General features: G+C 34.8%; 1 long non-coding RNA gene across 3 annotated transcripts; it reads right to left on the bottom strand.

Annotated features, from left to right (window-relative positions):
• Positions 1-24,054: 24,054 nt before the first annotated feature.
• Positions 24,055-47,652, bottom strand: LOC139668312 (uncharacterized). Of its 3 annotated transcripts, none has more exons than XR_011697026.1 (4): positions 47,476-47,613; positions 43,192-43,323; positions 27,273-27,389; positions 24,055-24,095 (listed from the first exon to the last, which is right to left on the bottom strand). It is a non-coding gene; the product is annotated as an uncharacterized lncRNA (long non-coding RNA). The 3 variants fall into 3 exon arrangements; XR_011697025.1 differs by lacking the exon at positions 24,055-24,095 and adding an exon at positions 26,313-26,795 and having other exon boundaries at positions 47,568-47,652; XR_011697024.1 differs by lacking the exon at positions 24,055-24,095 and adding an exon at positions 26,313-26,795.
• Positions 47,653-72,089: the final 24,437 nt, after the last annotated feature.

Here is a 72,089-nt window from a genome sequence, read left to right as displayed (position 1 = left end):
TAACTCTTTGGGCTGGAGTAAACTGCAGTGCTGACTGGATGTAAAATGAATATTTTATATTTTATATTTTATATATATTTTTATATATATATATATATATATATATATATATATATATATATATATATTTATATAAAAATATATAAAAGATAGCAAAAACCCCCAAATAATTAAATCTAGATACAAAAACTGTGCATGGTACTTATTTTCAAGATCAGTGTCACCTTCCCTGGTTTTTATTTAGAGATAATTTAAAGATTCCAAAAAAACCCAACCCAAACCAAACCAAAACAAAACAAAAAAAAAAACAAAACAGAAGGAAGAAAATGGTAGGTATTTTAATTTTTTCTTGACATGTTTCCAAATTCTCCTAGAGTCTTTCAGACTCTAGGGCAAGCACGCTGAGTGTGGTGTTTTTCTCTTCTCCTGTATCTAATAGCTGCCTGGAGAAATGACAAAGACACCTTAGAAAGCCACTTTACAAAGCCGCTAGAAGCCAAACCCTGCTGTAGATGAGTAAAGGGTTAGGCAAAAGGAGTGTTTCCTACTGGGATGATGGGGTGGACTGTGTCTCCACTAGATGGCACCGATGAAATGGGTGAAGTTACACAATTTGGTAGTTTCGGTATTCAGTTTTATTTTAATTTCTTTTTTGAGAATTCTTTAAAGAGAAAACATTATTTTTTCCCTGCCTGAAAAAAATACAAAACAAAACAAAACAAAACTCACCTTTGTTTTCAAGAACAAGAGTCTGTTTGTTTAAGATGTCACAGATGAAATGATATACACATCTATGCAGAGGTTACTTTTAAATGTGCATTCACGTAAAATAAAATATATTCTAAAGAAGAAAAAATAATGAGACATCTGATAAATTCTAAATTTGAGGTTTGTTTGTCACATCCTTTAAAATAAATATTTATTTAAGGCTACTTGAGCTACGCTTGAAAACACAAATCAGTCTTCCAGTTACTGCACTGAGTAAATCCTGTCTTTAAAAGTTTTCTTAAGTGAGCTTGCAACCTCAGTGGGCAGAGGTGGACAGAACTATGGGCTGAAATGGTGGAATTCCTTGTGTTGTAGATGAGAAACTGAAGGAAGATATATATACCTATATGTGCTTCCACCAGCGAATCCAGGTATTCTGAGTCCTGCTCTACTGACAAATCTCAATTGCTGTCTCCATTATATCACTGTGGACTTTTATTCACTATAATCAATCAATGAAACATTAGTGATCTGCTCAGCTCTCTGGATGAAAAATACGTGGTGGCAACAGAAAAATCTCACTATGTTTTTGGTTTAGAGATGATTTACTTTGCTTTATTAAAGCAGGAGCAAGTTGTTGTGTATCACAGCACTATGCTTCAGTATATGAGTGATGTACTGAGCATCAGTACTCCATATTATGGTGTTGCTCAGAAAAACTTTATTTCTGGGTATTACTGATCAAAACTGATGCAATACCGATTAAGATGACAAGAATAGACATTCAATGTAGCACAAACTGAGAAATAAATTTTCACTTTTTCTTTTCAGTGAAAAGAATTTTTGTGCTTTTGAATACTGATCACTTGCTAGACCTGCACTAATATGTGTATCTGAGTAGTATTTAATCACTTATTTAAAAAAAAGTTCAGAAAAGTTGTTGTGGTTTCATTGGAGATATCCTACACATTGCTGGAGTCTCCAGGGTTTGCAACCATCCCTTACTCTTTGTGAATGAGGACTCTTTTTTTATTTTTCCTTCATTTGTTTAGCTCTTTACCTAATTGATTTTCTGTGCTACTACACTAAAGGTCTGAAGAAGGCAGAGCCTCAGGTGTGACAGATGAAATAAGGTGCTTTTAGTCCTTGCTTTTATCTTCCATGTCTAATGTGTTGGTTACATCTGTGCAGTTTAACAGTAAAATCAATACATCATTTGCTGCTAGCATCTGAAAGAATTTGGAAGTCTGTTGGTACTTTAACTATTAGGTTTCCCTTAAAGATCTTCCTTACTCTGTCCTCCCCCACCTTGTTCCTCCTGAAGTCAAATGTTGTAGGAAAACAGTATCTCTTTCTGTCTCCTGGTGTTTGTGTATGCATTTAAATTTATTAAGCATCCACCCTACTGCCAGTTACCTAAACTACCTTCTTGGCAATTGCAACTAAAAGTTGATATATTAGCTATGCATTTACCTCTAATACAAATGCTCTTCAGGACATATTTACTGCTATTTTTTGAGACTATAGTTCCTGAACATGAGAAATGTTAAGAACAAGTAGAGAAATCATTTGCATGACAATGAGTAAATAAAACTCCTGATCCTGTGTGCAGTCCTGGTTGGTTGATGTAGCCACAGAGGTAGTGCTATTTGCCCCATTATTTGAGTAAGCACATTTTGACCTCCAAAAATTACAGAAAATGCCAAGAAAACGGGACTTTCACAAAGAAAAGGCAAAAAGGTGTTTTAAAAAAAAATCTGTAGTCAGAAATCATTTCAATTCCTTTTCATGTGCTTTCAGTTGCAATATTTTCTCATGTCCTGATTGGGCTTTAATTTGGGTGAACTTAGTCCTTGCCACAACAGTGAAGTGTCATTTCTCTGACTGTCATTATTGTTTCTGTTATCTTTCACACTGTGACACTTACTGCCATTTGCTAAGGAAACCCTCAAACACAAAAATTGCCCTCTAAATAACATGATTACCTTATTATTGATTTAAATGTTTGCAGTGTTATGCTCTGGGAGATCTGTGACAAGCAAATAACAGTTTTCTGCCTGGAAAGGGTGTGCAGAACTGCAGTCTTGCAAGGAGCTTAGTAATTCCTGAGAAATACTGTGCACCTTTACCTGATCTGAATTTTGGTCCTGCCTGCTTTGGTTACATCCTCCACCCTGACTGGTCCCACTATGATGAACTAGTTCTGTGACTAATTTGAAAAATTTATAAGAACTTACCTGAATAAAATGATCATCTGAGAAGAACTCAACAATTCAATATTAAAGATAATAAACTGCTATTATGATTATAACTGGAATTATTGTGAACAAATTATTATGCATAACAAAAGCAGCAGCCTGAATTTTCAACTCAGTAATAAAGCAGATGAAACAAGTTTCAGATTCATGATAATGTGAATTTCCTCTGCTTTTTTTCTACATTTTAGAGATGCTTTAAATAGGCATAATCAAGTATTAAAAGTACCAGTTTGAATGGTACATCCAGCATATCTGAATCCAACAAAACTATATTATTCCTTTTGTTCAGATATCATCAACAATATCCTCACCAATCTCCAACTGCACATGAAGATAACATGCTAGTATTGAAGAGATATTTTCAGACACAGCAGAATTATTTCAAGAGACTTTTATTACTGGCATATGATCAGTTTAGAAGACTGAAGTTTCACAGTAAATGAAATTATTATGAATTTGTTAGTGCTAAACTATTACTTGAACAAGACCACCACTTACCCTTCCCCCACATTTCTGACTGCTACTTATAATTTCTGACTTTTACTAAATGCAAGTGATAGTTACATCAATTTTCACCAAAGCAAGTATTTAACTTCAATGTTGCTGAGAGATTTCCTGATAGATTTCTAAGGCCAAAATATATGGTCGTGCTCAGGTTGACTGTCCATACAACACAATCCATGTAATTTTACGAACTGGTTTCGGAACCAAGTTCCTGACTTCTTGCTGTCCTAGCACATTGGACAGTCAGTAATTCAGAAATTCAGAAATTGTGCCAACTCTAAATTACTCTCAGAATTTAGAATGTGAATGTGGATGATTTTGGATCCCAGTCTTTAGTGCTTTTTATAACTTTGTTTGCTTTTTTAAATAGCACCTTATCTAATTTCTATGCCTCCTGGAAGTGCTCATGGATATTGATGAATTCTTTTTCTCATTTGGCTAAAAAATTTACTCCAGGCTACAGAATATTTTTGTACAGTTTTAGAATTTTTTCAGCCTATTGACCTGCTTTACAATCTGTGGGCTACAGATCTAGGTGTGGTGTCCAATTAAGAGTCTCACCAGTTGGTAATCTCATTAAAACTGAAAATATCTCCTTTCCTTTTGATTTGCCTTACTTCTTTATTTACTATACCACTGTGGGAAATCGTATGCATTTTGATGTTCACCATTACACCCAAGCTCTTTCCAAAACCACTGTTTTCAGAAATAATCCATAAAAAATTCTATGAAAGTATCTGTAAGTCTGAGGGTTTGATTTTTGTTCGGTGATCTTGGGACTGTCTGTGTTAAGTTCAACAGTGAGAACTTCAGTGTTAGACCATCTTACATAGGTATTTTTTAAACACACTACCTTTCTATGATTCAGAGGTTTTATTTTTTGTTTTGGTTTTTTTTTTTCTTTTCTTTTGTTTTGAATCTGCAATGAAACTTCTTGAATCTAAGATGCCTCAAGGAAGACCTATCCTTTTCTATTGGCTGGCAGAAAAATGGAGATCCAAATTCATTATAGTCCATCATAAAGTCAGGGCATCTTATGACACATTATTGATGCTATCCTGTTGTAGCATTATGTCCTATTTTTCAGGCTTTTCTGCCCAGCTGAAGACCCCTGCAATATGGATGTTTTGGATACTTTTGCACCAAGATAAGTCTTTCCCTCTCAGAGTACATTATTCCACTGTTAATGTTCCTTTATTTCCTGAGAGGAGGAAAGTTGCTGACAAAGATGTAGAGAGCATGTGTTTGGTACCTTGCAGGCACATACAAAAGAAAAAAACAATCTTTCACTTCAGAGAGTAGTTTTAGATTGCACAAGTATTAACCTTAGTGCATGGGGATACACAGTAAATACGATGCACCTTTTGAGATTACTATACTATAATGTAATACATTCATGTAATTCCTCAGAAAATGGAAGCTTGTTATTCACAGATATAGAAGGCTGTAGTACAAAGTTAAGCCTCAGGTACTTACGTTGCAATTGCCTTTTGATCTGATACATACCAAAATAATACCTTTTAAGTGTTGGGATGAAGAACTCTCTAGCATATTTATATCAGTATAACATCCCTGTTCAGTTGGCCACTCTCAGGGCAGAAAAGGGGCCATTGTCTCCTGTGGGCCCACCGGCCACAGCCCACCCCACTTCCCCAGCCAGTACTGGGTGTTTCCTGTGAATCACAGCATCTGCCCTACAAGCAGAATTTCTGTGGTATGAAATATTGCATTCTAGCTTTGCTATGTCCCAAATACAGATGAAAAGATGGGAAGAGAGAGAGGCAATGGCTTAGTCCCTACTGTGCTTCCTTGGGTGCTCCTGTGAGAGATGGATATCTAAATGCTTATCTTTGGTTTTAAGCCAGTGGAGGAAAAAGTGATAAAGAGAGTAGTTAAGCCATGATTATTGTAATTGTATTGCTTGTAGTCATTTATCAGTTATTTTTATCATACCTGGACTTTACTGACAGTAAAGCAACTAGGGATTTTATCTCAAGCACTTTATTTTACTTTGGCTGTAATGACATTACAAGGCTCAGGGGAAACAAAGAAAAAAGTCTACACTTTAGTATACAGATTTCCATGAAAATATCAAAGTGGAATATTCTGCTTATCCTGTTGGACCCAAAATAGGAAATATTCTCCAGCTAGGCTTATCTTCTTTCCCAGTTCCTGAATAATATTTACCACAGATGATCCATAAATAGCTCTTCTCTAGTTTTCAACAAAAATGAAAACAGGTGATTTAAGCTGATGTGTCAGTCATGTGAGTATGCCTTACTGCTTCTAAATAATATTTCATATTTTCAATAATTTAAAATTAAATTAACCTATCAATTTGTCCTTCTTCCTTTTTCTTTTCTGAAAGCACATGCATTGGCCCTTTAAACACTCTGAAAATTTTTAATTGCAAACATGTATTCTCAAAAATAAATAAGTGAGAACTTTTGGCCAAAAGACTTTTACCCTTGAGACATCCTCCAGTGACCTAATTTGTCTTTCTTTGAAAACACATGCCAGATTCCAAACCCTATGGAGACAATTACTTCCATACCATCCTCTGCAGCTCACAGGAGTCAGAGAAGACAAAAACCAGAAAAATAAACACAAGGATGAATATGTACTTTTTTTTTTTTTTAGAGAGAATGTTCAAAACTTAGTACCTTCTTAAAAACTTGACTGTCATTTTCCAGCTACATTCAAGTATAAGTTGTTTGGAAACTTTGTTCAAAATGAGATTTCTGTTACTATTCTTTCTTTTATTAGAAACTGTCTCTCTCACGTGTGTTTTTATTACTTGTTCAAACTGTGTAGAGCAAGAACTCACATTCTTGTGCTCCAGTTTTGTTGTCAATCTTAAGCAGAGTTGCCTATTCAATTCTGATCAAAGCTGACATTTACTGCACATCCTTTAGCCTATGTACATGTTTTTGGCAGTGATTTTGTTTCTACAGCTGAGCAAATGATAGACTCATGCTTTTACTTTCTTTCCCCATCTCTTCTTTAGACTGATTTCATAAGCCTGTTTTGTTCAGTCATGTTGTTGATATCGCTGTGTATCACTTGTTTTCAGTCTCTGTGAACATACAGGTGCTCAATCTTCATTAGTGCAAATAATCAGGGAAAGGACATGTTAATCTTCAGTTTGTCAAAAACAATTTTCAAATTGTCTGTTTAACTACAATACTCAGCTCATGCTTCTTTGGTTAATTAGATATGTTAACAGAGGAAAGAAAAAATATAGCAGAAACCTGGCAATGTAACTCTGTGCAAACTGAGGACTGTGTATATTCATTCAGCAGATTTCTTTTTATAAAATGCTAATTCCAATATTTTTAGTGTTGAAATACTTATTTTTTATATTTAAAAATTACTAAATGACTGAAACTGTCCTCAAAAGAGAAATATTTTTTTGAATTATTAAGTTTTCCTTTTTGGATAAGACTACTCTTTTTACCCCAGTCTTATACCATATGTGTCTGTAACTAATGTTAAAGTCACTGGGTTTCAGAAGTGCAGTGTTTAGTTTTCTTTAGTTTGAAATTGTTTCAATGAAACTGCATTTAGAAATTTGAACAGTGGGTGTGTTATTCCAGCTTGCAGCAAGCTCCTTGCAGTCCAATGCTCCAGTCTACTGCCCAAAGGAGGAACAAGGATAAGATGAAAATTGAAAAGAAGATGATGAGAAAAAAAACCAAAACAACATCAACAACAAATTATGAGGGAAAGAAATGAAATAATGTTTAATGAAAAGAAAGCTTGTGAGTTTCCCTGCTCTGCAAAGTCTGTTCTTAATATTCCCTTAAGGCAAAATTCAGTTCATGATGTCTAAGTCTCTCCTAGGTAATTAATGGGTCTCCTGCATCTGTGTTCCAGTAATAAATGCCAAAGGCACTTAACTGAGTATTTCAAAAGAATGCATACCTGAAATATGCCAGAAACAAAACTAACTCCTTTTTTGAAGTAGAATAATAATGATTGATTTCATTGGGGTAAAGTTTTTACTCTTCTTCTCGATAACATTTTCATCCTTGTTTATGTGAAAGTTTCCATCAAAAGAGAACTAAATTTGAGTTGGGGTGCAGAGTAAAATTTGTCATAATATATGATGGGTACTTCAACTTTTATAATAATACAATATAAATTAAATTGTAGATATGAGAGCAGAGACTAATTGTGTTTGTGCAGCAATATTTCATAGTGATTTTTCATTTACTAATTTGTTACATTGATTTGATAAATCAATTTTAAGCCTGTATATGAGAGAACAAAAGAAATGGGAACATAGTAAATTGATATTTACAAGTATGAAATTAACATGAAATTCAAGGTATATCAAGAAGTTATAACCTGGTTGAACAAACCAAAAATGCACCATGTACCAAATGCACTTATCCTATGTCTTACAATTAAAATTTTCTATTAATGATTTTGTAGTGTTTTATAGGTGTTCTAAAGTCAGAAATCAATAGGACATTATTTGATAATTAAAATTTTAGATAAAATTTTTTGTGATATTTTAGTAAGAATATAAAATTTTGACTACCATTGACAGTAAAATATGAGACAGAAATTTGTATTAGTCAGTGATGACAACGTACTGAATTATAAGATGACATTTGTAATCTCATTCACAACAAATGAATAATATATTAGAACATGATGTAATTGAAAAAAAATAGAGATCATGTTATTACTGCAATTTAGTTGTATCTTTTCCTTTATTTCACTCTATCTCAACATTTTTGTTACTTCCTTAATTCTAAGTTTATCTATCTCAGCAAATATATTAACTAAAGTTTCTACTGAAATTTTTTTCTTAATTATTACTAAATGTTATATATTTAGCAAAACCAAAGTGGGAGGAAAAATCTACATTTAAATAAAAAATATTTAAGGATTTTGGAGCCTTTTTTCCCCTTTCTACCCTTTTTTAATATTTCCTTCTTCTTCAGTTTTTTTCCATGTTTTCACCATTAAAAAATTAAATAAAGAAACATAGACAGATGGTAGAAATGAATTCTACCAATTATACTAATTTTAAAAAACAATAATTTAATTTTTTTCAATTTTTGAAGTTAGAGGATACTTTTCAAACACATGATAAAACTTCTAGTTTAAATGTTCCTCAATATTTGTTTATTTATTGTATAAATATTCAAAGATTAATTAAAATTGATAACTATTATTTAGGGCATGTTCCTTTACGGAGGTAATATATGTCTTCACACAAGTTGATTTTGGTACTTAGATTTTTCTCTATTTCCTCCTAAAAATTCTAATTTTTTTATTGTAAAACTTAGGAAACCATATATGCAGAGTCAAAATATGTTTCTTGTAGAACATTTTCACTTTTCTATTAACATATATGCTTTAATATGCTTCACTAACTTTTATTCATTTTTTTTAAATTCTCGTTCATCCTATGGCAGTTCTCCCTGAGTGGTGGTTTTGGCTTTAGTTTTAGTTTAGGCCTTATTTAGGCCTCAGTTTTATCAAGTCTCAAAGGATGTGACATAGATTAGAGCGGGCAATCATCACCTGACTTAAGCAACCAAAGAGATATTTCATATCATCTAACATCATCAAGAAGTGTTAAGGGGTATAAAAAGAGAGGGAGGAGGACTTTCTGTCTCTTTCAGTCCCTGCTCCTGACCCAGGAGGACGTGCTGTTCCGACTGCTGAAATTAGGCCCTACTGCCGTCCGCTCTGTTGTTTATCTAGGGAGGTGAACATTTTCATGTTAATTTCTCTCTCTCTTGTTGGCAGGTTTCTCCTGAAGAATTTTTGGGATGTTTTCTGGGGTTTGGAATCTGGGTTATTAACCGGGGCGATCTCAGTGAAGGTGTTATTATTTCTTTTCACATTCATATGGATACGTGTTATATCATATTCTGTTTAAAATTTTCCTTTCTTTTGTGTAAATATAAAAACCTTACCATTTCAAAGCTTTATTTCTAAGTTTATTTTCCCCTCACTCCCTTTCACTGGGAGGGCACCCTTTGACTCTGTACTGGGCAGTGGGCATTTTGCCAGCTCAAACCATAACACCCTGGTACTATTTCTTTTATATCTTTTCTTCTCTCTCATTCTTCCTTTCATTCCTTCCTTATTGTGACTTTTTTATTCAATCATGAATCTTGCTCTCTCTTTAATTTTTTTTCCATTTTACTTTTTTTGCTTTCTAATGAATTTCATGTGCTCCTCTCACTTGAACACTTCATTTTTCTCCTGCATTATATCCTCCGAAGCAGTCCATGCTTTGCTCTCATCCACTGTAACCAAAGAGGGACCTCTTCACAGTCAAACATATCCTAATTACTCACCAGACTGAGGCATAAGGAGATGAAGGACTTTTTTCTTTCCTAGCTGAGATATTCCCTCAAGTAAATGGCAAGATTAGAGAAGGGGGAGAGGAGGACTATGAAAGTTTCTGGGAGTTGGCTGGTGCAAAACAAGGAAGTGGAACCAAATACTTTACAAATAGAGTCAGATTGCTTTTCTCTATTAGCAAAAAATTTAAGGAACAAAATTTGTCTGTGGGTCTTATTGTCAAGTCAAGGCAGGTGCAAAGGAATGACCAAATCTAATACAGAAAAGAATGCTATGTACTTTATTACACAATTGCAGAATCACAGTATAACAGAGACAGGATGGGATCTTTGCTGATGACCTAGTCCAACCCACTGGTCAAAGTGGGATCAGCTGTTCATCATCATGTCCATTAAGATTTTAAATGCCTTCAAGTTACTCCACTATGTTTTTTGAAAGTTTGTTCCAGAATCTAACCACCCTTACAAGGAAGAAAATAAAGCGGATTCTTTTTTCTTTATGCTCACAAACTTCTAGTCACTGGCCTCCAGTTAGACCTTGTACCACTGGTCACAACCATTTGATGCCATCAGTACAGAAGGCTTTCAATTTGTCTTACTGTCTTTTTATCTATCCTGTACTTCATTAGTCTGTATCTCTAAGGATGTTTTAGAATAAAACATCAAAAACCTCTTGTCAGAAGTCAAGATCAGCTGTATTCCCTGCTGTCTCCCTTCATCTACGAAGGCTATCATTTTATTGTAGGAGTCTATCAGTTTAGTCAAGCATGAGTTCTGCTTCATAAAACCACACTGACTACTCCCAATAGCTTTCCTGTTTTTTAGATTTAAGAAATTATTTCCAGCACTATCAGCTGCTCTGTCACTGTCTCAGAGATCAAGGTGAAGCTGATCAGTGTTTAGTTTTCCGAATCTTCCTTCCTGGCCTTCTTGAAGATAAGAGTCACATCTGCTTTCTTCCAGGGACAGGAATCTCCCACAATCACCATAACATTTCAAGGATAATTAATAATGGTCCTCAAAATAACATTGTTCAGCTACCTCAACCTTTGTGGGTGCATCCTATCAAGCCCCATGACTTTAGTGCATCCATCTCATTTAAATAATTCCTAACCTGAAAACCTTACACCAAAATAAGTCTTCCTTACTCCAGACTTTCCCACTGCTTGTAGGGGCCTGAGATTCCTGAAGGTAAAACTTAGCAGAAAAGACTGAGGTGAAGAAATCCGAGGCTTTTCCACTTCCAGCAGATCCTGGAGTTGCTGAATTCCCAATGAGGAGTAAAGCCTGTAATCATGCAGGCTCAGTTGCAAAGATATAGAAAAAGTCTTCTGTCAGAAAATATTTTAAAAATACTGAAACTAAACCTGCTTCAGAATTCGTTTATCTCCTGGACAATCTTAATACTTCTTGCTGAATGCCAATATCTCATCATACAATAATTATACCTGTAATGAAAATATTGTTATCATTAAATATTTGTGGTTTGGGGATCTTTTCCTACTCAGCTTTTGGGTTTTTTCTGTGTGAAGATTTCACTTGGGGGCTCCTGAGGGCTTCTTTTCCTTAGGCTCTCTTAGATAGCCAGTCTTTTTTAAGCTCTGCTTTCAACAATTTCCAGAATCAATCTGTGACATTTTAAAAAATGTAATCTGGAAATAAATTATAGAGAAAGGTTCCTGTGCCTTCGGAAAGTGTTAGTAAGTGTGTGGGTGGTGTAATGTGGGAGATACATTAGTTGCTATACATAGGAATGAAGTATGCTCAACAAGAATAAAAGGAAGGAATGTGATCAATGCTGCTACCCACATTGTTCTGGATTTTGGATGGATTGTAATCAGTTTGACATCTATACTTTAAATGGCAATGTCTGAAAGTTCTGGTAGGTGTAACTTCCTATTATTAGCATAATTAAACTTGAAAAAACTTGAAAATCATAGTATTACAAAATAAAAATTACAGCCTATCCAATAACTGTTAGCTATACCTAAACACTCCCCTGCTCAAATCAATACCCGATGTTATATCATTATGACATTTTTGATCAAGTATACACTTCCTCACATTTAAAAGTCCTAGGAGAGAGCAGGTATTTTGCTGTTTTGATAAAGCACATGGGTTTTATCATTCAGAAGTCTGGGAAAAATAAGTACAAAATATGTGTTGGACTGAGATTGTACTTTCAAAAACAACAAAAGAAATCAATAAAAAAGCAACAAAAAAATCCTACCCAAATAAGCATCACCTAGTGAGTAATAACTTCATTTCTGTATAGCTCAGGGGGGTTGCAAGGGGAGTGTGAAAAGTTCATTATTATCAACCAGAAAAAAAAGTGAGTGCTAAGAAGAAAGGCTTGTATTTCCTATTGGGATTTCTCTCAGACTACATGATTTGCATGAAGGGCGCCACATCAAACACATTGGGTGCCCTTTTTCAAATATTAATGTGAAGCTTGTTTCAAGTTCTTTCTTGACTTTGTGCCACCTTGTATCAAAGGAAGTTAAAAGCAGGACTTGGGAGAAAAAATACTTTTTCAACTGTTTCAGCACTTAGTAAAAATCTTTCTGTATTTGATCAGTTCTGCTTCAAACTTTTATTATTTTGACAAATAGGCACATTTTTATAGATGTGCATTCTATTAAAATCTGATTTGGACTTTTTTCCACTCCTTTTTTTTTTGAAGTTTTCCATTTTTTAGTAATGGGTGTCATAACTGACCCACTCAAGACATTTATGCACTCCATAATTTAATTATCTGCCTTAGTCTTTTCTCCCTCATGTGATAATTTGTATTAAATATTTATATATGTAAGCAAGATTATACCAAAATGTGCCACAGAAAATGCAGCTTTTCAGTTTAAATGTGTGTAGTCTGAGCTGTCTCAGTCTTACCTAACTGAACTTTTAAATATTTACATCTAAGCTTATCAACCTGTGATTCTCTTTTAGTCAGTGAGAAGGAATAGGTACCTCTCTGAGTTTGTTTGGTTAAGTTAGTTGTCTGAGAGAGATGACCTGAATTCTGCTCCAGCAGCAGTTTCTTTTAACTGTCTATAAAAGAAGCCTAAAATGCTTAGCTAATATTTAAATTACTAATATTTAGACCTAATGTGTTTGGTAGATGCCACGGAAAGTAACTCAGTAACAGCCCCAACAAGGAAACACAAAGTGAACATACTTTGTCTTTTCACCTCTCCCCTCATAAACAAAGTAGGAGAAAATGGCAGGAATTTTTGTTAAGCAATTCAAACATAAGTAAAAGTCTTAGAAAAATACAAGAGATGAAATGTGTTATATAGCATGAGTGCAGTTATTAGAGATAAGAAATGAAATCATGGAAATTCCTAAAGCAACTGTCCTGGAAGATTTTGCTCTTTTCACAACACACAATTCATGGTCTGCAGGATAAAAATATAAAATCACGATAAAATAGGGGGAAAATGCAAGTAGTGGTATCCTAGCCTGAGAATCAATTTTTCTCCACAGGCCCTGTAAAGAAATCATCACTGAGATTTCACACAATATGATAGAGGAAATTTTAAATTACAATTTTTGAACAGACTTTTAGGTGAAAGAATCACTGTGGAGGTGGTACAACTAAAGATCCTGAAGTATTTTAATCAAAAAAAGCCCTAACTGCTCTGGAGAATAAAGGTAAACAGGTTCTTTGGACTGTAAGACAGAGAACTTCTAAATCCTAAATATAAATTCAAAAATAATTTTTTTCATTAAAAAGGAAATTAGAGAGAGATTAAAGTGAACTGTAAACAAACATGAAAAGCCTAACAGTGTTACTGAAAAGCACTAAATTTTAGACATAATGGATTCTTTACATGCTTCTTATTACACAGAAGTTACTTAATATTGAAGTCAATGAAATTGTTTTTCATGTTAAGTTACAGAAGAAGCAAAGTTTTATAGAAATTTCCTGTTGATGTTTCTATGTAAAACAAAAACAAAACAACAAGGTAATTATTTTTTTTTTCTGACCAGTCCTATCTATGGCCATAAGCAAAATATAATACAATGATCTTGTCTTTGAAAAGCGTTACCTAGCACACACAACAGGGAAAGAACAATCTGGTCATTAAGAATGGATGATGTGGATAAAGTTCTTTCCTTTTGCACAGAGATGAAAAGTCCTGATTGTAACGTGTTTTTTCCCTTTTTTTGTCCTCATTCCCTCAGGATGAAATTGTTGTCAGCTGTAGTCTGAATGTCTTTGACATGAGGTTTTATTTCCATTTTCCTTGTTTTTTTTTTCTGGATTCAGTTATATTACATAGGTGTTTTGTACATTTTAAAGCACTGGGACTGAAATAGTCATAAAAAGAGAAGAGCTAAACTATAATATTATATTGTAGCCCTATATAATGTATTTTGATACTAGTTTCTAATTTTTATATATTAATTACTCTCAGGAGGCTGCATTCAGCTCTACACCTTAAGCAGCTCCATATATATTGAATTAGTCTACATTTCTGGTGGAGCATGTAAAAGCAGAATGTAGATCTATGAAATTAGTGATAGAAAGGTTTATTAGATTGTGTAGCTGGTAACACAACCAAGCACTAAGAGCACTCTAAACTGAGAACAATGGCCTTAAGACCTTTTGCAACTTAGGAGTGCAAAATTGTGTATTTGCTGTAGTTAAATGCCTGATCCCATCAGATCTCGGAAGCTCAGCAGGGTCAGCCTCGGTTAGTACTTGGATGGGAGACCTCCTGGCAATACCAGGGCCTGTAGGTTCTAGTCCTGAGGACTCCACTGTCACTGTTCAAGCTCACTTGGCTGTGGCAGATGAACATTAGGAGCAAAGGGTGGGGCCAGTTCTGCACATGCTGTGCCTCACCTACAGGACATACTCATGTGGTTAGAGCCCCTCCCAAATCTTAGTTCACGAAACCTGGCCGTGGTGATGATGCTGTAGTTATAAATGAAAAACTAGCAATTTTTGTTGGATATTTTCAAGTAATATGTGTGAGGTATTTGCTTATTGGATTCCACCATTATAAGTAAAATGAAGTTAGAAAAAAGAAAATCAACATTGTATGTGCAATTACCCTCCAATCCTCTCTACCAGTGTTTCCTACCTACTGTAGAACATTTACACAGAAAAGAGTAGCTAAGGCCAACTATGTTCTACAGGTGAAACAAAGGCAGTTTGATTTGCCAGGCTTCCTCCTGACTCACAAGTAAAGGCAGCAGACAATGCTCACTTGAAGCTAGTAGATTAATTAAAAGATTTTTATAAACAAAAGAAAAATGTTTTCTGCTTCTTGATTTAGTGACAGCCTGAAACAAAGATAAACATAAGAACAGGATCACTATAGTTGCATACTGCAATCCATTCATCTTTAAGCTACATTTTCTACCTGGTTTAATGAAGCTTTAATTTCTTATCAGCTTGTTTTTATGGACTCTATTGAACATCAACATCCAGAGCAATTATAGGGTATGTTGAAAGGATAAATGTCTTTGTAGGACAAGTCTTCCTGGAAAAGGCAGAGCATAAGTGGCGGTAAGTAGTAATTTCTTTCCTTCAGCTGTTAGTCTATTGAAGTATATTTAAGATTCTATCATGGATGTTACCCTGCAGTAAAAAATTTTGACATATATCACATGGTATTAAATCACCTCAAAACATTACTAAATAGTTCTTAATGAAAGTGTACTCTGAAGATTACTGTACCTGTTCCCATGTTATATGCAAAATGGCTGCATCAGGAAAAATCCTATGACCACTTCCATAGCCATTCCAGCTAGACCTTATTTTTCAAAGCCAGCCATGTATGAGGTGTGTCCCTGCCCATTATTAAGGAGCAGGCTTCAATATTGTTCCCTGAGTACGAAGTTAGAGATCCCTGTGAAGAAACATTTCACATCTTTAACTGTTTTTCTCTTGCTGCGAAAAGCCCTAAGAATGTTTCACTTTGGGTAACTCTATTTCCAGAATTCTAAAGCGGCTTTTACTTTTCTGCTTGAAAGCAAAACTGAAATGTTATCATTTTGCACAATTGTTAAAAACTCAGTCTGGTTTTCCAAGACTACATTCTTTGCTTCTGCTTTTTCTTTAGCAGAACTTTCTGCCATTTCAGCCTTTAGAAAAACAGGAAAGGGAAAGAACATGTAATTTGCTCTCTGCAGTCAGAGGATGGTGACTTTTGAAGACAGCTGACTGTTTACTTTTCCTAAGTATTCAAAAAAAACTTGTTTTCCAATTAATATACATCTCTTTAAAAAGCATAATTCCCAAGGTGACTAAACCTCAAATTATCCTAAAAATTAATTTCCTGTTCAAAAACTCTAAAAGTACATAATACAATGCATTGTGACTGCCAAACTCTGAATCATCATTTTAAGAAAGGGAAAGAAGCCCTATTTGCCATCACAACATACAACTTCATATCTGTCTTTCTAGCTCCAGCCTCAGTACACATCCGATTGGAGACTTCCTTTCCTGGACTTAATTAGAGCTATTCAATCATCTACCAAACAGTGGTTCTGGGTAATATGAGAAACTGTCAAGTTTGGTTTTGGGCACTGGTTTTATGTGGCTGTGTAGTCTTATGTTTCCTGACTAGCTGTCTAGCCAAGACATATATATTGAATTTCACAACTTGGTATTTATATTACGCTAAATCTTATAACATGACAAAATTTTATTCATAAAATAATGTAACTCACTTTCAGGAAATTTATTAAAATCTTATACGAAATAATTTTCTGTCTTAACTATCATAATGGATGTTTTTGAAAGCTGTACTTTCCCACATTTTGGTCTCAAATCACATTTTTAGAAATAAAAAGTATTTCAATTCTGGGGAGAAATATTATGAAAACCCAGTTATCTGTGGCAAAAGCAATAGAATAGGCATTTTAGTGCATATATCCAAGTCACCACATATAGTTTTGAGAATTTTAAGTTGAAATTTATCCCTTTGTATATGTAGTTGCAATTTCTCCACACTGAGGGCTAACACAAAATGCATTAACTGCAAATGGGAAGTTACACAAATCCTGAAAGTCAGTGATTTAATATATGAGTTACCAACTCAACTGATACTGTATAAAGTGTTACCAGTACCACTCAGTGTATGATCTAAACCATGCTTCTGTTTGATGCTTTCAATGTTATAATTTTCCTCTTCAGCCTGGAAGAAAGTACCACAATCAGGTAGCTATTTTTCAGTATTGTTTCTTTTTTGACCAGTACTTTATAACATGACAATGTATGTGAACAAAAGAAAATGTTAGGGATTTCTTTGAATAAGGAAAAATAAATACACCTTGAGATTACCTCCTTGTTGGGCAGTGTCCGTGTATTCCACATAGTAAAAGAGGCATAAATACAGAAGTTCTAGGAATAGTTAAGAATTAAACTGACAGAATAGACTGGGTAAAGGAGAATATACTAGAAGTATCCTAGATTCACAGGAAGTGTGATAAAAGAAACACAATGGAAAATTAAATGATAATATATTTCTTTACATCTTAAGGAGGAATGTAAGTCCTTTTAAACAGATACTTCATTCCTGAAAGTGGATAGTTTTATAGGTGTGTTACTCAGTTGACATATTCTTTTCCTAAGGTAGGATTTTATAAACTAAATATTTGATAATAAAATCTCTTCCGAGAATGGCAAGAAGAAATAAATCCATAATTGCATTAACTGCAGAAATGTTAATAGACATTTTAATTAAAGAACCACCCTAACAGGATTAGAATTCAGTACCCTACAAAGGCTGAATCATGCACTGTTTCATTATAATTTCTGAGAGTGTACAGGTGCTAAATTAACTACAGAGACATCATTATTGTTCCATACATAAAAACATATTGTAAATTAAAATGAAAAATTAATTTTAAAGATTATCACTATGGAGTTGAGACAAAGCCTACTGGCTAGTGGAGCTGGTCAGCAACTTCCTGAGGTACATCTTTGAGAATGTTGATCATGGGAATGAATATTTTCTGGGAAATGGATCTATTTCATAAAACTTTAATCAGAAAAAGTATCTCAGGACTTGTTAGGTTTTCTGATCGTATCTGGAGCATAAGAGACTTGAACATTTCAGACGTCAGACTATGTACAGGTAGTTGCTTTGTGTGTGTGTGTGGCTCGGCTTCGCAAACGAAGATTTGGGAAGGGCTGTCCCCATGTGGGTGTGCCCTTCAGCCTGCTCAGTGGATTTTAGGTGAGGCTCAGCGTGCGCAGAACTGGCCCCACCGTTTAAGTCGCGAGGTTCATCTGCCACGGCCGAGCGAGCTTGGACGGTGCCAGTGAAGTCCTCAGGACTAGAACCTACAGCACCCGGCATTTCCCAGGAGGTCTCCCATCCAAGTGCTAATCCGGGGCTGACCCTGCTTAGCTTCCGAGATCTGACGGGATCGGATGTCAGGGAGGCATTTAACTGCCTAAAGTTGCTTTGTACACAGCCAGCTAAAGGGAATCTGAACTTTCCACCTCTACAGGGCCTGCTAGTGGTGAGCAAGGTGAGCGCAGCGCTGGCAGCACAGAGGGCTGCCGGCATCTTTCCCACTTGGTAAAGAAGAAAAGCCATGCTGTGTGCCAGCTTGAAAGCCACGTTTTCAGAGCGGTGCTTGACTTTTGTCTGACATGCTTTTGGGAGCCAAGGTGGTGTATCTGACTTGTGTTGAAGCATTTGAATACAGTATCTCAGTTTCACAGTACCATGGACATTTCTACATGGTACCCTCCCCCCAAATTGCAGGGGAGAAGGAAATTCTTTTCAGTTATTCCTTATTATATATTGAACTTCTCTGAGTTCTCTGTAAGCAGTCTTGCTTTCAGTCACACCTAAAGATAATTTTTAAATAATAAATCAGAACATTGTCATGCTAAAGAAGAAAAGAAAAAAGCTTACATTCATTCAAGACTCTTCTTTGTATGAAGGATGCACACAAGCAAAGTGTCATGAAATTTAGACTAAATGCCATATGTTGTTTTGATGCTTGATCTCCATTTTTTAAATTCAGTACAGCATAGTTTTCATGCTAAAGACTACTGGAAGAGATTGCTGAACATTGACTGAATGTATAATTTTTCAAAAGTAGTCTCTTAACAGAATACAAATGCAGGAGATTATTTCCAGGTCCTGGAATAATACATAAATAATCTCTGCCTTTAACTTTTCTAACAGCAATGTTTTAAATTCAGTTTGTTGTTGGTTGAAAACTAAATAAAAAATCACCCAGCGTTATGATGCCAAACACTGTTTGCTCCATTTCTGCAATAAATGCACCATTCCCTGCATAGATTTATGCTTCTGAATTCCAGGGCTTTATGGATCAATTTCTATAAGTTAAGTGTTTCCAAAAATGGGACTTCTACAGGATAAATAAAAAGTCTTTTATGCAGATTGAAGTTGGCTCTTTTTAGGAAAGGCTCACACATTTGTCCTCTTTCTTATCAAAAGCTTTCTCTACTGATGCAGAAGTTCACATTGTTCTGATATACCACAGACATCAGCTTTGTACATGTTTGTGTTTGAGCTTGCTGGCAAGGCTCCCTTTAGAGTCCATGGACTTAAACTGGCACTATACATACAACTCACATTATCCTGTTTACACATATAAAACAGATAAGGAACAAATCCTAGTATGTGTAATCTATTTCTTTCCACTGACTACAAAAAAAAAGGCTAAGGTAATAATATCTGAGGTGCAATGAAATGCAAATATCAGAAAAGATGCAATGAAAGACTTGTTAATAAATATTTTGTAAGATTGTTTTTCCAAAAATCTAGGTTAATAAATAATAAGTTAGGGACAATATAATACATGTGGACATGTACACTGCAATGGGAACAGGATTAATGACATAAATGATCACACTGTTAATAAAATATTTCACTTGTTCTTGGAAACTGTTGTGGTCCCAAACCTTAAAAATGGCACATATAGAGGTTCCTTTAAATTCGGACATATTTCCTTGCGTAGGGCAGCAGGTATGTATTTGAAGCAGTAACATTAATAATGCTACACAGGAATTATTTCTTTACTGTCAGTGTTACATAATTGTTATGTTAATACTGTATTAGATGCATCACTCTAAAAATAGTGTAGAGATATCATTTATAATTTCCCAGAGTCACATTTGGATATGAATTTTAAAGAATGTATTTTGATTCCAATACATTTTGAGAAATGAACTCTCCCATCTGTTCCTTCCCACTCTTACCTTATGGTTGATATTTAGTTTAAAACTAGGAAAGTCAATACAACCCATTATAAAAGAGACTTCAGTAGGCAAATATTTCTATCTATATTGAATATGATCTGTATAATAAAAGTGATTTGAACAACCTACACTCTGTTGTTAGTTATTAGTTTGCATAAAATATGGACTTATATCAGGTACAACGCACTTGCTGCTGTATTGCAGCACTATGAACAAAGAGAATAACTATCAAAATAAGACATCTTGAATAATCTTCACATTTTATACTCTAAGTACATTAAAAAACAATTTGAAAATAATGTCTTCATTTTACACATATCGAAATCCTTTGCAATTGTCGCCCTCCTCTCCCCTCCCCCAAATTCAGTAGAGGAAGCTTGCAGCCAAGAACTCATGCCTTTCATCATTTTGTGGAAAACAATTTCAATACAGAGAATGGGAGGGGAAGAAAATGGAATTTGCCATATGTTATGGTATATAAAGAATAAGCAAATGCTGACACATCATGGAACCAGCTCTTTATCTCCCAGGCTTTCCCTTCACCCCATTTTATACACAAATGCAGTCTATGTCCTCAAGCTGATGGAGAACTGGGGCAGATTTTGAGTTCCTGACAATTTATCAGGTTCCTGAGGTATAATATGGCCCAGGACTATCTACTCTTTAGTCTAATATCTATATAGATACTCTGTATGTACCAATAGAGAAACTATATGCACATAAAGGGAAAGCCATAGTTCTGGTACTGGCCTTAGGCTTTGTTTTGATACTACACAAATAAAATGATAGAGGGTAAATGATAAATTGTCACATCACCCAAGTTATTCCATAATCAAGGGTTTATATTTCATTTTATTCTTTTATTATTATTTTATTATGCTATTATTTTATCATTTTATTTAATCATTCATTTGTTGTTTATTTATATATATTATAAGTTCTTTAAATACTAAAGGTAAGCTTTTGGCTTTTTTTTTTTCCTTTTGTATCCAAACCCACATCTAAAATAACTAGAGGTGTCTGCAACATAGCATTCAGCAAGGAAACCTGAAATGAAGATCCTGTGTGTGCTTCCTGATTTCGCTGTTCTTCTGTTGGTTTTCAAACTGAGAAGAAATGCAATAATAATTACTACAGTTTCTGCAAAGAAGTTGTCCTTAGACCCAAAGGCTGGTGGAGCTTGGGTGCAGAAAGGATGGGTTTTTCCATTTAGCACATACACTCAGCCTTGGTTTGGCAGACCATTACTTGGTGTAGCATCCCATTTTACCTTGGGAAACATAGGAAAAAAAAATCTTTAATTCCACACACATATTTTACTGCTTCATTGTGAGTCCAGCCTGTCTCCTTACAGCTCTATCAGAAGACTACACGCTTACTGTCAAAAATAATTTCTTCTAACCTGGGCTAAGATGCATTCAGGGAGGGCAAATGGGTATTTGCAGGATGATACCATTACTGGGTTTTGTGTATTATGACAGACAAGGCATAATTTCTTCAATGGAAATCCATTTATCATGTCTGAAGCATTCAAGTTTGTATAAAATTATCTTTAATTACAAACAAAATATTTAGGCAAGCTAAATAGTTCTTACAGGTTACTTTTTTTTCCTGTTTTCTCTTGATGATTTGCTTACTCCAAAAATACAGGCTACAAGGCTAATAAGGAACAAAAAGCTCATTATTCCCCTGACTATCTTTTTAAGCAGTAATCTTGTTACTCTTCTCAGACAAAACTATTATTATTGTTGTAAAAGCAATAATTTTAGAGACCATATATTAGAGCAGAAAATATTAGTACTACTTTCCAAAGTCAGGAGATAATTTTAAAACTAAAAAAGGATAAATAAATGAATAAATAAACAACCAAACCTGGAAGAAAGACCAAAAATTCTCTGAAAATTTTCTAAACATTTATTCTTGTACTTTTGTAATTAGTTCATGTTAATCTCTTTGGTCAACTAGAAATTTCTTGTTCCCTATTTAGACCTCACACAAAGTAATTTTAATTCTTTGAGCTACTCTTCCAGTATCATGCAAAAATCACAAAAATGCAGTCCAAGCTATAAACATGCTGAAAATATTAACAAAATTGAGAATTAGGAAAATAAATCTTTTCAGAACAACTGTTGCCATGCCGATCATTTTATATTGTCTCTTTCACTAAAGTAGACAGGCAGAATATACAATCTTTTCATCCTGCAACCTTTTTTTGCCTTGAACTAAGTATAAATTGAAACTAACAGAGTATAAGATTGTTTCAGAGTGCTTTATTGAGTATTTTACAGTCCATTGGGGGAGTCATCTAATTGATCTAACACAAACACAAAATGTAATTTTGCTCTAACTTCACTGTAGTGATAGGCTACCTGCTATTCTTTGTGACCTACAGGATTCACTGCTTCAGATTCCTGTCCATTAACACTTTACAGGGGCTCATGGACAGTCTGACTTGGCTGTAGTGTATCTAAAGTACTGGAGAGGAGCTGAGTGGAGTGTTATTACATATCTGTTGTGCAGGAGCTATCTAGGCAGGACTGAGATGAATAAGTCCATTCAGGTTTTTATTCCCTCTGGTTTAACTATTTTGACTTCATGTCTCTACCTATTTAAATGCTCAAGTGAGTTTCATCTCTCATCTCAGATTCATAGTTATCCAGAATCTGCCTCAGGTTGTTGCAGGTGTTTGAAGCAACCACGGTGAATAAAGTGTTTGATGTGAATGTGAATAAAGCCTGAATGGTGCTGCTTGTACGTTTTTCTACTTTATTTTTCCCTTCAAAAAAAAAAATCTGGAGCAATGCATACAACCAGATCTGCAATTTGACACTGGATGCAATTCATAAAGGATTGCTATGATATGAGCAAGCCATGCCATTGTTTATTAGACACAACAGCAGGCAGGAGGCAGGACAAAGGGACTTCCTATTAGACAACTCAATATATAATCCAGTTAATTGTTAGATCCAACATCTTGAAAGTCATTATAGCTCTTGACTGACATTTAAACAGATCAAGAAAAGATATTAAATTGGTTAATTGTGCTGGTTTTGGCTGGGGTAGAGTTTACTTTCTACACAGTGCCTAATATGGATTTATGCTTTGGCTTTGTGCTGAATACAATGATGATAATATAGATATGTTTTTGATATTGGTGAGCAAGGCTTACACAAAACCATGGCCTTTTCTCTTTCCATGCTCCCATGCTGGTGATGGGACAGGGTACATGAAAAGCTGTGAGGAGACCAAAGGAATATTCCATACTACATGACATCATGCTCACCGTACAAACTGGGGGGAAGAAGGAGGAAGAGGGATACATTTGGAGTGATCTTTGTCTTCCCAAGTAACCGTTGTGTGTGATGGGCCCTGCTCTCCTGGAGATGGCTGAACACCTGCCTGCCTATGGGAAGAATTGAATTAACTACTTGTTTTGCTTTGCTTGTGTACATGGCTTCTGCTTTCCCTATTTACCCCAACCCATGAGTTTTCTAGCTTTTACCTCTTTGATTCTCTCCCCAGCCCCACTGGTATGGGCGTAAAAGAGTGGCTGCATGGTACTTGGTTGCTGGCTGGGGTTAAATCATGACATTAACCTAGGATCATTGACTGTCCTTATGTTGTACATGAGGACTTTTAATTATAATTGTTGAATTCTAAAAATCTCAAATATTGTTTTGTAAATAATTACTTATTTTTATTTTAACAAGATAAAAACCACTGTAGATTCTATATGTTCAGGTTTTCACATGCCATTAGTTTATCCACGTTCTTCTTTCTTATTCCTATGACATATCTGTTCTAAATCTCTTGAACAGAAAACATAATCAACCTTTTCTAAGATTGGGCTGTTGGGTCTCAAATTTAATGCCTCTAAAATCTTGTTTAAATTTAGAGCAGGAAAATTATGTTTCGGGCAATATTAATTATTAAAATTGGTCATAGAAAATATAGTTCTCAGGTTAATTGAAAGCAAATGTGTACTAATGTGAGGGAGAGTTTAAAAATTCTGGTTTTGCACAAATGATTAAAGCAAAGCACCTTACTGTTCAGTAGCTTGGTAAGTTCTATTTCAGAAGACCCGGATACCTGGACAGAGAAAAACAACATGAAAATGCTATTTATAAGTGATTGATTCTACACTTTAAATTTGCATATATGGATAAGATTCCTGGTCAAGACCTACAGAGAAATTTAGGATCCCAGATCTAACTGAAAAGGAAAATTATGTGCCTAGATAGACCATTAAATCTAATCCCTTACCTTTTTTACTACCTTACAGCATGGCAGATGTAATGTACTGATCATATTTCAAGCCTTCAACTTTTTAAAAAAACTTTTTTCAAGTGAAAAAGAAAACAATTAGAGGAAAAATCCAGAAAAATTATATTTGACTGCTTATGCCCACAGCTATGCATTAATAGGCAATACAAATATTGCACACATTAATATGTAGTAATAATTTGAAACGTTGGGAAAAATAAGAAAAAGGAAGATAATAAAAACTTGTTCACCTGTATGGCTTGAAACACTCACAATATTGTCAGAGAAGTTCTTGAAATATCTAATCTGAATTGATATTCAAGTAACCTTTGAATGCCATGAAGTTTGAGTACATTTAAATTCAACTTTTCAGTTTATGTTCAGTTCTAATTAGAGAAGTTTTTTGTGATTAGAATAATTGGTTAAAATTTCTGTTTCTAATTGTTTCTTGGAACAAGCCTTATCCACTTAATCTGAAAATTTATGGAAAAAACAAAAACACCTTTGCCCTTTACTACTAATGTGCAGTGGCTTACTTGGTTTTTTATTTTGACAACATTGCTTTAAGGACGCATTATTCATAAAGTAGGAGGCAACCTTTGAAGATGATAAGAGCGATGCAATGTGCTCAGTTCAAGTAGCAAAAATAGTACTTGAATTCAGCCTTCTTTCAAGTTTGATCTGCCTCTGAGAATCAGGAATGGTACAATAGAAATTAGTATGTGTATGAACTACCTACAAAAAGACTTTCTGAAAAGGTTTGTCTCATCCTTCCCTTGCTCTTTTTGGCTCTCAGTGAACTTCTCAGCAGGTTTTTGAATGTGATATATTAAGAATTTAAACCTTGCTCACTAGAAGAGGTGTATAAAATGAGAAATCAGAGAAATAAAAATTTGGTACATCTCTCTTGCCATTTTATTCTTTTAACCTACAGAACTGACCTACATGGGAATTTCAATCCAATTCAGAGTGGGGGAGGGAAGGGAAAGCTTCATTTCTCATCTAACCAGAAAAAAAATGAAGAAAAAATAAGATAAAAGTACTCTGATAGTTACAGAGATAGCTTGATTAAATCACCCTATCAAAGCGTATACAGAAGAAAGTGCCTTATGTGTCTGGTTTATTCAGTGAGACAATAACCTTGGAGTTTGCTTATTTTTTATTTGTTCCATTTGCTGTCTTGTGTTTATTTTACATTGCAGGGCATTTATTTTGCAGGAGGAACTTTTCCTCTTATATAATTTTTCTCTTGTGGTATCATACTGTGTATGTTACGTTTATTCATGAAGAGGGAAACATATTTCCTGGGCACTAAGGAATGTATTGTTTTAGACTGAGTCTCAGTCTATACTTAAGTACGTTTCTACTCATAATAATTTACATAAAGGGACTTAATAATTTGAAAAAGTTAATTATGTGCTGAAGTGTTTTGTTTTACACACATGAGTGTTCTATTATACTTTTTTCAATTAATAAAATGGTATTGTTTTATAAAACCTTTACTACATATATGGAGGTTGGTATATTAGCCTCACCTTATTATTGCATATTAAATATTCATTGCAACATGATTGCACACAGTTTCAGTAGAGACACAATAGTCTTGTGTGCAAGTTTCAACATTATTAAATCAAGAAAGGATGAAACTATAAATCCTTCATACAATTTGAATGCTACTTATTATTCAGCTAAGTCGATCCACATGCAAATCTCATGGAGATGCCATCCTGAACTAAGTTTTTTATTTATCTCTTCTGTTTAAGTTGTACCAGAGGAAAATGTAAGCATTTCATAGTTCTGATGAAAATTTTATTCCACTCTTCTCCAGAGAATGACAACAGAGGAATCAAGAGTCTTGGAAGCTCTTCATAAAATTGTATCATTTGCAGATTTTAAATTGTACTCCCTCTGCAAATCTGAGTACGCAGTCAAGCAGGAACTCCCTAAAACTGCCCAAGACAATACTTATGGAAGTTGGCAGTTTAGAGGTAGCTAAAAGTCACTGCTCCTACATACTTCCTTGGTATAGTCATATATTTTGGCACACTGTTGTGGCTGATTAGGATTATAGAGCAGCTAAAATTTCAAACCTAAAGACAATACAGTGGGAAGCAGAAGAATGGGTTTACATCCAGGGCTTTTATCTCTGTATTTTCCAAACAAAAGCAGGACAGATGTGCATCATCTTCAGTGTAATTGGCTTTTAATCAAAAGTGATTTTAATATAAATATTGAGATTTTTGTTCCCGAAGCAGCATGATTGTTTGCATTTCCCCTTGAAGCAGGATGTAAGTGCAGATGCCATTCAGCTGGAATGCTGACAGCCAGCTGAACTCCGAGGGTCGTGACCCTACTGAAACAATTCTTTATGCTGAGGAAGAGTGTGCAAGTAGTTTCCAATGCAGAAGTAGAAAAAAAATACTTGTAAAAAATACATATCTCTTAGTTACAAGCCGAGATAAAAACCCACCAGAAAAACAAACACATTTTTCCTTCAAATGATCATCCAAAATGTTCCATCAGTAGCTAGAACAAAAACAGACATGAATATAAACTTTACAACTAATATAAAACTTAAAAGCAAGTGTGCAGCCCTGTACTGAATCATATAATATCAAATCTTTGAGGGAAATTTAAAAGCTAGTTTGTCACATGGACTACCTAGGCATCAACATAAACAAGGCAGAATGAAGCTACTCTTCTAACTCCTATCACTGTCAGCAACACAAGCACAATCAAGGTTATACTCCAGACAAATTGCTCTCCAGAGCTGATGGCTCGAGGGGGAGGAAAGATAAAAGAATTAATTTAACAAAGGATATTTAGTCTTGCTTGCTATGGCAACACAGTTGAAATAGCATGTATGCTATTATAAACCAAGAAAATGAAGGGATGCTAAACAAGTTTGCAGATGAAACAAAACTGGGAGGAGCTGTTGACTCCCTACACAGTAGAGAGGTCCTTCAGAGAGACCTCGAAAAAATTAGAGGTCTAGATAATCACCAATCATATGAAGTTCAACAAGAAGAAGTGCTGATCCTGCATCTGGAACAGGGCAATGCCGGATGTTCGTACAGACTAGGGAATGAGATGCTGGAAAGCAGTACCATGGAAAGAGACCTGCGGAGAGATGAACAAGAGCAAATGCAGTCACGGTCTCAGACAAAATGTCTCTGAGGATTTTCTCTGGAGGAAGTAAATCTAACTCAAAGTTGTATCTAAAGAGGAAGAATCAAAATAAAGTAAAAAACAAAACAACAACAACAAAAAAACCACCAAACCAAGCCCTGCAAAGAAACAAAAATAAAACCCCAAACCAACCAACCAACCAAAAAAAAATCATATATGTAGACAAATTCAAAATTATAAATTTAAGGAAAACCCACAGGAACAAAATATACACCCTGAAGACCCTGACATTAGATGTCACTTAGACATAGAATGTAGCATCACTGTGGATATTTACTTTTTTAAGACCACTAGCTACTGAGCTAATGTGCTCAGGGACAATTACAATGACAAGAGGTAGTAGGAAGAAATCAAAACCAACTGTAAATCCATGGAAAAAATATTTTGTAATTTTTTTTAATCTGTGATACAACACAGGTACTCATAGTTTACAAAAGTTATATAGCAGAACTTGGAAAAGACACAAAATACTACCAGAGTTGAAGAAAAGCTTCATTGCAAGGAGAGATGCATTAATTCAGTACTCCTACTCTTGGGAGGATAATAGGGGAAGGAGGGAGCAACACACAGAGAAAGGAATGCTGATTAATTGCAACTATTATCTACCTTTTTTAAGATCAGAAAATTCAAGGGACACACAAAGAAAATTTTCAGGTGTAAACTTTAAAAGAAACAAAAAGAAGCTTGTTTCACAGAGCTCACAAATTAAAATGTCATGTACACTGGGTGCCAAAGAGAAATGTGTTTGAAAATTGAGTAAGCAAATTCACAAAGAAAAGCTAATTACATTCTACTAATCAGAATATTAAGCATAGAGCATCCAGGTCAGGAAGTCCATAAACTGGTGATTTATCACAAGATAGAAGGAATATAGTGTGGTCAAAAAGATTATATAATGATAGAAGTATCATTGTACTTCTTTTTTTGTTCTCTGCATTGAAGAATCAACTACTCATCTAAAACATCCCTAACATGGACCAAAGTCTTTAATTAGCAGTCACTATATATATCTGAAATAGTTTTACCATGGAATGCATTATTTGGGAGTTACAAAATATGTGCAATCTTACCTAACATCATTAATAAAAAGAAATTATATCAGATGGCATTCTAACTGAAAATGAATGCACACATTTTAACAACTGCATGATAAAACCATTTTCCTGGATAAGAAAGAAAGATATCATCATATAGATATGTCAACAAAATGCTAAGCTTCAGCCAAAACTTATGCATATATGTAAAGCTATTTTTAAAATAATAGTCTTTCTGTAGATTAAAAAAATATTTTCTTTGTAAAACAGCAATAATATTTATTCCAAAATTCATCATTTGATTCACTTATTCAGTGATTATGTTAGCCACCCTCTTGTTTAACTAATATCTTGCTGCAAAGTCAAAATTTTTAAAAAAATGTATACATGGAGACAGGGGTTAAGGTTGATCATTGCAAAATATCTTTTTTATTTTTCCCGATTAAGAATAATGCAGTTGTTTATCATATGGACCGTGTGAGGTGTTTGTTGTTTTAATATTATTTTTTTTTCCTTTCAAATGGTTGAGTATCAGGTAACTTGCATGGACTTGAGCAAATCACTTCCCGGCAAACTTTTTCTAAACTCCTTTCAGCGTTGAGATCTGCGGGGTCAATAATATCCACACACAAAACAGAGACCTAAAATTATATGTGTGATTGTGTGTCTGTGTATACAGGTACTCATATACACATAGCTTTTACAATATTCTCTGTTTTACGTTCCCAAGGTTAAGCATAGGTCTAAGTTCTATGCTAAACGAGGACCATCAGTGCATACTGTCTTTAATCAAAATTCCTACAGAAATATATACAAAGTTTTGTCTCACTGGTGTTTGTATGAGGATATTGCTTTGGAACATTACCAAAAATATCCCAAGGAATTAAGACTCAAATACTGAATCTAATCCAATCTAGATTTTTTAAATGTCTTGAGCCAAATCCTAATACCTATAATTGTAGTATAACCCATGCTCCACTGAACTAATGGACCTGGGAGAGAATCAAGAGGAGCGTTTGGCCCAGACTTTGGGAAGAAAATGTATGATAAATTTTGGATAATTTCAATGCAAAAACTTTCAATATCACAAAGCTTATTTGTGCAAAACATTAATCAAAGTGTGTATGAAAGCCATACTATTTGTAAAGTGGAGATTGTTCCTGTATCTTCCCACATGTGGGCCTGAAATTGTGTTTCACAATTTAATGAACCTTGGCTGTTTAGCAGCTTGGAAAAACTAAGCTAGCAAACATCAATCTCAATGCTCTATCTTGCTAAATCTTTCTAATGATACTGTAAATTCAAGCATGGTTGCAGTAAGACACAAATCTTACAGTTAATTAGTATTTTAGTGTACTTGTTTATCATCTGGACATAACATCTAAAGAGTATAGGGGATGGATTTGTTCCCAGTTATAGGTCTGAAATGCAGCTCGATATTGTGTAATTAAAATTCCATTTACTTCATTGTCTTTTACCTCTGTCATGAAAGGGAAGCATAGTATACTTGGGATGGTTTCATAACAGAAATCCATGAATGGTCTTGCTGTTACTCCAAGAAGAGGTCGTAGATGGTCTCCAACAAGCTAAAAGTCACCTCAGAGTGATTAGATAGAGTCTGCATGAATCTTCTGTGCAACATAACTGTCTACCAGTTCAGTGTTCCCGTGGTAATACAGGAGGCACAGAGATATTTACAAGCTGTGAACCTTATTCCATTTCAAGATAGCTCCTCCATGGAGCACATTAGATTCTGAATGAGCATTAGATAGTTTGTGTTTGAGCAGAGATGTGTTGGATTTGTTTTATTATATTGTTTTTATTTGTACAAGACAATGTCTATTTACACTTAATTCTGGCTAATGTTTATCTCTTAATTTAAAAACATACAGATTTTCCATTCCATACCTTAAAGACTCACAGAAACAGGTCTTTGAGATGGCTGTTCATATTGTTATCTTCTCTCTCCTGAGAACTTGACCCAAAAAGGTGGATTTGGGATGTTATCAAGATGCAAGATGCTAAGAATGTCATGAGGTTTTTTTAATCTATATGATTGCAATGTCTTAGTTCAACAAAAAATGTCAAAAGGTTATCCACTCTCTAATCATTTTCCTATCATGCACAAGCATTTGTACAAAGTAGAAAAGCAGAAGTAACTTATGATGCTTTAACCACTATAATAGTTAATGGACTTTGAAGGGAGCATAATGGGACTGATATTGTTCTGCTAACCTGCTCCCTGTCTCCACTGCCCTTGTCAGCTGCAGGGGTCTGCACAGCATCTATAATGTGCTTGGGAAATGCACTGCTGCTTTCTTTGCCCTTTGCCTTGCTCTTTGGCAATCTTTTGTGGGATTTGCATACTGCCCTTTGTGAATTCTACTCAAATATGGTTTAGGTACAGTACAATTCTCTACAGCTTGTCAGGAATGCACAACAAAGATGTACTAATACCAAAAAGCTTCAATGGAACACAAAGGACTTGCCTTTGGGATGCCTGATTTACTTTCCTTTTTAAGGAAAGTGTTACACTGTACATCATTCTGGCTGGCATCACACTGGATGTCTGTCAGAAGCTACTTTTTTCAACTGTCAACCTGTCAAATTAATTGCTTTTTTCTGAATGTGTGTTAAGTGCTGTCAGCTTTTCTTTTTTCTTTTTTTTTTTTTTTTTTTTTTTTTTTTACCTGCGGTTAAAGGATCTAGATGTTTGTAAGACAGAGTATAGACATTTTTGTGAAGGACAAAATGGACATTACAATAACTGAAAAAGTAATCATGTTTATATCCTTATGAGGTAAGTAAAGCTATACTGAAATAGTAGAACAAGTGCAGGCATCTTGCCAACATACCACTCAGACTACAGTATAGCTCTTTTAAAACTTTGCCAAGTATTTTGGCACTGAGAAACTGCTGACAAATTAATATGTTTATGTGCTGCATACAGCATCTATTTTAGACTGTAGTGCTGCACAAAACATATTTTCCCAAATACACTCACTTTATCAGATTTTTTTCCTCTGAGAGTTTTCCTTATCTACTTTGAACTATGCAAGAAGGTTTTTCTTTCAGCTATTTTTTATAAATATTTCAAATTAACAATCCATTATTCAATCCTTAGGGGCTTTGGACACTGCATAATTGTATGTAATTTTGTTATACAATATATAATTTTATAAACTCTTCAGGCAACTGGAAATTTTAGGATGGTGTTCATTATTGAATATACAAGAGTGGTGCTATATAAGTGATGCTTTGCTTTCCTTGCTAATTTAAAAGTGAACATTAACAAAAGAGTTGTTACCACTGGTCCAATGAAACTGTGTATAAAGACAAATAAACACAAACATATTACCTGTACACATATATATGTAGATACATACTTGTGAGCATGCATTTCATTCAAAGTGAAAATACTTACAAGCAAAACATGTTATTTATGTTATGCTAAAGCATACCTTTAATAAAAGAAAGTAAAGGAAATGAAGGGCAAAACTTAGATATCATAAATGCAATGAGAACAATGCCCTTCTTTGATGGCATAACTGCAGGAAACTGAATTCAATTCCTTCTTCTCCCTTTTGAAATCTGAATCCAATTCACTCAGGTCAAAAGATTTTTTTCTAAATGACATGCAAAGGGGTAAAAAAATGGAATGAAAAGCATTCATTCAGTCTCCTGCCTTCATATTGTTGCACCTTCTCTATATTCTTCACAATTTCAGCATGTCAAAGTGTAGGATGTGTATGTTGAACACACATCATTTGGTGCCTTGGCACATTTGCCCAGTGCATTGAATAATCCCTAAAAATGAGAATGAGGCTTCCTCATCACTGTTACACTGGACAGCCCATAAACCATGACAATATTCACGAATACAAATAATTTGGCCACAGGAGAGAGTTGCACCCTCTCCCAGCATAAATGCCATCATGAGCTGAAGGTGGGTAAAACAAATTTTGTGCATCTCCAGTCTTCCCCTAAATTTAATTCAAAATAGGTGGATCTAACACAAATAACTTTTTTATTTAATGAGAACTACAATTTGTTACTGAATAAATTATTTACCAAAATCATTAAAAACAGAAGACAATGTGCTTCAACAGAATAGGCTCTTTTTCTTATGCCTAACATTGTAAACCATTAGTACTATGCTAGACATGATGCTAATTTGCATTATTTTAAAGTTCAGAATTGTAAATTGTAAAGTTCATAATCTGCTTGGATGATCTGGACAGCAGTACACTGTAGGTGCTCTCATACACAATCAGTGTAGATTGTGATTCAATGCAGTAACTGACATGCTGTATCATCCCCTGATATTATGTCAGTAATTTTTCCAGTGCTAACCTTTTCAGACACTTACAAAACCACCATATAGACATGTCAGCTGAAAGAGGCAATGGACACCTTGTCTTCCAACCACACTATTTAGAAGGAGCAAAACATTTCACTATTAAATGGTTGCACTCACAGTCTGGCAGCTCCTTGGGATGCCTGTAACTACCTGAATGACTTTAGCAAGTAGATATAGTACATGTGTTTGGAAAAGTTTAATGGGAAAAGACAATCAACCTTTTTCACCTGTTCCTTTCAGCCCTTGGAATTCTAAGTCAGAAAACAGCCAAATATGGTTTCCTGATTTGTATTCCCATATCTGTCAAATCCCAGCTAACTAAAATGTATATCTGTGTCACATTAATTACTGCAATGAATTTTTGTTACATGAAATTATATTTGAAGAAGTGACAATATGAAGAGAAACACAGCCAGTGGTGATCTGAGAAAGACAATTAATGATCTTTAGCTTGCTATACAATTGCCTATTTAGTTCCAAGAACAACTTGTGTTAATATTGTAGCATTAAACTGAAGATGTTATCCCTTCATGTAAAAATACATTTAAAACCAGTGAAAGAAAGAGAAAAAAAAAAAAGCTTGGGAACACTACGTTCTCTGATAAATTTCTTGGTAGAGAAGTCCAAATAAAGATATAAAGGAAGATCTAAAAAGCATGCAAGAAAGCAAGACAAAACTGTAAAAAAAATGCTGTAAAACCTTGTAGTAGCTAATGCTAACAAAAAACAATAAAGAAGCTGAAAATTGATAAGAAAAAAGAATTGACTTGATTAGATCAATTCTATTAAAAGCTCTGAAAGACAATAAATGATTCAATAGAGGTAATCTGCAGTTCAGGTGTTCTCAGTAATCCACTGGAGGTCTTTGTCAAAATCTTTTGACAAGCTAATTAGAAGGAGACAGTTATGCAGCACTGACTATTTACCTCTGTGAAATGAGTCAACCCATCTTCAGGTTTCTATATCCATCTTTTGTTCTGAGCAGTGCCACACTAACCTTTCTGGATACCATTAATAAACTCCTCCTTCATCATTATAACAGCAGTTATGTGCCATTTTACTGTACTTGGAAGGGGTTTATGTTTATGCAAAAAAATATGGAGAAATTATTATGCAGCAAAAGTCTAGGTACTGTAAGACTCAACAAATTATATAATCTGCATATAGCTTTCCATTTTACTGATAATGAAAATAGCTTGAAAAAAACATAATAAAACCCTATCTAAAATTCCAAATAGTCAGAATAGTTAAGCATCTTAAAACATGATGATGGCAATTTATTTCTTTTAATATTATTCTAGTTTACATTTTGAATGATTCCTTATTCAACTGGAATAACATTATTTCTTCATTTATGTTTTAAGAAGTTGTTTATTAAAAAAACAAATTAAAATGTCTCAGATAAAATTTTAACCCAAAGCTCCACATATTTGTTTTGGATTATAAAGATCTTAAATATTATCATTTCCCCTCCAAAACTTTATGATTTTTTATGGCATCCATTTCAAAAAGGATCTATAAAATCCTTTTCTGCCTTTTTTTTGCTGATGATGACATTGTGTATATTTTTGAATTATTTTTTCTGCATCAGATAAAAGAATTTGCATGGTTTTCCCCATATTTCCAGACATTTTTGGTGTGAGTTGCACTCTCAACTTGATAACTGTAGGTTTGTTTCAGCTGTCCTTGGTCAATGACATTTCTTCAATAGAGGTAAGTTGATAACTGAAGGTCTAGTTATTACTCTGTGATCAACTCACTATACAACTGTCCCTTTCCTGCATTTCATTTTGTGAATTAATAGAAAGAGGTTAATAATACTTGCTTTAGAAAAGCTTTTTTAATTATGTGAATGATAAGATACTTTGATGATTTAAGCTAAAGATTGTTTTAAAAAAAGTTTCCAAGGGATACGTGCAGAATCCATAAAACTGTGTCCTGGTGCTTCTGCACTGAAGTTAGGGCCAATAAAATCTACAAAGAAAATTCTGTTCCTAAAAAGGAAGAAACAAAGGCAATATTCTCCAAAGGGGACCACATGTAGCAACTGTTAGTTTTTCCAAAAGAGACTTACAACCTTGGCAATCCCTCAATAGGAGGACTTTTATGTAGCATATTTTACACCAGTATTTTGGAGGGAACAGATTAGGGTAATTTTAGTTTCTTTCAGTTACCTGTTAGCTAGTGATAGTGTTTCATGAAATTTTGGGGAATATTGGATTTTACACATGTCCCCTCAGCTGGAGACCTATCAGTCCCACAATTGAACTAATGCAGGACTCTGAAAAGAGCAAATTAATACAGCTAGTGCCTTTACTGTAGCTGACCTTTCCATCAGAGCGCATGGATGTTCCCACACTGGCATTTTATTTTGGCCCAGGAGAGATCTTTTCAAGCTGATCTACCACTGTCAAGTTTTAACCACAGCTGACAACTCAGCCCCACACAGCCACTCACTGCCTTTCCCCCACAGTGGGGGGAAGAATCTGAACAGTAAAGATGAGAAAATGCAAGGACTGAGAAAAAAATGGTTTATTAGCCAAAGAAAACCAGCATACACAAGCAAAGCAAAACAGAGTACATTTGCCACTTCCCATGAGCAAGCAGGTTGTTCGGCCATCTCCGGAAAGCAAGGTCCCCATCACACTTAATGGTGACTTGAGAGGACCAAATCCATCTCTCCCAATTTCCACCTCATCATCCTTCTTCCCCCAGCTTTATAGACTGAGCATGATGTTATATGGCATGAGATATCCTTTTGATCAGTTGGGGTCAGCTATTCAGGCTGTGTCCCCTCCCAAGTCCCTCTGCACTCCCAGCCTCCTTCTGGGGCAGTAGCGTGAGAAGCAGAAAAGACCTTGGCTCTGTGCAAGTGTTTCCAGCACAAATCCAAAACATAGCTCCAAAATGAACTTCATCCAGCCAAAACCAGCACAACCATGAATTGTCCCCTCTCCCAGTGCTAGATTAGAGCACACAGACTGAATTCCTTCTGGATAACACCTAACCAGTGTTCCTGTGCCTAGAGCATGCCTAGGATGCTTCTAGGACTAGAAGGCTGTTATGGTTTAACCCCACCACTAAACAAGCAGCACACAGCTGCTCACTCACTCCCCCACCAGCAGAAACAGGGAGACAATCAAAAGGGAAAAAGATAGAAAACTTGAGGATTGATATAAAGTCAGTTTAATTGGAAAATCAAAAGCCACGCATACAAAAAAAAAAGCAAAACCAAGGAATTAACTCACTGCTTCTCATGGGCAGGCAGGTGTTCAGCCTCTCCAGGAGAGCAGGGCACATCATGCATAACAGTGATTTGGGAAGACCAAACACCACCCCACCAAAATCCCCGTCTTCCTCCTTCTTCCCTACACTGTACTCAGCATGATGTAATGTCACACAGAATATAACTTTGGTCAGTTTGTTTCACCTGTCCTGGCTGTGCCCCCTTTCAGCTTCCTATGAACTCCCGACTTCCTTGCCACTATGGCAGTATGAAAAGCAGAAAAGGCCTTAGCTCTGTGCACGCACTGCTCAGCAATAATAAAAAAAAAAATCACTATATTATCATCACGGTATTCAGCACAAATTCAAATTGTAGCCCCACACAAGCCACTGCAAAGAAAATTAATTGTACCCCAGCCAAAACCAGCACTGAGGCATTCAGTGCTCCAAATTAGGCTATAATGAAGCACCCCTATCCTCCTAAACTTATGTCAAGGATGCCATCTTCTCATGAGCAAATATTATACTCTAGATCTGCATCTAATGGGAAAAAAAAACAAAAACAAAACCAAAAACAACCCAACAAAAACTTGCTGGTATAAGACATTTCCTGTTTTAACACTGAGATGTCAACGTTGCCATCTTCTCACATAAAGAATAGATGCTACTCATTTCCTTGCAGTAGACTGTCTTACACAAATTGAGATGCAATTATTTCATAGGTTTATTATAAAAATAAAGACTGATTCTTCAGTTTTGTGACACTGCAGAGTTGTTTGTGTATCTGTATTAGAAACTGCATCAGTGACATCTTTCTGTGCTTTTATTGATTCATTTTGGAAGGACTTCCTTTTCTTTTACTATGTAAATTAACATGTCTAAAGAAAAGCTTTCTTTCCATAAAACCACGATATAATTTTAAGTAATTTAATAGTGTGCTCATCTTTGTTAATTTAAGCCAGCTTGATCTGGGATAGTGCAGCCTTGCTGTGAAGATATCTGTGTGTTTCATATCAGTTCTCAAAACTGCTGAAATAATGATATTGTCATTTTATTTCCATCTATCTATTTTAGACATTCTCAGTGTAACATAGATTCCAATTTGCATTTTGCAATCTTTTGGGTCTATAACCCAATAATTAACTTACATTTCTACTGTCATTTTTAGTTGATTGGCATTTTATCAGTATTTTAAGGATTGTTTACCTCATACTTGTTAGATTTGTGAAAAACTAGAACACTCATCATAGTGAGACATCATAATTTAAAAGACAGCTCTGTGCACCACAGCGATCATCATTATCCTCTGTGTTTCTTCACTGGGCAGGGTAAAATAAATAAAAATTGAATATAATCCTTATAGAAATGGGAGCCTGTCCTTTAGATATATGTTTGCACTCCTTACTAATGCTAAGCAAATTGTTTGCATCATTGTCCCATTCCCTTTTTTCCTCTGATGGTGTCTGAAGGTGCTTCAGAGAGGCTTCACCTCACAGCATAGCTGGTTTAGGCAAAATAGGCAGCATGCTAATATTCAGGGACTTTAATTCATGAACCTAGCAGGTATCACATCTCACATCCCAGCCTATGATCAGATCTTATGCCTTGTCAAAAAATCTCTAACTGATTTGGCCCACATAGCTCATTTGTATGCTAAGTCAGTAAATGTTCTTAATCTCAACAAAACATCTAAGGATGTGGCTCTTCTCTAGCACTTCTGTGTTCTACAAATGTAACTGAAATGACAAGTGGTTATTTTGGCTATTCCTGTGCTTAATGGACAGAACTAAGAATTCAGGGTTCTAGCCAATATGTGATACTCTAAGTACAGTAGATAAATATACACACAGTGGTATAATGTCCAGTGCAGCTTCTTTTCTCCTCACAGTGGATACCTGCAGATACTATAATTGATCAAAAAAATTGCATAGTCTTTTCCAGTTTTTTGTCATAGATGGTATCTCAATGATATTCTGTGACAGTGAATTGCCCTGGGTGACCACACATTGCCTTAAAAAAGAAATTATGGTCTTCTAATTGTGTTCCATTCTACTGACTTTTAATTACATTGAAAGACTCCTTGTGTTATGGAATCATTATGCATTATGCCACTGCTACTCTGCCACAAGATAATGAGGAGGGACTTTTCATTTCTAAATTTTTAGTGCCTTGGCTATGACTCTTGTAGCTCAGTTCAGTTCACCATTAAATAATGTTAGGCTTTATAACTTCTTATCAAATGTTAGTTCTGCCATGATGATTGCTTGACACCTTCATAGCTCATCTCCAGATTTTTCATTTGGTACAAGACATGTTTTTCATTTGTTATCAAACACACTCTGATTTCAGGCATCTAAAAGTGAAAAATCTAAATTCAGCATATTATGATAATCCTATGTAATTCCTAATATTAGTAAATACTTTTTAAAGCTGATCACTTTCGAGGCTATTATAAAACACACATTCAGTGGGTCTCTCTTGAGATTAGCTTTTTTTCTTTCCTTAAAAATTTGCAAGATATATAGATCTTAAAATTATTTTTAAAAATGTTGGGTTTTTTATTGATAATTGTTTCTCTGAAATTTAGATCAAAACTATAATTTCATTCCTCTATAATTTCATTTGGTGAGAATTGCTAAGAACTGGTTTCTTCCAGGACACTTTCATAGAGATTAATGGGAATTATTTCATGTTTAAAAGACTAATTAGGAAGTAAGAAGTAAATCTTATGATACATCTTTTTAAAATATCTTATTTCTAAGTAACCTTTAGTGGAGTGCAAGGAAAATTAATCTCTCCTTTTTTATCAAATTACATTTTTTTCTGCTCTGTTACACACCTTACCTTCCTATTTCCCTTTCTCTACAGCATTTCTGATTATAAAACAAAACTCTACATGATCAGCACTAAAATGGTAGCTGATCCTTATCTTGACATATTTTACCAGGATATTAAAAATCCTTTAGGTGACTATATGGTTGTTTTGCCCTTATGCTCAAACCGCTATTGCTTATCTTATATTTTGTGGTGGTTTTTTTATTTTTATTTTCCTTCTCCCTGTCTCCTCCCCCAACTTTCACAAGGAAATCTGGACACAATCTGCTTTCCATGATTGTCTAGGTAAGTCAGTGTTATACAAAAAAATGTAAGATAAACCCCTAGTCTCCAGAATTTTTTTGATGTGGCAAAATGTCATTGGATTTTGGTCTTTTAATGTAGGTCATGAGTATTTAGGAGTATGTTGTGGTTTTTGGCCTGCAGTATACAGGACAGGTCAAAGAGATACTATGTTCCTCTCCTGGACTAGAAATCCAAGCATCTCCTTCCTGGAATTTAAACAACTGTGTTCAATTAACCAGCTATGTCCCTATAGTCTTCTGCTTCTTCATATTCAAGCCCTGTCATTTTCCCAGTCAAGTCAACTTGAGTTTTTTTAAAGTAATTTCAGCAGATTAAGACCCATAGTATTGAGACAAATGTTAATGTAAAGCCTGTAGTGTTAAATCCTGTGAGATTGTGGTCACAGAATCACTCACAGGAGGTGTTTGGTACTCAGGGACAGTGTTCAGCATCTTAATGAAGTACATAAGCCCTCATCACACAAAAGCCAATATTTGCACCTAGTTTTCACAAGAGAAATTGATTCTGTGGAGTTCAATCTGCAAGTAAAACTGCTTCTCTGAGAACTCATGCTGGTAAAATATTCTGGAGTTGATTTGTTTTGAAGTTTGTTTCTTTAGTTTTGTTTGTTTGTTTATATTTTTGTTTATTTACTTGGTTTGTTTTGGGGTCTGGTTTTAGTTTCCTATATTTTATATGTTTGTATACTCTTGGCAGGGTTCTCCAAGAAAGTGTGTTTTCCCATTAAGCAACTGTATCCTCAAAGATGTCAACAGGCATGACAGAGTAGCATAGCATATGCAAAACCTTCCTCTTCCCGATCAGTCTTTTAGTGTTTGTGAAAGGTCAACCTCTGACAAGCAAGATACAAAGCCAGTGTTAGATAAAAGCTTAGCACTTAAGACAAATGATGAAATGGAAAATCATGAAACTCCTTTAACAATTCTTGTAAAGTTCATCATAACATCCAAAAACTTGTTTCCAGGCATCTCAGCATCTCCAAGGATAGTTCATTAATATTTCTTTTATATTTTCTAAACTTCTGACCTTGTTGAAGGTCTCAGTAAATACTGATAAACTTATTATAGGGAGAAGCCATTCTGGTTTTGACTGCTTAGGAGATAAAAGGCACAGGTTTTCAAAGATATCTCTCTGTGTCAGGGCACCTCCATCCGTGCAGAAAGGATGTCCTTCCATTCAGTGACGATGGCTCATGATCATATTGAAGCACTGTATAGGAAGTCTATCTCAGAAAGGAGAGACAAAGTAGATCTTTCTGAAGGGCCAAAGCCATCACAGAGAAAAACAGCTGAAATTGTGAACACTGACAAGTGGTAGAAGTGTGAATGTGTGTATTTTAATGTACAAAATTTAACTCCTGAACTCCCAAGTACAAACCTCATACTGTCTAGCGGCACCCTGTGTAGGCTGATTGCAAACTTTTATGTCACCTAGACTGTAAAAAGGGCACATCATTAACTCTCCAATTAGTAAAGAGAGATATGAGACAGAATCACATGAAACTCTTCTCTATGTAGACTATAATATTGAGGAAAACAAAATCCTTGGGTACTGTAAAGAGAGTTCTTTAAAGGAGATGCTTTCCGAAAGAATAAAGGGGCCTGGAAGGAAGGTGACTAAAGTTGTGGATGGAGGAATGGTTCTGCAAGTGAAGGAAGATCTGAAGATGACAGATGCATAGAGACAAATGACAGGGTATGTCCAAAGACCTTGGCCAGTGATAGATGAGATGGGAAATTGTGAACAGCGGGCATGGCAGGAGCCAACATGGCTTTCTGTCCAACCATCCCAAAACTAGCAGTGACCTTCCTTCTGGTTGCAGAGAAGTCAAAATGTAACACAGTGGGTGGAAGTGAGAAAGTGAGTAAATTTCTCATCTATATGGCTTCTAAATAAACATCAATATTCAGATCTACTGCAGATAGCTTTTACTATGGACTTTTGCATGTAACAAAGCATAAAAATATTGACCAGAGAATTTGTTAAATGATGTGCGTAAAAAACTCTTTTGATTAAATCAAATGAATCCTGATAGAAAGAGAAAATACCTTTTTTTTTCACAAAGAGAACTTCTGCACCCTGCAGACATCTCTCTCTAAAATTTTCTAACACTGGATACCATAATAGGATGTTGTTCTTTTGCTTAGTTACCTGCTAATGCAAGACTAAGCAGTATATTTTTATCTGAGTCCTTCCCATGAGGACCTGGGGCTTGATTCAGTTGCTCATCTTGGGGAAAATTAGAGCAGTATTTTATTAGTTCTTAAAAAGATTTTGACTACATTAATGATTTATGTGATCTGAATCAATCTTACTAGGACAACTTTTAACTGTATGTGTTCCTTTCTGGGATGATTGGATAGCTACATTTATGTGGAGGATTGCTGGGTGGTCCTTTTCACTCAGTGAAATGTCTGGTTCTACAGAGCCAAAGCAGATTTGGATTCAAGTGCTTTGTCCATGGTAGAAATGCTCTTGAAATAGAATCAAGGTTATGCTCATCTTATATAGACAAACAACAGACAGATCAATAAATTTTTGGCTTATGTATGGAAAGATTTTGTTCTATAGTGCCAAAAGAAGAATTTCTGAGTCTTAGTCTAAAGCTGGCTTATCTGAGTTATGCCAATGTAGTAAAGAGAGTAGTGAGAATCCTCAGATTTATCCATGAGGGAAGTCTGTCAGGTCACAAGTCTATCTAAGAGCAAAGGAGTTCTTTTCTTAATAATAAACCCTTTAAAATTTCAGACTAAAATATGAGCCACTCCCAGAGATTCAACTCTTTAATATATAGGAGGTAAAATAGGAGCACACTTAATAAATATATATTTTTAAGCTCCTTAAAATGCTATGATGCAAAAAGATGTTCTTCATAACCCCATGGAAAGTGTAGTACACATGGCAGCAGTAGAGATGCTAATGTTTAAAAAAACATTTTACTTAATGTTGTTGTATAGACTGCCAATGAAAAACTATGGATTTTAGTCTGTACCTCTAGCAGGTACTTGTAACCCACCTAAAATCATTTCATAAGTCATCTGAGTGAGATAATTTCCTGCAGTTGTAGACCCTATTGTCAAAGGCTTTTACACCTAAACAGTGAAGATTTTGGATCATCAGTGATAGTGGCAAAGAGTTCTACATCAGAAGGAAGAAAAGAATACACAAACTTCTGGTTTTGTCTTATTCTTGCTGAACACACATGCATTTGTTTTTAAACCAGGAATACATTGTCCATGCCACAATCTAAAAACTGATTTACTATGATTTTTAAAACTCATGGAATATATCAGCATTTTTTAAAAACTAGCTTGAAACCATAAGAATTCTTAAAAATATACAACTATAGACTTGGCACATAATCACTGATTGACCAGTCAACTATTGATCCAACACCTGTTAGTAATTACAAAACCAGACAAATATCTGCCTGAAAAGGATAAGGGGAAAAACTTCACAAAACCAAACAAAAATATAAGAATAACGAAACAAGCCCCCCAAAACCAGTTATAGCTAGATAAAACTTTTTCATGCTTATAGCACATTTGCCTATATGCATTCATTTATTACTTTGCTTGTGCTTGTGGTCCTTCAAGTTTTAGTGTTGGTGAAAAGTTGGTTGTTACTTTGACTTGTAAAAATGCAAATTTTAAGCATACAGGCTATTTGATCATGGAGATTTTATGTATTATAGGACACTGACAAAGCATAGGAATTGATAGCCCAGCAAAATTTTAGCATGGAGGCACTGAAAGAACTAGCTTGCTCAATTACTGCACATGCAGTTACTTTCCAGAAAAGTGACAGGAGAACTTTAAAATTTAAACTCAGCAAATAGCTAATAAATCTTTCAGATGAATTATTTTTCAAAGAAAGGAGCCTGAAGCAAGCACTGGGTGGCCTATGAAGGGATAATTAAAGTCTTACTTGTCTACTATCCTAATCTAATCTCTTACCTGCTCCAAATACTTACCTCCTTTTGAGAGATTTGGATTCTGATGAAGCAGAGCACTTAAGTGCCTGCTTGATTTTAACTCGAGGATGTGCTTTATGAGAACATGTAATCTGGGTACTTCTTCCTCCATCCTTCTCCCTGATTATCCATCTATTTGAGAAATGGGGAGGAAAATTATAATATTGTTTTCATCTTTTTTTATATTACATTCAATTTCAATTTTCAACAATCAAGTACCTTACCTAGACAGTTTGCATTCAACTCAGAGAAATAAATACATAGAAAGAGATGAACAGCTGTGAAATTTCAAGCTATTCAGATTTGTTTCTACAAATTTAAATACTCTTTCGTTCAAAACAAGAAAGAGGAAGTTATAATATTTTATATATTAGTCTAGTAGCAGGCAAATTTGCCTTTGAAGTGAGAGATGCAGTCTAATTCTCCAGCTAGGGAATTTATATTTGGGTCCTCCATCTCACAGAGTGGTTTTACAACTTTATCAAAGTTGCCCTGTAAATTATTGTGGTAAGAATATTCTTACATCTGCTGGTATGGTAATGCCTATGTTTCAGTTACATGACAGTGATTCTACCATAAAACAGCTACAATTAGAACATTGTTGCAGTTTAAAGGATATATCATCTGCCTAAAGATTGACAGTACAATAGAGAAGAGGAAGAACTTAAGTCATTCTTGCCAAAGTTGTCTCTGAAGTAATGCTTTAGACATGTATTTATTTTCTTGTTTTGCCAGTAAAAATATATAAAAGGAAACTGGTAAATGGATAAGCAAAGAAAAAAACGAAGTGAGAAATGGAAGACTGAGAAATAGAATAATGGGCAAATCAGCCAGGTGGGAATAGGATATTCAGAAAGAAACATGGGTTTTGATGTTTTCATACAGTTTTTGGTCTCTGCTTGAACAATCAGTTCTGGATTGTCTGCTCTGCCTTACAGTCCCTTTCCTCAAAGTCATGATGCTGAAAGAAGAAAAAGGTGTCTAAGATGTAGAGCTTAGCAAAAAAATAACTATGTTTCTGACTTTAGGCAGAATAAAACTATGTTGGGTTGGATCCTGTCACTGGGGAACACCAGTCAGTTCACGTGATTCAAACCACATTAGGTTGAAGCAGTTCATTGATTTATGAACATGTTAACAAAGATCAATACCAACACAAGTGATAAATCATGATACTAGATAGTTACAGAGTGTTAAGTAGCTACACATTTCCCAGCCCTGTAAATAATCCCCAGGAGGACACACCACTCGTACACCCTCAGTACCCAGGTAGGCACATGGCAGAGGCTGGTTAAGTGGTGCTGCTTTCCATCCTCCTCCAGGGTCTGCTCCACCGGACAACTCTTCATGCTGCCTTCATGCCTGTTTTAAGTCTGATTCCCCTCTGATTTCTATTTCTGGTCCTAGGCCCACAGTGAACCTATTCCTCATACACACTCACAGTCCTGCTCTGATTTTGAGGCTCTAATCTCTCTTTGCTCCCTGAAATGTCATTAAAGGGAACTGAACAAACTACTTATGCAATTAATTTACATTACTTATTACTGAGCATAGCACACATTCACAGAAAAGTTAAAATGATGGGATGTTAGGAAAATATTCCTGAGTCCTAAGACATGAGCATCCAGACATTTGATTTTACCAGAATTTGGCTCAGCATTTTATACAGTAAAGATTAATGAACCCTGAACACTATCAAACTTTTATGAAAGGTATATAAATTTTTATTCTTTGTGGAATCACCCCCCAAACAATCTTGTAGCACAGATATGTAAAGTAATTGATACCACTGTCCAGTGTTGGAAAAATTTGGAAATACTGTATGTTTTTTAAGAAATACTTTTTTCTGGACTTGATCAGAGATTTCAACAAATTTGAAGCCTTCGTCATTCAAATAATTAAAACGGATAAATTAAATTAACAAAAGCAAAGGCAAAGATGTCTATTATTTTAGACATTATGACAGTCAGCTACAAATACTACCAATTTATATCAGGGTATGAATTCATCATTATCAGCTAAGGAATATAAAGTTCAGTGCAAGAGCATTTCAATGTCTGATCCAACTATTCAAACAAATCTTGCACAAATTTCCACCTCATTAATCTATTTGTTCAGAGGCCATCCCTATGTGTTTGAAGTTATCTAATTGAAAGTACACTTGATTTTATTTTCTACTGAGTGGATTATTTTTTTTTTAGTATGCCTTCTGAACTCTTGAAACAATGGCTGTGATTTGGCTGATTGGTTTTACTACATAAGTGAAATTAATGCCAAGTTCATGGGTTCGATCCCTGTAGAGGTCATTCACTTAAGAATTGGACTTGATGATCCTTGTGGGTCCCTTCAACTCAGAATACTCTGTGACTCTATCATATTTGCTCCTGTGAAGTCATGAATTACATATATGTATGTAAAAATTACAGCATCTAGTCTAGGTTGATCAACTTGTAGTCCCTCTATATTTTATGGGACAATTAACCCTGCTCTAAATGACATGTTCCTAACAAGAAGGATGAATTGGAACATCCTCTCAATTCATTGTAAAAGAGAAGGACAAGGATGGCTGAATGGATAATTTGATCAGTCTTCTCACTTTTAGGCCACTAAAGTTATGGTAATGTCTCCTGCAGGACACAAATTTTCACTTTGTAGCATTTATTCTTTTATTTCTATTTTCCAAATCCAGATGATCTGTCCTTTTTGTCTGAAAAGCTCCTCTCTTGTATATCAATGACATCCTACTTGTGCCTGGCTTAGCTATGAAAAACTTTTGCAAAGTAGGTGATAAAGATGCATAGTACTTTAATTTCAGCCTGAGCAACATTACACTGCCTACTTTCTAACCTTCTTTATCTTCCTTCTGTTGAATGCTAATTTTCTTCATGAAAATGCTAAACTGAAATTAGAGTCTACATATGGATTTCAGAGATCTTTATTACCTCTGCTTTTTTACTTCAGCCAGTCTTGCATAAACAGCCTTTATATGCACTAAGTGTTGTGCAAACCAGGTGTTTTCTGAAAGCTGCTACTAGTAATACTTACAGTACATAAAATAGTGTTTAGATTCACAGTTTGTCACTCTGAACATAAAAGCTTCCATGCAGGCCTCATTTTGTTTTACATGTGTATTTTCTCACTTTAATTCAAATATAGTTCCCAATTCCGTCTTAAATAACTCTGATAGTATTGTTTGCCTTGATGATATGTTCAAATTTTTCACAAAACAGTAATACTGATGAGTGATTAATTGTAGCCACTGCACAGTCAAAATATGTGCATGTATTGGGTAATAAGTAGTAACAAAACTCAACATTAAAGAACCAGATGAATCTGTGACTACCAGATGTCTTGTGCAATGCAGTAGGTTCCTTCAGAAAACTGTGTATTCTAAACTACATCAGCCATTTGCTTTCTAACTTCCAATACAATGCACTGAATATCCAAATAATGACATCCTTTTCATAAAATTCCTGGAGCGTTAATTGTCTTTAGAATGCTTTGTGTGCTTCAGAGCAAGGCTTGTCAGCTAATCAAAAAAATGAGTCTAGAGCCTATATGTCAGATATGCTGGGAGCATTCCCAAAAGATAAGCACTTGCCCTATCACTGCAGATTTTATTTTATTATTTTATTTTATTTTATTATTATATTTTATTTTATTTTTTATTTTATTTTTTATTTTTTTTAAATTTTATTTTATTTTAAATAGCCTGCAATAATCTTCAAGTGTCTCAGAACTGTAGGTAGCTGATAAAGCTATTACTTATGTTGCTTTCGAGGTCCATTTTTGTGGGGATTTTTAATCTCATGGATGAGATGAAACAGAATATTTAACAGAATTTACAACACAAGATACATTAATTAGGTAATAAGCATTTTAAAATATGCTAAGCACATTCTTATTCTTTGATTAGCGAATATGTTTCCTTAATCAATTTAAAACATGCGCTGTCACAAAACTATTCATAATTGTTTCACTTGCTATTTCTGCATTTATAGGGTGCAACCTTAAGAAAAATGACCTTTGAAATATCAAATATACATAAGCAGAGAAATATCAGGTACCCTGCTGGACCAAACAAGGTACATAGGACGGATCAAAGTCCCCAAACATAAATCCACATGTTCATGTATAAACAAAATTCACAGTGACTTTCTTCTTCTCAAATATTCACATGTTTTTCTGGCTTTTATGATGGTATATCTCTGTGGAAATCTTAATGCATCTAGAACTGGGTAAAAAGTCCAACTGGAAAATATCTGGTCTTTGGTAGTAACTTACCTGAATTAAATTACATCATGGTAAGATTTTCAGTTGTCCTTTTTGGCTGCCACTGAAGTCAAGAGAACAAGTAAAAAGAAAGTGTATCCTACCTCTCCTACCCACTGGAATGTGTCTTTTTCTCACCCCCAAGCACAGCAGGAGCAGAGGCAGTTTGTGAAGTTTCCTAGAATAACCTTCAGCCCTAGTCCTGCCCCCTCCTGGCAACTGTAAAAATTAACCCAGTCCTGGCTGGAACTAGGACACAAGGTTTAGGAAGAAAATATATGAACCACAGAAATTATTTTACCTTGGTTAGCTTACAATTTGGGGAACAAAACAATCAGCTAAGTTCCCAGATTTTGTGACAATAAGCTAAATTCACAGATTTTGTGAGATTTGTATCTTCTAATTCTTTCTGTCACTTTTGTAACATTTTTGCTTTCTAACTGTTTCAATAAATTAAAATGTGAAAAACTGTTATTCAAATATCTGAAGCACCAAACTGCCTTTTCAGCATTATAGTTTGAATTTTGATAAATCATAGAATCATAGAATCATAGAATCGATTGGGCTGGAAAAGACCTCCAAGATCACCGAGTCCAACCCTTGGTCCAACTCTAGTCCATTTACTAGATCATGACACCCAGCGCCACGTCCAATCTGTGTTTAAAAATCTCCAGGGATGGTGAATCCACCACCTCTCCGGGCAGCCCATTCCAATGTCTGACTACCCTCTCTGTAAAGAATTTTTTTCTGATATCCAACCTAAATCTCCCCCGGCAGAGCCTAAGCCCGTGCCCGCTTGTCCTATTGCTGAGTGCCTGGGAGAAGAGACCAGTCCCCACCTGGCTAGAACTTCCCTTCAGGTAGTTCTAGACAGTGCTGAGGTCACCTCTGAGCCTCCTCTTCTCCAGGCTAAACAACCCCAGCTCCCTCAGCCTCTCCCCATAGGACTTGTGCTCCAGTCCCTTCACCAGCCTTGTTGCTCTTCTCTGGACCCGCTCCAGCCCCTCAATATTCTTTCTGAACTGAGGGGCCCAGAACTGAACACAGTACTCGAGGTGTGGCCTCACCAATGCAGAGTACAGGGGGAGGATCACTTCCCTGGTCCTGCTGGCCACGCTATTTTTGATACAGGACAGGATCCCATTGGCCTTCTTGGCCACCTGGGCACACTGTTGACTCATGTTGAGCTTCCTGTCAATTAGTTCTCCAAGGTTCCTTACTGCCTGGCTGCTCTCCAGTCACTCTGTGCCCAGCCTGTAGTGCTGCAGGGGGTTGTTGTGGCCAAAGTGCAGGACCCGGCACTTGGCCTTGTTGAACTTCATCCCATTGGAATCAGCCCATCTCAAGTCTATCCAGATCCCTCTGCAGAACCCTCCTGCCTTCCAGCAGGTTGACACTCCCTCCCAACTTGGTGTCATCAGCAAATTTGCTGATGATGGACTCAATCCCCTCATCTAAATCATCAATAAAGATGTTAAACAGGACTGGACCCAATACAGACCCCTGGGGAACACCACTGGTGACCGGCCACCAGCTGGATGCAGCTCCATTCACCAGCACTCTCTGGGCTCGACCCTCCAGCCAGCTCCTAATCCAGGAGAGGGTACACTTGTTCAGGCCATGGGCTACCAGCTTTTTCAGGAGTAAAATAATAAGAAATTAAGTAGGCTTTAATAAACAGATTATAATCTTCTGTGAAAAGAGCTGGCTTCAACTATTCATTGCAAACAAAATATTTGAGGAATCTTTCTAATTTTTTTCATTCTTTTTCCTGTTTCCTAATTCTTTGTTAGGAGATCTTGATTTTCATAAATTTGTTCATTTGTTCTTTCTTGGACTACCTGAATAGTTTATGAAAGCAGTGAGTTACAACAGAAAATTTTATTATACTAGTTTTTCTCTGTAAAAGGAAAATTTACATGTGTTGCATACTTAAATAATCAGTTTCATTTATAAAAACACCATTTTATTAATGTATAATAGATTACATATTTCACGATGTGAAGTGTGTGTGGGTCAGAGTAATTTTACCATCCCTCAGGTGCAGGCAAATGTCTTTCTTCTATAAACTTAACAGTTTGATAAAATATCAGACAGGAATGGATTGAACTAGGACAGCAAGCAGGTCTCCATGGCACTGACACATAGCTTTTTACACGCACATAAATGTTTGCATAAATGGACAAGGTGGGAGAAAAAATGAGGTCCAGTAATGCTTATTAGAATTATTGTTTCTCATTATATACCAAATGAAATTGAGTCCATCATTAACTTTGTGGGTTGTTCATGCTGTTCATATCAGATTTCAAGAGCAAATTTTGTCATGGGCTTACCAAGGAAAAAAATTGCAGTGAACTGCAAGCTATCACTACCACTTGCCTTATATTTTAATCAATGCTGCTTACTCATACTCATGATCTGTCTGCCACAGCGTTGCTTCTCTAGGGATACATTGCTAATATTCAGAGTGACCTTCAAAAATGGCTCCCACCCTTTTAGCTCACCTTCACAGAGGAAGCTCTTCAGAAGTTAGTTACAGAACTAACTCCATAGTTTTTTTCATTTTTCACTGAAGGTCCATTTCTTCTACCTCTCCATTTTGGATGGATGAAGTTCTTGGTTACCCAAGCCCCCATTTCTCTATTCTCTAGAGAAAGTGATTTATTGAGTGAACCTTGACCCTTCACCCAAAACGATCCAATACTCTCCAACCTGCTATTGTATTATTCACAGTGCTGTTGTCTAAAGGCAGCCTTGCCATTGCCATGTATCTAGAACCCTAGAAAAATGACTTGACACACAGCCACCAATTCCTCCTCTATTACACTCACATTGTTGTTCTCTTACCTAATTTAACATTTAATAGAAAATTTCTTCTTCCTCCTTATAGGCAATATCAGTTCTGGATTCCACCGATGCTGGGAACTAAGGAAAAAGAGTCAGGGAAAAAAAGGAATAATAAATGTCTGTTGAAAGAGGAAAAATTGTATATATATTTATTAGACCAGTAATTTGAGGTAAGGGATCTTCTGAAAGTACATGTGGTTCCATTTGTGCCCATCTGCTTGAATTTTCTCATGTGCTGGTGTTTCTTCCAGTGGGACTAAGGCACAGAGGAATATAGGGAACAGTGTGTGCATGCACCTTAACCTGACAGGTATGCATATGTTCTTGTATGCCAGAGTCAATTCACGCCTATCTAAAACATCCACCAAAAATATCAAAAGCTGAGGTGCAGTTTTTTCCCCTTGAGTGATAAAATTGTTGAGATAAGCAGCTTTTCCAGCACATTTTTTCCTCAGCACTCTAACAGGATTTGTTTCCACTAAGATATTTCCCAGATCTCTGAGAAGAGCTTAAAAATCCAGGCTGAAAATTTAGGGCAGATTAGCAGCACCAGTATTTTTTGCATGGTATAGATAGTTCTAATGTAAGTGATGATTCCTTTGTGTGGGAATCTGAGGTCTTTTACCCTGGATACTATTTTATTTCTTTTCCTTTTTCATTGTCTGACTTGAAAGAGAAATCTAGTTACTATTACAAGACCACATAGGCATAGCGCTTTAAAATTGATAAGCCTTCATTAAAACTTCATATTTAATCTGACATTTGGAAAGTACCCTTGCTAGACATTAATTTTGTTCATGACACCAAGCTAAACACATATATACTCTAACACCAACAGTTTCCTTTTTTCCTTTTAAATAAATGAATATCTGTAGAATATTCCTGTAAAAACAACCCATCAAATTATTGTAGTTAAGTTTTGTTTTCTTATTATTTAACCTATTTTGTTGAAGAAGAGTACATGGGCTTGACTTGCTTTAGTTACCAAGTGTGATGCAGTGCCTTCTCATTTTGCTTCCATGGGATATATGAATATTTCTTTTTCAGGTGTTAAAGGGAACAACATGTCAGAAGTTGCTGTATGAAGATACTCTTCTATATATAACTTTCTGGCTTTGGTACGCTGTAGCAGACAGAAATCTACAAGCACCAGCTTACATTCATAAAACCTTTGTGGATCAAGAGCAATGATCTTATGGGGGGGAGGGGAGGGCAGAGGGAAATGAAAGAAAAAACTAGGAAGTAATAAAATCTCTTTTGTTAAAAAGGTTTAAATTAACAAATTTTATTTAATTCAAATTCCCAATTTTGAATGATTTGAAGTGGAAAGAATGCATTAATTTTGAATCCTTCAAAGTTGAAGACATAAAAATACTGGGTTTTTGTCAACTGGATTGAGTCTCAGCTTTTTCTATGTCCCTTTAGTGCCACTGTGAGTGCTTCATCCACAGAGATATTGTTGGCACAAATGAATGCTCCATTTCTAAGAGTTTTGAAATTTTATAAAGAAGATTGTGTCTTGTTTACATTGGGTAGTCAATTCTTTAAGTGTTCTTTTTGAAATAGCAACTGTGATGCCTATGTTCAGCTTGGAAAAAAGTTTGACATTTATTTCATTAAGAGTCATCTCAAGTACTGTCAACTAACTACACTTCTGCAAAATATTACTTTGTAATATTTTCCCTCTTTGTATTATATCAGATTTATGGTAAAAGATAAAATCTTTATCTTCTTTAGTCCCACTTTTAAAAAATCAAAATCTACTTTAATCATATAACTCTAGCTATTTTTAATTTTGCTAGATAATTTCAAAATGAACAAATTTTATTTTTTTAAGGAGAATCTTTACAGTCTGATTTAGCAAAATAGCCTCCTCAAAAAAAAGTGTATATCAGAATAGAAATCTTGATGTGTAATCAACATTTACACAGTAGAAACACCGTTGCAGGTTATAAGTGAGGTTATAAGGTGAGATTTGCACTGAGACAGCTGGTCTAAAGAGAAAACAAGAACTTCCAAGCTCCTTGAAATAGATCTCTTTGTAGCAAAGAGCTAAGATTTTCTTCAGCCAAGATAAACACTGTTCAATGGACAGCATTCATCAAAAGGAGAAAACAAATGGACAGGAGAACTACAGATCTAATCAGACTTGTTAAAGCTGGCCCTTAAACGATCTTGGTTTGCAATTATTTTTTTCTTCTTTATTTCGTTTTCAGTCCTTTATTCTCTCTGCTCTGTATAAAAGCTATTCTTTTTGTAGGTTCCTGCACTGAAAGAATTTGAGATTCTTGTGCAGAATGAGTTATACATTAGAGTATGTTATGTTTATAGAGCAGATTTACATATTTTCCATTAATGCTGTTATTATTAATTTTTTTTATTTGATGTTGAATTTGGCAATCTCCATATGAGCAATCTGAATCTATATTGTATTCTCACTGACAGAGTTAACTTCAAATAGATATTTGGATTTAAAAAAAAAAAAAGCAAGGCACCCAACAACAAGACAGTAAGGAAATAAACAATGAAGGAAAATAAAAATAACTGAAGACATTATATAAAAAAAAAACCTTTTCAATTCTTTGTTTAACAACAACAAAAAAGGTTGAAAATGGTGAATTTCTTTGTGAAAACTATTGGTGTTTTTAATAGAGGTTACCCAAATGTGTCTACAATGTTGTACTGTCCAGAGTACAGGGCAGAGAATGGGACAATCCATTTCTGCCCATTCTGTTTTGTAGAATACAGGAAAGACAAAGTGGGATTGAACATTTTGTTTCTTTTAGCCTTTTTCTCTCACAGTTTATATGTTTGGGGCATATAAACCTGCTCCACTACACCAGATAATTCCCCTTTCCAAAGACACTTCTCTGTTCTGCTCTTATTCAAGCAGTTTGCATTATTAGGAAGTCAAGACTGAGCTCAAGTTCTGTGAGGCACTGCAACTCTATTACCTTTCCTCGAAGGCTGATATGAGCTTTCAAATTTTGTCCATGAAGCTTTCACAAGTTAAACAGTTATGAAATATCATAACAAGAGTAATTTTAAACAATTACTTGACCTGGAATACTTGGGGAGATTTTGCATAGCATAGCTGGTTATCGGACCAAGAGAGATGCTGTGCAGCATGCAAATAATTAACACAATTGATAAATTATTGCTTTGTGTCAAGATAGCACAAAGGTATGTTTATCTTGCATACCACATCTGGACTGATAAGCTTACTTGATACAAAACACAGATATTTTCTCTCCAGTAAATTATCATGCATGTGAGCTGTGCTTTTCCATTTCACTTGTATCAGCAGCTCTCCTTGGAGTTTTTTTAAGACTAACTGGCATTTCTAGCTCAGTAGTAATAAATAATTAATAAATTTAATAAAACCTCAAGTTTGCAGTTAAACTGACAAAAAACCCCAACACAAAAAAAATATGCATTTGATGTCAATGAAAAAAGAAAAAAACTTAAATACTCCCTTGATGAGCTATAAAAAACAGCATTGGCATTGTTTGATACAATCAAAATCATGCAACACCAGATAGAGAGGTGTCATTTTGCTTTTAAAAAATGGTCATAAAATAAGGGCAAAGAACCCTTTAAAGAACAACTGAAACCACTGAACTCCATCATGTGCTCTCCAAAATCCCTGCTAGAAGCTTAGTTTCAATGGTCTCATAATCTACTTTCTGATTTTAATATTACTGTGTTTTTACAGTATTTCATTTCCCTTGGGAAAAAATCTCCACAGATAAAATAATAACTCAAGCCATGCATGTAGGTATAGATTTTCAAAAAAGAAAATAATCTAATTTATTAGAATGCAGAAATCATTCCTATTCACAGAAAATCAGTAGAAGACAGATGTTTTTTAAATGTATTCATAACAAAAGATCTAATAACAGAAGTTCCACAATCTCCCTTGATTACTTTTCCAGCACTTAATTATCTATATAGTTTAAGAAATATTTTTTTCATAGTACCTAATTTAAATTTACTTTCTGCAAATGGATTTCTTCTGTCCTCAGGTAAAGTGGAGATTATGAATTGACTTTCTAATAATCTTCTACATATTTGAAGACTATTTTAACATCCCATCTTGGTCTTTTCTAGACTAAACCAGCTGGTGCTTTCAGCCTTCCTTCAGTGATTGTTCTTCCTAAACCCCTCATCATTTATTCCAATTTTCCTACAACTTCAACTTTGCTGTGTAGAGCTCAGCATAATAATCCTTCTGAGGCTTTATGAATGTTGAACTGATCAGAATAATTTAAATCAAAAAATCCCTTCAAAAATGTCTGTTTTCCTCCATAATTATAAAGGAAACTTGTCATTATTTGTTCACATATGTAGTTCAGACTTGCATCTTAAGAACTTGAAAAAAAAATACACATGAAATATAAGCCACAGCTCTTTTTTCATTTAAGCACTACATTATTCAGACTTGCAGAATATGAGCCAGTGTATTTTCTTCTTATATCTCTTCAGTGATATATAGTGATATAAAGAAAAGATATCCAATATCATTACCTACTTTACAGTAATTTAATTTAGTCTACATCAGATTCTGAGAATGCTATGTGTAGAAAATTCTCCTAAATTAAAGAAATATCTTTTCCATCAACCAGGTGTGTTACCTTCCTCACATTTCACAGTTTGTTCACTTGTCTTCTTTGGGTTTTTCAGAACCAACACAATTAACTTATACTGTGAGTTTCAGCTGTTTATCACTTTAGAAATAATATGTGCAGTTATATGCACACACATGCACACACATATTTTAACTGGCCATAAAGAAGTATTTTCTACTAATCTTGAAGACAGCCATATGATTTAAAGTAATTTATATGGCAGATTATGGTAGCAAGTTAGCTTTACAATTTTCCAAATTCTGCATTCACTGTAGTGGTTTAATAATAAATTACATGGTTGTTGGACTGAATTTATTTTTTACAATTTTTTTTTATTTATAGACTCAATACACAGCTAGAGAGGAGAATTGTCTTGACAGCTCTTTCTTCTATATGGAGACTGATTTTCATCTTAAGACACAACTATGATACTCAGAATTGCTGTTACTATTGATAGTTTTCTCATTTGCACACTATTACACTGGAAATTAAAAATAAAGACAAATATTTTCACTTGCTTGTTTAAAAAATGTGTATTTCTCTTCCATCTAGCAATGGAAACAAAACAATAATTCTTTGGATGCAAAGGTCCTAAAAGAAAACTATGGAGATTTGATAGGAAAAGCTCTAAAACCTCTCTTAAGTCTCTCAGCTTTTTTCACTCTTTTTTGGTTTCATTGGCTCATATTTTGTGCCCTTTACTTTTCATCTGGGAAATGTCTTAACTTTATCATTAGCCTTTGGCCACATGAAACTTAATGTTCCTGATACTAAGTACAGATGACTTCTGGAGGGCTTAGAATTAAGTCTCTTTTTACGCAGGTGCTTTGCAACACAAAGTAACCTCCAACAGGTTTGACATTCTCCACTGGAGCCCGGTCCTTTGCCAGACCTTATCCAAATGAAAGAGAGGACTTAATCCCCAGACTTCCCCATTCAAGTGACCATTTAAAAAGGGTTCCTCTCACTAGTCCACCTGGGGGTTTTAGACAGGCCTTCTGCATGTGTAACCTTTTCTCACAAGAGTCTCACATTGAGAGTTCACTTTAAATAATGCATTTGCTCAGCACTTTTTCTTGTGACATTTTTAACTCTATGGTCATAGAGGTAGCACCTGAAGACACATCAACATAGCTGCAATATGTTTTAACTGTTAGGCATGGTAAGAGCAAAACCAGCTTTTGGAAATACTGTCTTATGGAAGTATTCACACTGCACTTTGCAGACAATTGAAGGTATGTTCTGTTATTAAGGGTCTGAACAAAACAAAACAAAGCAAAGCATTTAGGTCCAAGATTTGTCATACTCCACTTGTAGTATGTCTGGCAATATTATTTGGTGATGGTGACTAAGAAAATATGTATACATCAGAATTATAATAAACATGCAAGCAATACACAGGTAATTTAAGTAAATAAAGAATGAAAAATTGCTTTTCATAAAGAAACATGGGCATAGGCAAGAAATATGAAATTATAACTATTTACTTGCAGTTATTATATATAATAGTTATAACGATAAATCTTATAACTGTTTATAAAATTATGCAATATTTACAATTAAAACTATATGATAAAATTGGCATTCCTATATCAATAAGGAATAATTAATCCTTAATGCCCTCAGTTTAATGACTATTTTAATAATCCTAACTAAATAACCCAGAACATCTGACACTAATGGACATGATATATGTCTCCACATCTCCTCCCATCTCAGTGGAGGAGGACTTAACAAAGTTTTCATCATACTCCTTTTACTAAAGTCAGTATTACAACTCCACAAACACCCTAAATTGTTGGGGAATTTTGTTTGTTTTTTTGTTTTTGTTTTTTTTTTTTAATTAAACAAATACAAGACCTGCATCTAAAAAGAAGTAAAGTTCCAGAATTCTAGTACTTGCTTCCTGTTTTCAATGAAATTTTGCATTAAAACATGGTTGGATTACAGCTCTGAGCTCCATTCCTGCAAGAGCTTCTACTTGAGCAGAACAAAGAACGACTTCTGGTCTAGTGAGTTCGGGCACCCAACCATTCCCCCCTCATGTGCAGGATAAAAGTTATATGAGGACATAGTTGAATTTATTGCTCATTTATTGTAAAGGCAACACAGACTTCAAATATTTGAAGAATCAGAGACATACAAAAGCCTCAGCCCAGTAAGCAAATATACTTGAAAAATTACCCTAATTTATTAATTCTTTGTCACACTTGATAATGAGATATTTGCTTCTGTGGCCTTTTCTGTTTTCCTTTCATGATGATGATGGAGGTACATGTCAGTTTTAATTTAATAGTATCATATAGTTTTTTGTTTGGTAATATCTCTACGGATCAATACACTGTGGGTAACTGGTGAAAACCATACAACAATGTATCTTTTTGAAAAATGGTGATTGCATAGTAATAATCAAAGAACTGAAATAAATTTTCATATGATAATCAATGGATTTCCAAGTGTTTTCCTTTTCTCAAAAGGATAAGTACTTAAGACTGAGTGAATTCTGTAATAATTAGATGAAACTTAAACCAGTGACTGCTAAAATCTCTCTCATAAAACGCGGAATAGAAAACCATTCCTGTTATGTTTGATGTTAATTCTGTAGACAAGACAGTGTTTATGTCCTGGCCTTTCTGCCCTTGAAATCTTTTGAGACTGAGAAAAGAGACTTCTGTACGGACTTTGTAAAAAGGCAGTCTTTGAAATTCTCCTTAATGTGGTATTTTTGGCTTATTAGAAGGGTGAATTTAAGTACCATGTCAAATCATAATTTAGTTCTTTGCTTCTCTGCTTTATCCTTTAGGTCCCTCCAATTGGCCCCAAGAAAACACAGCTCATGCATTGATGTTATTCAAGTACTGTTGAGTAATGGTTTTGTATAATTTTTCTAAAAGAAAGCTTTTTTGGACAGAAATGAATGAAAATATTAGTCTAAATGCACGTTTCTATTTTTCACAGAAGTAATCAAATTCCAGGTGATTGTCAGCATTACTTCTGTATTACCAGAATTGGGATGAGAGCAAGAAACTGTCAGTCTCAGACAAAATACACTTTGTAATTCATTATTCTTTAAAAAGAATGCTTCTTGATGCAGTACAACAATGATCTGGATTATCAGGTTGTTAAGGATCAATGTTTCAGCTTCCCTTCCCCTCCTTTCTGAATCAATTGTCTGCTTGAAAATAGCTGCAAGTAAATTGGATTGAAGTTAGACAAAAATGATCTACAATCTTATTGGTTAACACAAGATGTACAGTTTGCAAGTAAACGGACATGGATAATTTATAATTTTGAGAGAGGAGAAGATTTTTTTTTCCTTTTGTAATATAACGACTTTCACTAGTGGGGATATTTAATTATAAATCACATAAGTGTGTTTTATAGTATATTAACATTAAATAGAAGCAATATTTTTAAATACTAAATTCATTGTAGATCATGAGTTTTTTAAAATTGCCTTTAGGTTGTACCTTCAAATTAAAAAAAACAAAAAACAAAAACAAACAAAAAAACCCCACAAAAAACCTATGGCCCTTTCAGGGTTTCGATTCCTCTTTTTTACTATTGTGTCTTGGTATCAGACTGAAGATAATGTTCCAAATAATTTCATTTAAAAAATCTGAATATTCTAGTAGATATATCAGTACAATGCTTCTTAAAGAATTTAGCTAACCTATGAATTGATTACTATAAATTATTTTTTATCAAAAATATATTTAAAATAATTTTGTTTCTAATCAAAAAGTTAATCTCAGTGTTTTTGTAACTGTCTGTGCTGAGGTAGGATTTAAGTGAGGCTGCTGTTCTTAGAAAAAGCTTCATAAACATACACAAGACTTTTCCTTCCACTGCTTAGAAAGGAACTAAAGCATCTGATAGAGCTCAGGAAAAAAAAAAAAAAGGTACAGACTGCAACCCTACACAGAAGGAAATAATGACACAAACCCTAAATAGAAAATTTCCCATTAAAGTATGGGAGGAGGCAAATAAGAAATCATCTTTGCACATATACACATGTGAAGAAATTAAGAATCAGAATTGCTAGAATGGAAAAACCTCAAGATCATCGAATCCAATCACTGCCATGACTGCCACTACACCATGTCCCTAAGTGCCACATCTACACAACTTTTAAATACCTCTAGAGATGAGTAAACTACTTCCCTGGGCAGCCTGTTCCAATTCTTGACATCTCTTCTGGTAAAGATATATTTCTTAACATCCTTAAACATTTCCTAAACCTCCCCTAGTGCAACCTGAAGCTATTTCCTTTTGAGGTTCTCAAAGCAATATTATGCATATTACTTATCCTGAACCAAGTTAATGAGGTTGAACGTGACTGAAATTTTGACTTTATACTTGTGCGCAGTAAAGAGCACCTGACATGAACTGAAGCTCAATGTTCATTACACACAATGAGACTCAATTAGTGTTTCTTAAAGAAAAGAACCCAAATTTCTAAGTTCTTTACAGGGCAGGTGAAGTACTGAGAAAAATACTGATGTAAACAAAAGTAGCCCACATACATTCTGATAATGGGAACTTTCTCCATGATCACTTTAGCTCTTGATCAACAGAGGATTCCATAGTGAAAATCTCCCAAATCTCATGGATTTACCTGTAAGTGCTCTAAACATTAATGTTCATAAGTCACTTTTAATGAAAATCCACACAAAATATGACACAAATATTTACTGTATCTATTGAAAATATACTATTAGATTGACATCTACATCCCTGTTATGAATACACAAAGATGTATAATATAATTAAAATCTGTAATTGTAGCAAACAATTTTCTAGATTGGTTAATTAAAAATTAGCTGCAAAGACCACTTGCAAAATTTGACTTAATGCTACTTTCACTTTGTTTTAGGAATCAAAAGTAGATGCTATATGTAAAATGTCTGGAGTTTCAGAACTAAAAGTGAAATCCTGTGGAAACTTAATTAAATTAATAAATAAAACAATAGATTAAACATGTACTTCATTGTTAAAATCTGGATCTTAGAGGAATTTATACAAAATTTTGAGATAAGGAATGAGGGTTGCAGTGGTAAAAAGTAGAGATTATTACAGACTCCTCAGTAAAAACAAAAGCACTCATTTGAAAGTTGCTCTATTGGAAAAAAAATGTTATTTCAGCCTTTGTGATAGCTGAAGCTTGGTATTCTACTGAGAAAATGGCTGTTGGCTGTACTAAATTGTGTCAAATTACATGCAGTAGTTATATAATGTGTATTACTGTCCATGAGGGACAAAGATGAGGCCACTCATTTTACTTAGGACTGAAAGATGGATTTAAATTATACTGCTAGGGATGAAAGGCTAGCGCTTCATTAAGTAAGCTGCTCAACCTTTGTGCTTACTCCAGTTTTAAAACTATTATCCTACAATCACAGTGAATACCTTTGAAATAATATTGCAGTCATTCTTTGATAAGAAAGCCTGTTTTTTTTCCTTTGCTCTGCATTGCAACTAAGTAGCAGATACATAATTTATATTAACCTTGACTTGTGCTTCACCTACAGATTCTCCTGATTTTAATCATAAGGGAAAATCTTCACAAGTGAAAACATGAATTAAGTATTTCCCTTCTACAGATCCCTTCTTTTTATTTTGTTTTTCAGAGGAACCAGGGTTCATAAAGCATTGTTCCTAGCTTACAAGAAGTAGCTGCTTTTTTCCAGTCTCCAGACTTGTCTAAAATCAATCCTGTCACTTTGACTTGGTTTTGCATAATACTCCTCCCTGAGTGGATTTTCTGTGGCTTGTCTGCAGCAGTACTGTGGTGAGCAACAGGAAATTCTGTTTAAAAAGCTGATGATGCAAAAGTGTCACTGTTGTTTTCAGGAGTTCATTTTTATACACCTATATTCTTTGTAGAGTACTTTCAAAAGCTGCACACAATTAACTAGAGAACTGCATTTATACTGAAAGCGTTGTCATTAGAATGTCTTATTTATTCAGTATAAAGCCTCTATGGCTCACTGCCCTTCTGATATTTCAATTATTTGGTTGTAATCATGTAACAAAGCAGATATTGATTTCCTGGGTATTCAAATTACACCTCTAAAAGCAAGAGCTAGTAAAATAGCTTTATCATTTAAAATTATACACTATTTGGTGAAGCCAGTTGGTTCCAGTGCAAAGGAACATATTCTTTTATTTTAGAAGTGACATTATCAAGGCCATCTTAGAGGGTGTTCCTTTAAGGCTATAGTCAAATTCAATAGACCTTCCTTATTTTGAGAAATAATGCTCTCAAGTAGCTTCTGAGACTTACTAAATGTGAGGAAAGAAAATCAAAGCAGCCTTTGGGTTCTGGGGGATATAAAAGATTTTTTTACTCTACATTTATGTGTACATTAATTTATAAGTACTAAAAATCCACAGCTTTTATTTTTTATATATGGCAGAGGCAATTTTTTGCTATCCCTTCCATCATTCCTTTTTTTTTTACTTGACATAGCTGGTGCTCTCTTTCCAAAATGGGGCAAAAAGAAACATCTGAGAAGTCAATTCCTTCAATAGCATGAACCTCACATACAATTTCAAGATTTGGAAAAACTTTTGTCATATGCTCAAATCTTCCGCAAATGCCAGATGCCTCTTTGTCCACTTCAAATGTGAGGCTCATGGCATAATTGAAGAGATACTCTGTCTAATCACAAGGCAAGAGATTCACAGAAGACAGTGTTTCATCTTGGCTGTCTTGCTTGGCCTTGAACACCATGGCCAAGGCTGGTAACTGCTCCCTGGGAAGCTGGAGATTACTTGGAAAGAGCCAAGGAACCAGCTAAACAAAAAGCTGTATTCAGCTTTTGAGAAGAAAGCGGGAAACATCACACTGTTGTGTTACAATGAAATAAATGCCCTTCCATCAAAGTCAAAATAGCAATATTTTAGATTCTCAGTGACCTCACCATTTTGGTAATTTTGCGTTATTTTGTGAGGCAAATTTCCAATTCAACCTCCAGATTTCCTAATTTTGCTTTCTTCAAAAATCTCCCTCATTAAAAGCAGGGAATCTCTTTGACTGCATCCTCTTAATAATTTATTTATGTCCTTCTTTCCACATCATTGTTTATTTTCCTTCCTTTTTCCAGGAGAACACTCAGGCAAAGAGACCCAAAACCATTGATTTTGTGTTGTTTTTGTTTTTTTTTTTCAAATGTAGTTGCTTATCTATGCATCTATATGAATAATGTCATGTGGAAAAATATAAAAGAATTTAGACTCCCTTTGTTACAGCTATCCTACCTGAGTGTTTTGTATTTCCATGCACACATTAAACTATCCCAAAGTGCGCAATTGCCAGCTCAAGTATTAAACGAATACTCAGATAAAGAATTGAAAAATACTTACAGATATATTTGATTGCTGATAAGTTATTGTACTCATTGTTCTAAAAATTAAAAAAACTAAAATATTTTAAAATGTAGAAAAAATTATAATTTCCCCTAAAATATGGCAGCATATCTGAACATCTACAAGCTAGTGGGAGGATTCTTTTCTTCCTCATTTTTATTTTTCTCTTTCTTTTGCAGCAGATTGAAAGAGGTTTTCATACAGAAAAAAATGTTAAATGTGATAGATTTTATTAAAAATTTCCTGTTTTCATCAGGTCCTATTTACCACTTAAAAGCCCTTTATGGTTTGAAATATTTTGCAGACTTTATGGTGCTATCATTCAAAGGAAATCAAATACACACACTCTCAATGGTTGATACTTGTTTTGAAAAGAAACTGTGCAGTGGCTTCAATTTTTTTGTGCTTATTAGAGAGGTTAATAATCCAGAGTTATTTTATTTCTGCCTACTTCCTCAAATAAATTCCCACCTCCAAAAGGAGTAAGAGTTTTAAAACAAATTAAACACGTCAATTTCTTTTTTCACAAACACTTCCTTACTCACTTCCAAGCTCAGAGCGATCCTGAAGTAAGACAGTGTCGTACAGCAATCCGTTAAATCCGTTAGTTTGATCGTCAGGACATTCTTGTTTCATATGTACAAGTTGTGAAAAGAACCTCTGAATTAATACTTCAAAATGGAACAAATGACAAAGCTGCTGCCACATCACCCCTGTACAGAAAAAGTTTAATACCACAAAAGACAAATATATCACCTAATTTTATATCCTGTTTATTACAGACCATTCCTGCTTCATTCAGCTATCCATCACTGAACCCAAATTCCTGAATACTGTCAGGTTAATACCTCATGTTTTATAGAAATATATCCAGATTCTAATAGAATCTTTTTCCAGTTGATCATCAATCTAGCAATCCACATGAGGTCGGCTGTTTTCAGTTAACACATATGAGTTAGTTTTCCTTGTAGTGAATAAATATAAAATTTTTAAACATTTGGCAGATCTTTAGTATCTGAAATTCTAATATCTGCATGGTTGTACTATCATGTACACATCTTCTAAGCATGTCAGTCTGTCTTTGGATAGAAAACAAGCAAAAGAATCTGGGCTTCAAAATTACTCATCTTTTAAAGTGTCTGTCCTACTAATCCTTGTTTTTCCTGTTTTTGATTTTTTAAATTTTTTTTACCTTTTTTTTTTTTTTTTACTAAAAGATAGGCATCAATCTACATTTTCTATCAAATTCTCTTAGCTGTTTTAATCAGCACCTTGAAAGCAAGATTATCTTAAAGCACAGCAAGCTGCCCTAAAAAGTCTATGCAATTCCAGGTAGCTTTTACTCGTGAACATAATTGTAAAGTACTTACAGAATATTTGTTAAAAGCCAGATCCTTGCCCCCTTACTGTGACAAACACATTCAGCAACATCTGCTTTAGTAACTTGTTTGGAACTCGCTTGATGGACTCCTAAGAAAATACTTCAAAATATAAAATAAAAATTAACTAGCAAATGATAACCTGAAGCTCAAGACTGTGAGTATCAGTCTCTACAAAGATTATAAATTTTCTCTTTCTGGAATTATGACTGTGAGGTGAGCAAAATCAAAAGTTTGTTCCGTCATCTCACAGTAAAGGAAGAATATGATTGCTTCCAGCAAAGCACCTCTGTTTACATAATTTATTCATCTACCCCGTTTATTCACCTACCTTCCCTCATATTCCATATTATTGTTTCTCTCTTTGCATGGAAGGTGAAAAGGAAGTTTCCCCTATATACCAATCCATTTTACCTGTTTCAAACTATTCAAACTGTTTCTCCCTGCATAGTATATGAATGCTAAATAAGAGGATTTGAACCCAGATTTGATTCCTCCCTTTTCTCCCTAGTTTTGTGTGTTACACAAAACTTTAGATTCATTTCCACCCTCTAGTCAAATGACTACTATACTAAACTTTGGAAGCAAGGTGGAATTGCTCTAACACGAGAGGCTTAGTCATGGTCACAGCATTTGCCTTTGTCATGAGTTTCTCACTTCTGTATAGCTCACAGCACTTTGGTCAGGATAATTTCCTGCAAAGTGAAAAATTTTAGGCTGATGAGTGAGTTGGCACAGCCACCTTACCTTGTCTTAGTCATTAAGACATTATATAAAACATGAGTCAGCCTCAGTTACACTCAGCTTAAAACTGTCAGTACTGATTAGGCATGCTTCTAGAAGGAATGTCCAATCAGACTCCTTCAGGAATTTAGGCAAAGAAACACTTAGAATGGGATTAATCTCATGGACCTTGAAGCATGTGAAAGAAAGACATCAGAATCTGAACTAATCAATCCAGCCTGGGAGAAGGACTGAAGTAGGCACCTTCTAAAGCATTTAGTTGTACATACTTCAGATGCCACTTGGATGAGATGAATCCGTTTTGGCAACACCTGTGTCTCTCACATGACTCTTAAATGGATGTCAGGTGATTAGCTCAGTCTAACTTTAGCTATTCTGTATTTAGCCTCTGTGTCTGACTGAGCTGATGCCTGAATTGTGCTGCTTTATTAGCTATGTCCACATGTGGCCACTGTTTTGGCAGTTATTTCCCAGTGTCCTTACTAATCCCAATAATGGGTGTTGACTAAATCAGGACTCTCTGGGGATCTAATACAAGGCTGCTGAAGTAAAAATCCAGAATGTTATTGCCTAGAGTAAGAAAAGGTTTGTTCTATTCTGCCACTTCAATATTATTTAAAAAAAAAAAAATCCTTTCTACTACCAAGCAAATATTAGCATTGATGTGCAGCTTGTGTTGCTGATGTTTACTACCATGTCCTGATGATACAGGTCTAAGTTCAAGTGGCACAACAATACCAGCTACTTTTTATAATGAGACAGTCACTAGTAATCATAAACTTAATCAAGCAACATTTGATTGTCCAGGAACCTGGGAGCTAAACCTTTCTTTGATAGTCCTGGTTGAGACTTTGTTTCCTATATAACAATAAGGGGTTTATTTGCCACATAAAACATTGAGAATTTGTGGATTTTTTGAAACTGACTTGGTGAACAACAACAAAAAAAAATTGATATAATTTTGTATATAGAAATCTATCATTTAGATTCACTAAGTGTTGGAGGACAGAATCTGGAATTACAGGCATGAGACATCATTGCTACTTACACAGGTCTGCTATAGAACAATCCAAATACTGCTGCACTGCAATTAAGTTAAAAATTAGCAGTTATAGGGAGAATTTTATATATATATACTGAGATATTGAGAATTTAGTATATTAATGAATGGATTTAGCTTATCAGAGCACTGTGCTCTAGTATTCAGGCAGACACCACACTGGTGATATGACCTCCCCAAAACATGGACATATACGCATGAAACTTTATAGCAAAGTCATTTGGATGCTTTCTTCATTCCTGACCAAGTATACTCCAAACTTCAAAATGCTAAGCAGGACTTTTTCTGGAATACGTAACTTGAAAATTACTTTATCTAACACTTAGTCCTAGAATGAACTACCATATACTGTGAAAATTGAGATTTTTCTCAAAATAGAGTTTATGCATTTATTTTCATTCATATATCTGTTTCATTTATCTCACTCTTCACCTTTTCTGAAGCAGATGAGTAGAGAGCTAACTAATTTCTTTACTGTTATTTCACAACTATTATCTAAAATATATCAATACTCCTGGAAACAGAGAGTACACTCCAATCTTTCCATGTGTTTGTTTTAGTTGCTAACCTACAAAGTCATCCTCTAATTTCTTAAATATGTTATTGTAGGCAGATCTGCTTTGGTTCTGCTTGTTCGGAATCCTGTTCTGAGGAGGTTCCATAAATTGTAATATTATTCAGCCTTCTGTATTTCATTCTGCAGGCTGAGCTCAGATCAACAAAGAAATTCTGAATCGATTTTAATTAAGTGATTTTTAGGAAATTTACAGCACAATTTTTGAAAAAACTGGAGAGAAGAATTCTGGTAAATTCTTTTTCGTAGTTCAGTTCTTGATTTAGACCCCTGCAGACATCTCTCACCTAGGTATTATGAAATGGAGTAATTCAGAAGCTACTATCACATAGACTTGGATACCTTTTTTCTTCCTTATATAAGGACAGCTATCTTGTTTTTTTTAAATGAAACTCACAGTAATACTCCTCAGAAATGGTTTTAGGCATAAAATTAGTGGTGAGATGAAGTAATCTCCTTTGTGAAGCTAGCAGAGATCTAGTGTGTAACATTTCAGTGATCATTTTTTTAGTGGCAAGAAATATAAAACCTTATGGACTCTCAGTAAGCAAACACTTATGAATTTTTTTTTATCACTTTGTTGCAACATTATTAAGTTGAACAAAGGTGAATTTCACCTGGAGAGTTACATAATTTATTCTTTTTGGCAATGATGTATTTAACTTTTTTTTTAATAAGTCACTAGGAATTTCTGAGTCCAGTGCATAAGTGGACAAAGTCATAGATCATGACATTAACCAAAACAGTCAAATGAGTATCCTATTTGGGTAAAAAAAACAAAACCTACTAATGAGACTCAAGTGAAAAAGGGGAGATTTATGATTGCTTTTGCTTTAAGAGAGAAATTCTAGAGTAATATAAATGTTTTCACTTAGAGGGTTTTTTAGCTTGATTCACTCTATTAAAAAAAAGAAAAACCACTAAACTAAAAACCTCTAGCTAAAAAAAAAAAAAAAATAAAATAAAACCCAAGGAAGACATTATATAAGTATTTTTGTTGCCATTATTTTCTCCAGTATCACTTTTGGGAATGAAGTTTCTACATTAGGTTTATTACTGAAATAAGCTAAACTTTTAAAGACAGAGTGCAAGTTCTTTGATACAACTCTAATATCTAAGGTTAAGCGTGTCTGCTTCTCTCTCATGTTCCTCTCAAGTAAAGACAAAGCTTTAGAGGTGGAAACAAATCTTCATTCCTTTGACATCTTCTTTAGTATCCCCTTTACCTTTTCAAGTTTAGAATTATCATAGTTGATTTTCTTTTGCAGTACATTAATCCCTCAGAGAATGCATCTGTGTAAGCTTTTATTTGGTTTCCAATCCCCTTCCTTCCAGTGACTTCCACGGCTTGTTTTCTTTTCTGTTTTCTTCTTTTTCTTTTTCAACTAAGAACAATAGCCCTGACACATTGTCATGAGCCTCAGCTGTTCCTCAATTCACGTTATGCTCTTTAATGAAATGAAAGAAAAACAGATGAGAGATCCAGAGAATAAAATATTTAACTCAATAGCTTCTACAAAGAGATATTAAATAGAAATGGGATTTGTAAGCTGAGAAAATTCAATGCAGAGCTGGTTAGAGAATTATCTTTTTCAAGGAGAAACTCAGAAATTAGAAAGTTTGACAAAGAAGTAGAAGAACATTTCATTTAGAACAGTGGGAAGACAATGAAGAAATTGGAGATGCCTTGGGTTGTGAATATGCAGGAAAAAGTTTAAATAATCTTAAGGAAAGAGGTGAAGTTACAAAGCTATTTGAAAGTCTAGGTCAAAGAAAGACACTGAAATTTCTGAGCACTTTGTAATTTGAATACTTTAACCTATGAAAATCACCAAAATGCACTCTTCTGTGCTTTGTGACCAAAACAAATTCTGAACAGGTTGAACTAGATAAACATATTAGATAAATGATCCTCATCAGTCCTTTGAATATTAATGAAACATCTTTAATACATACTGAAAAAATATGTTTTGTATTTTTTTGTCTATCCAACTTTCAGTTTTTGTACTTGCATTATCAGCTGTTCATAGTGAAAATTTTCATCCATAGTAACAAAGCAGTGTTGGAATCATTATTCTTCCAAGAGTTTCAGCTAAGTTCTTGCAGATAATCAGTCTTTTACCACTCAGTTAAAATATTGATATATTAATTCTTTTTATATGTATATTAACAAGTCTGCTTTTCAAATTGAAAATCAGACAGAATTCCAAGTGTCATATGTATTTTTTTTTAATTTTTCAATACAATGTGAATGCAGATTCAATCAAGCTTCTTCCTTTTCTTTTAGTCTTCCCACTATTATTTCCTATAATATAATGTCTACATTCTGATCCTGACTTTATAGTCACAATAAAAAAATGAAACCACACTCCTTTGGTGTGATTCTAACACTATCCTCTGAGACCTCTGGTGCTATCCACTGTCTGAGGTAGGAGTCTAAAACTGTGGCTACAGGATTGCAATGGGTTTGTGCGTGCATGGATATGTAGCACCTACAGCTATGAAATCCAGTCTGCAGGGACTGTAGCACACAAAATTTTACCTTTGAGATATTTATGCATATTTTCATTTATGCATATTAACATAAGACATCTCCAGAAACAGAGATATCTATGAGCATAAAGGTTGAAATAATTATTTTTCACTTAAAAATTTTAAATTAAAATTAAATATATATATTTTAAAAAATTTTGCAATGCTGCTGTCTTTGTACTGATACATAAGACCTATGAAATGTTGGTGGGGTATATAAACACTAATGAAAAGTGGTAGGTCTTTTATTCTTGTTTATCATGCTACCTCAAATTAACTCAATTGCCAGTTACTTTGTTCTTGTACTATGGAATATCATGAGCATGATCATTTCTCCTGAGCTTCTCATAAATAGAATTCATTGAGGTTTTCAAACCCCTACAGGTTCAGAGTGCTGCAGTGTGGTGATTTTTCTGTATCTAAATCTCTCTGTACCTCTCTATAAGTTTGACATACTTGCATTCCTGTAACCTGGGGTTTGCTTATCATCAGGACAAGGTGAATGTTAAATAAAATCCCCAGTTGAATAATATTTAAACTACAAAACACAATTTCCTGAATAGATACAGGCTATTCAGAGGCATGACTCTTGCTATGTGAGTACAGCCACACTTTTAAGCATATGAACTTTAATTCTAGTCACTGTGAAGTCAAATAACATAAATCTGTCCTCTGGCTTCAATTCTTATCACATATCAAGTCCATTGAAATGGCTCATTGTCTTCTAATGTCAACAGCTCACCTTCATCTCTTCCCTACATTCACATTAATACAGAAGAGGTCAAACAGATATGAAATGTTTTAAAATAACAAAATATTAAGGAGAAAAAATTTATAGGGCTTGAAAAAAATATGGCACTAGTCAATGAGGTACCATCATATTCAGAAGCTCTCAGTAACTGTCACAGAGAATCAGACCTACATGGTCCTGTCTCCACTGGCAAGAAGAGGAGAATACTACTTATATGTGCTTTTCCTGAACACTTCTGGCAGCCACAATCATTTTGAAAGCCACATCAATTCTGAATCATGATGGAAACAAAATAAAACAAACAAATTACTGTTGGCAAGTGCTTTAACTTGCCACCCGTAGGAACTTCACAGAACAACCCATCCTTTCTATTTTAGATAGTAAACTGGGGGTGTGATGAATCATCCTCTGGGGAAGCTTTAATTACTAAATGGTGACTAGGTATGACTACATGGTCAGATGACCCTCTTAGGCCAGATACGTAAGTTTTAGATGGTTTAAGGCAAAAAGGATGTATCCAACACATTAATACACAGCTGAATAATGCAAAATGGGTAGGCATTCACATAGTCTAATAGTGATGAGGCTGGTATAAAAGCTTGAATACCATAAAATAAAAAGAGAATACTAAATCTGAGTTCAGTTGAAGTCTATTATTGCATTTATCTTACATTTTAACAAATGTTTCCTAAGATAGATGATTATTTCTCTTACAAAAGGCAGCACATGTGGCAGCATTTGATAGCTACAGCATGAAGTGCCAGCTTCATATAAATATAGGTTTGGGGAAATTATCTTTAGCACCAATAGCATATGAGGTAAATAATTAATAGGAATGCTAATTTTTCATTAAATTTAAGAAATTGCTAGGAAAATATATAATATGCTGTGTCTTTGATTAATCTTTTCTGTTCTCCCACACTTTGCATGGGTCTTTTATTAAATCCTATGTTTTATTAATTGCGGAAGACAAAAACCAGACCAAATGTAACTTGGTAATGGCAAAAATACCTCTGGAAATGTGGTTTTTTTGGATTTTTTTTGATACTAAATCAGAAATAATTAAAAAATTGTTAGCCTGAAAAAAGAGTATTAAGATGGTACATTTTAAACTAGCAGATGAGCTATTCATTTTCTGAAAAGATGAGATTTTATATTAGGAGAATATTATTATATTAGTTTTAGGGAGGTTATCAGGAAAATAGCAATTACTGGAATGCATTAAGTCTTGCTAAAGGTTATATATATTTTTAGGAAGGTCTTTAAATCACTTGCTGGTATGATATCATTTAAAAAATCAGGTGATGTGTATCTAGGGGGCAAAAGAACAAAAAGCCTGTAGGAAAATGTGCACAATAGAGACGAAGCACTATATTCACAAGAAGATCTAAGTACTGCAAGGCTGACAATAGCATAAAGCACAGAAACAATCATGCCTTCCAGCAAAACAGCAAAATCCACAATGCTGTTCATTGATGCATCAACATTACTGAGTAGAAAACATAGTACTATATCTTAAATATTGCCCATTCCTTTATTTCTTAAGATATCTCCTTTCCTATTGTGATATAGGTGGTTGGTTGCTAATACTATTGGACCTGCATATCTATTTTCTGAGCCTCACTAAAAATATATATGAAGCAATGATTTTTGACCAAATTCCAGTCCTCAAAAGAAGCTCTGCAAGTCTTGGGCTTGCAGGGACACTCTGAAAATGGTCTGGTAAATGGCCGGCACATTGTATGGATGAGACTGAACTTTAACTGACTGGGCCAGGTTAGGTAGCAGTAGGCCTGTTGTCATAAACTCAGTTAACTAACAAGAATATTGGACTACAGGGTTGCTTTAATGTTGGATTTATTTAATTGCCAGTCAGGTACAACAAAATGGGTTTGCTTTGTGCCCAGGAATCTTCATTGATGATCTTTTCTTCATTTCCTTTTTCTAGATCATATGAATCTGTCACACGGGGCTAGCAATATCTCTACTGTTGGAAAAAAAATAAAATTAATCTCTTTAGAAGTATTATGACTGGAGTCAGTAGGGAGGCTTCTATTAAAGCTATCTGATCTCGATTTTGGTCTGTTTTATTCTTGTTATTCTAAACTTTATTGAACAGAATTTGTGACAGTTCTCTGTGGCAGTTCAGATGAATTTTTGGTTGATATTGTTCTAATAAAAAAATCAGACAAGATATTTCTCTATAAAATGGAGGACATATTAATTTTCACAACATAAATTCTGGAAATCTTTCAGTCTAGTACTTGATGCAACAAGAAAGGTGGAATTTGTACCAGAACTCTGTTTTTTGTCTCTGATAAAATTAATCTCAATTTTGTGATGCAAAGAAGTTTTAGAAAAAAACCCAGAGGTTTCACACAAGAGATAAAATTTCTAAGATTTCAGTGACTGAGATACCAAGACTGTGCTACACTGATGTCAACCTGAGGCAAAGGATTTCTTCTGCCACTCCATGCTTTGGGATGCCACTCTGTCTCTCCTCTGCTCAGACTGCACCTTCACAGCCAGGGAGAGGAAGAGGTTTTAGCCGAAAACACAGTCCAAAAGGGAGACACTCTGAGAAAAAGAACGGAATTGGAGAGTGCCACACTGTGATGTTAGTATGGACTGAGCAAGGAGCCTTACTTAGAAACTAGGAGCCTGAGGACAAGAACAAATGGGAAAAATGAGACTGAGATGAGTAGCCAGAAATTCAAGACTGAATGGAAATTCAGAGCAG

Source organism: Pithys albifrons, chromosome 2, assembly GCF_047495875.1.
Source record: "Pithys albifrons albifrons isolate INPA30051 chromosome 2, PitAlb_v1, whole genome shotgun sequence".
NCBI lineage: Eukaryota > Metazoa > Chordata > Aves > Passeriformes > Thamnophilidae > Pithys > Pithys albifrons.
The sequence above is the reverse complement of the archived record's forward strand: the minus strand, read 5'-3'. Positions and strand labels throughout refer to the sequence as shown.